The 72,089-nt window shown below is 41.2% G+C and overlaps 1 protein-coding gene across 1 annotated transcript; it reads right to left on the minus strand.

The window, feature by feature from the left end:
• Positions 1-23,124: 23,124 nt before the first annotated feature.
• LOC145046993 (uncharacterized) lies at positions 23,125-24,887 on the minus strand. Its single transcript, XM_078995249.1, has 3 exons — positions 24,408-24,887; positions 23,745-23,882; positions 23,125-23,440 (listed from the first exon to the last, which is right to left on the minus strand). The coding sequence occupies exons 1-3, from the start codon at positions 24,771-24,773 to the stop codon at positions 23,339-23,341; spliced, it is 606 nt and encodes a 201-aa protein (XP_078851375.1). The 5' UTR covers positions 24,774-24,887; the 3' UTR covers positions 23,125-23,338.
• Between the last annotated feature and the right edge of the window lie 47,202 nt (positions 24,888-72,089).

Raw genomic sequence — 72,089 nt, forward strand, 5'->3', positions numbered from 1 at the left:
AAATGTAATTGACATTTGATGATAAATAAAAGTTGTTATTTATGAGTAAATTGTTTCTATCTCTTGTTAATCATTTACTAATATTTCTTTTTTGCATGTTTTGACTTCCAGAATAATTATGTTATGGTATATATCATATTATTCAAATTCTCCATAGTCAATCATATGGTGGAAGTACATATGAATCAAGACTATCATGGGTTGGTTTGTAGAGGTCCAAGATGTTGGACAAAGGGGGCTACAACCCTCATGAGTGCTCATAAGTTCTGAGTATTGGATTCAACCCACGCTCACCGGTATCACTTCATGGAATTTATCTCGAGTGATCGTGAGACGGTAATATCATATAATTCTTCAAACCTAGACATATGATTTGTTACCTATGAGTTGGTTATGCATTGATTGTATGAAAAACGCATTGGTAACTCGATGTTATAAAACGTACCTTTGTGTGAAATTCAACAAGTAGTAGAGAAAACATATGAGTCGAAGTTTATCTGTTCCTTCTTGGATTAGAAGCGATATTTGATCCCCTCGATGATTTTGTTTTGACCCATGTGTTTGTTCAATTAAGTTCTATGTCAAACAAATCAGAAATCAGGAAACAACTGCTAGAAAATAGAAAGACTTTATTCCATGTGTTTGTTCGACTGATATCTAGAACAGAGGATTATATGATCACTTATCTAAAATGGCACACCATCATCTTCTCAGTTCCGAGAGACCTTGAAAGAGCTACGATTGTTGATCGGTTCCTGAAGTCATACTTGCAACTATAGTTATTAGACTTATCCAAGTGGGAGACTGTTGGATATAGTGTCTAAGTCCATAATTATATTTGGTATGTACTTGACCTGACCCGGCATGGTCCATTTGGGTTGCATGGCATCATGCACTTGGATAAACTAAATGAGAGAAATAAGACACTTATTGTTTATTAATATATTAAAAGTTCTAATATATTAATAATAATAATAATATTTAGTTAGTATTGATCAATAATTAATTTAGAATTAATTATGTGATCAAAAGAAGACTAATTAAATATATGGGTTGATTGTGTCAATCATCCATAACTTATATAGTGGGCCAAGGCTCCATGGATTATCAAGTTGGGTTAAACCCATTAGATGCTCCATGGGGGCTACATAACCCACAGGTCATGGAAATGAAAGGTCATGACAATTAGGGTTTACATGGTTAACCCTAATTGTAACATACTATATAAAGAAGCTATTCTTCACCATTTTCGGTTACTAGAGTGAACAAAAGAGGGCTAGCCGAAATACTAAGTGTTCTTATTCTCTTAAGAGTTTATTCCAAGTGTACTTGGTGTTGTGTGAATCATTTGAGGCATCACACTTGAGGTTCTAGGCTCACAAGATTTCAAAGGAATCCAAGCTACAAAGAGGTATGAAATTCTTATTAACTATTAGAATAAAAGATCCACATGTATGCTAGATAAGATTATGAACCTTGGAAAATCATTTTGCATGTATCTTAGTCAAACATAGATCCAAGGTTGCTAGGGTTGCATGTACACCATAGGAGTGTTAGAAGGCTCAAAACCCAACAGACCCTTCATGGGAGATTTTGGGTGTCGTACTAGGGAGGAGTACGGCAGGTGTTGATGGATGAGGCCCAAAAGTCTCGGTTCTCCATCCACCCATGGGTGATGAAGATGTACTGAGATCTTCGACCCAATTATTGGTGGCCCTGCATGAAACGGGGCGTAGCTTGGTACGTCGACAGATGCCTGACTTGTAGGAAGGTCAAGGCGGAGCACCAGAGACTCCACGGCAGGATGCAGCCATTAGACATTCCCGTGGGAAATGGGAGGATATCACCATGGATTTCGTCACTAAGCTTCCCAGGAGTGCACGTGGAGTTGATTCGATTTGGGTCCTAGTGGATGGGTTGACCAAGAGCGCACATTTCATACCGATCCAGGAGAGCATATCGGTTGAGAAGTTAGCCAATATTTATGTGTGAGAGGTTGGGGCACGTCATGGAGTGCCTGTTTTGGTAGTATCAGATCGAGACGTCCGCTTCACTTCCAGGGTTTGGAAGCAGTTCCATTACGAGATGGGGACTTGTCTCCTTTTCAGCATCGCTTTCCACCCTTAGACGGACGTGTAGAGCGAGAGGACGATTCAGACTCTCGAGGACATGCTTCAAGCATGTGTCCTAGATTTTGGTGGCAGTTGGGATACGTACCTACCCTTAGTGGAATTTTCGTATAACAATAGTTATCACTCCAGTATAGATCAGCCTCCCTTTGAGATGCTCTATGGGAGGAAGTGTAGGACCCCAATCTGTTGGGGCAAGGTCGGTTAGAGAGTCATGGGGAGCACTGAGGTGGTGCTTAACACCATAGAGTTGATTCAGCACGTTCGTAGCCGGCTCCAGACTGCTCAAAGTCGGCAGAAGAGTTACGCCGATAGGAGGCGTTCTAATTTGGAGTTTCTGGTAGGCGATATGGTCCTCCTAAAAGTGTCACCCTGGAAGGGTGTCATCAAGTTATGAAAGAGGGGCAATCTAGGCCCCAGGTTCATTGGTCCCTTTAAGGTTTTGGCCCGGGTGGGTTGGGTTGCTTATCGGTTAGATCTTCCAGCAGAGCTTAGCCAGATCCATAGCACTTTCCATGTGTCTCAGTTACGGAAGTGTTTAGTGGATGAGTCAGCAGTTATACTGTTGGAGGATATTCAGGTTGATAGTAGCCTGAATTACATCGAGAGACCACTTATGATCTTGTACCGGAAGACAAAGACCTTAAGGAACAACGTGGTTCAGCTAGTGAAGGTGTAGTGGCAGCACCATAAGGGTTCAAAGTGGATATGGGAGACCGAGGATGCGATGTGAGAGCATTATCCGGAGTTATTTTCATATTCAGCAACAACAAACTTCGAGGACGAAGTCTAAGATAGGTGGGCGGGAGTTGAAATCCCATGTTCCTGGTACACATTTAAAACATTATTTTTATTCTTATTTTAGAAGCTACTCGACGAGTTAGTGGCCCTAACTCGTCGAGCAGCAACGGGTCAGCACGTGAAGTTGGCATGGCAATTCGACGAGTGTGTGTGAGTGATCTTTGCCCTTGTGAAAAAATTTTGGTGCATTATTGAGTAAGAAGAAGAAAGAGAAGGTAGAAGAACTCAAGGAAGAATAAGTAGATCCATATTATACTCCTCTTTGGCCATCCTTTCTGGTAATAAAGCTTTTATCTTGATTATTGTACTACTAGATCTAATTTGTCCCCAAATGGATGGTTTTGAGCTCAAAAACCCCAAATCCCTAGTGATGAAGTTTTGTAACCAAGCCATATCTCGGATCTAGCCTCTCTTGAGCTCCAGGAGCTCAAGAAGGCCACCTTTTGGCAGTTGTGGCTTTGTTCTAGTCAAGTAACCTCCCATAATAGCCAAGTTTGAGTGTTATTGCTTCATTGCCTCTTGGATACATGTAACGTTAGCAACTTTACGTGTTCATATAGTTCCATAAACCCATATCTACAAATTAGATGCCCTGACGCTGAGTAGAATCGATTGAAAAGAAACTGCATGCAAAGGACTCGACGAGTCGTTCTTCTGACTCAACGAGTCAGGTCGCGAGTCCTTGATTCCCTGTTCAGTAGTAGCAATTCTGTTTAGAGAGTAGAGTAAAGACTCAGTGAGTTAAGTCATGGATCTGAGGTGTAGAGGGACTCAGCGAGTCTACGCCCTGACTCAGCGAGTCCAAGGCAGTCTCCTTACCCATAAGAACAGACTCGACGATTTTTTCATACAACTCGGCGATTCACAGACTAGACGTGCTCTTATATTGAAGGTGAATTTGACGAGTTGATCATACAACTCAGTGAGTCGTATGAAGGTTGGCACGATATCAATAAGGAAAGGGAACTCATCGAGTTGTTGCTAAACTCGGCGAGTAGAGTCGGGTAAGGAAATAAAAGGAAAGATAGGGACTTGCCGAGTTGGCGGCCCAACTCGGCGAGTCAGGTCTACGGGTTGTTGAATTTGACCAGGAGGTAAAATAGTCATTTTACCCTAAGATTAGTTATCAGTGTTTGATTAAGTGTATTTTGGGAATTGTAGCCGGGGAGTTACTGGAGCAGCAGTCAGACAGTTCCCGATCAGCATTTTAGCAGACAGCCTTACGAGGTGAGTTTTCCTTTCAGTAGGAACGGGTCTACGACCACAATGCCAGCCCGTTTAGTTAGCAGTAGTTCCGGACTACAGTCGGATGCAGTAGTTCAGTATGCTTGATGTATTTAAGATACAGGCATGTTATGTGTTCCGAACTATGGTCTGATGCAGTATGCAGTATATATGTTTATGTTTTATGCTTTAATTATGTTATGCTATGATCAGTCAATTCCAGATTTCGGTCAGATGCAGTGGGCGAGGCCCTGGTTAGTTCCGAACTTCGGTCTGATGCAGTGGGCAGGGCCCTAGTTAGTTCTGGACTTCTGTCTAATGCAGTGGGTGAGGCCCTAGTCAGTTCCGGACTTCGGTACGATGCAGTGGGCAAGGCCCAGTATGTGCTTACATGTTATAGTATGTTATGTGGTAGTTTGGGGGAGCTCACTAAGCTTTGTGCTTACAGTTTCAATTTTTGGTTTCAGTTACTTTAGCTGGCAAAGGGAAGGCCTCGGGATGAGGCCATGGCACACACCACAGTTTAGCCTGGGAGTTAGACTCTGATATTTTGATATGATATTGACACTAGTTTCTATTTGATAAACTTATTATGACATTTTGAGATACACGATTCATGGTTTTTATCTTTTGATATTTGATATTATAGTTTAGTAAAGTTTTCAAACAAAAATTTTTGGGTGGTATTTTTGGGATGTTACAGAAATGATGTTAACTCATGCATGAACCCATTAGGACATCCAAGATGGCAACATTCTACCTTAGGGATTCATTTAGAACTGAGAATAGGAACTCCAAGTCCTAGAAATCAGATTGAACCATAAAGCTTGAACCTTTGGACCAAAATGGTCCAAAAACTCAATCTAAAAGATCTAAGGAGATAATCACCAAGTTTAGATCTGTATACCTTGAAATGGTTAGAAATGAATCAATAATCCCAAATCTGTAACCTCTCCTTTGTACCAACACCTTGCCTTGCTCCTTTCTTGTTTGGAAAATGGATCTACAAAACCAAAATGCTTCTTTAGTGAACTTCTAAGCTCCAAGAACACTCAAATATGGATTAGGGTTTTGTAGTAGCTTTTTTAGGGTGGAAATGGAGGCTAGCCTTCGAGACATAAGGTTCTTTATATAGGGCTTAACCCTCAAATTAGGATTTGGGAACTCTGAGCGTACGCTGGGCCTCCGAAACGACAACCGAAGTACTTTTCAAAATGGGGTGTTAAAAGTATATACCAATTTAATAATTGGCTTAGACACCTAATCCAACATTTATGACTGTTGCACACTGTCTTGTAGCAATTTGACATTTTTGAGATAGAAAATTGTTTTGTTCAATTTTCAGATAAAGGTGGTTTATAATCATTTTTTGGTCATCATTTTATGGTACACACAAAAATCATACCATCTAAAATTCTCAATTCTTGCCTCTCAAACTTTAGAATCTTATCCAATTGAGGATTCAGGAGTACCACACAAATACTTTAATTTGAAAGTATTCATCACGATTCTTAGACTTACAAGTGCTTTCTTACTCAGATAAGACTGAAGGGTCTTATCTGAGTATAGCCATGAAAGGCTAATGTGATATGTGTGGTATTTTGAGGAACTTGCTAAGCTTCGTTCTTACCGTGTTATGTGTTATGTGTTTCAGGTACCTCTCAAGATCATGGGAAGGCGCCGAAATGATTGTACACACCTGTTCGAGATTGTTGAAGATTCTGGGATTGACTTTTATTTGTGGATTTATGTTTGACATTTGATACACTTGTGGTTTTATTTAATATAATATATGAGTCTTTAGGTGTTTTCAAATTGAAAAAAAATTGTTTGAAAAATTACAGTGTTACAAGTTGGTATCAGAGCCTTGGTTTGAGGGATTCAGATGTGCTCTTGGGTATCTCTGAACTCAAACTGAGGATTTGAGAAAAAATTTTAAAAAGAAATGATTTCTCTAAAACGAGTAAGAGTTTAAAAGAGAAAACGAGATGGAGTAGTGTGTACAATCAGCTAGAGCCCGAGCGGTGATTTCCTAAAATACCATTATTTGTTTGTATTATAAGATGCATATGATATATTACAGCTGCATGCTAGATGATAGGCTAGGTATTTTAGAAATTAGGGCTAGAGTTGCCTGATTCATGATGCCTTAGCCTAGGGGATGCTATTAATTGATATTATCTGCTATTTGCTCTGAATGTGCTGAGTAGAAGTACCTAGAAGGAATCTTTTAGAGGGAGTCTTGAGTAGAGGAGTAATCTAGGAGAGATACCTAGAAGAGCATTTGAGGAATCTATTGAGAGAGTAGCTAGAGATCCACGAGAGGTAGAATTGCCTGAGTTCGGTGAAGTATGGGTAGATGTGGAAGGTAGTATGGGCCCATACTACTGAAAGTAGAGGACCCATACTCGAAATAGGGAGAATTCCGGAGGTTCTAAGTAGTAGGATGAGGAGAAATTAATTAGTTCAGGTACCATGATTCGTAGCAAAGTGTGTTTTCGCCTTTATCAGTTACTCGGTTGTGATTATTCAGACTGAGAGTGGAGATGGGAGATTGTGGGGTTGGAGGGCCATGACGGTTAAGCTTAAATGGAGTATACCTTATGTGGGAAAATTTAAGTGTAGATCTCGAGGGTTTTGACTGGTGAGGTGCCAGTTGGGGTCGCTAGACTCAAATAGGGGTGGAGATGATGCGTCATGGAGGATTGCAATCTGAGTTGAGTGGTCGGGCGATGGCTTGTGATGTCAAGTTTATATTTTGAGGATTATATTATTCCTTTTTGTCTATTTATGATATGACAAGTGGAGTACCAAGTAACTATTGTTCCAATGGAAACCCATCAACTAATTGTCATCGGATGGGGATTGTCCAAGAATGTGAACTATATCAAGGGAAAGTGTTTTGTAGCGGCGATTATTATTAGGGGTAATGATGCTTAATCTGGGTGGGTGTGTGCACTTGTCCAAGATGGATCACGGAGCATGAGTTTAGTGAACGCATTTTGGTGATGGGTTAATGATGAGATTGTGGGGTGATAAGAGAGTGGAGGGATCCAGGTGGGAGTAACCACTTGGGATTATCGGGGAAAACCATGGGGCGAGCTCATGGTGAGCGACTGAGTGATGTAAGACTACGGGGAGCCGTAGCAATCACGAGTCAGTAAGATATTATTGTAAGACTGTGGGGAACCTTAGCACTCATTAGTTAATAAGAGAGAGTGTTGTAAACTGCGGGGAGCCATAGTATTCACTAGTCATAGCGTGACACGAAGGAGTTCTTAGGCTTGGGTAGCCTTGATGACTGAGTCTTGGGGAACCTAGTGGTCGAGCAGGAGTGAGACTGGGGTCTCCATGATGATCGGGATTCATTATATCTCGTATTAGGGATAGGTTGTCGCAAGTTGGTAGGAATTAGAGAAGTAAAGTACGCGTAGATTCGCGGATCACTTGGCATGAGTTGCGTATTAAAATGGATATGAATGGTTCCCATTTTGCTGTAGAACCAAATTCTTGAGTTTGAGTTTGGCCCTTTGGTGTAAAGGATATATGAGTTGAGATTTTAGATTCCTCATGGATTTCATTTTGAGTGGTTATGGTTTGCATCTTATGTTCTAGACCTGAGAGAGTCGGTTCATTTTGTTTGAGAAGGACCGCAACACGCACGGAGTTAGTGAGTGTTAGACGACAGAGGTCGGAATTGATGTGTGACTACAAATTGGCTGTAATATAGCTTGGAATAAAGCGAACTTAGTGGTTGCATGTAGATGTGGTTGGTTGAGATAGATCGGTTGGATTGAACGGTTGGGGTTATGCTCGAGCTTGTGGCCATGGCGTTCAAGTTATGTAACGCCCCGTTCCTGGTACGTATTTATTTTGATTAAATGCTCTTTTAGGAAGAGCTACTCGGCGAGTTGTATCCCTAACTCGCCGAGTAGATGTTATAAGTGATCTACTCAGCGAGTCCACTCATGGACTCAGTGAGTAGGCCAATCAAGAGGAGACCCTAATTCTTAGGGTTTGCAACCTATTTAAACGTCCTTATAGCCCCCATTTCGGCCTCCATCACCCTCAGAGCATTCCTTATCAAACCCTAGCCATTTCTTAGTGTGTGTGTGTGTGTGTGTGTGTTTATTGCTTGTGAAGGCATCTTTGGAGTAAGAAGGAGAAGGAGAAAGTTGGAGAGTTCAAGGAAGAGGAAGTAGATCCATAATACACACTCTATTGGCCATCTTTTCTGGTATTAAGTTCTATACCTTTCCTATTGATCATATGGATCTATGATGTTCCTAAATTGTGGTTTCTAAGCCCAAAAACCCTAAATCCCTTATGAATAGGCCTTGTGGTCGGGTTATATCTCAGATCTGGACACTCATGGCATGCTAAAAGTATAAAGTTTTGGTTGTGGTTGTGAATAAAGTCCCCATTGAGCCTAGAACCTCATTAAGAGCTTATTTTGGTCATATGAAGCCTTTAAAGCCATGCATGCACGTAAAGTTAGCAACTTTACGTGAAAAACATGCCCTAGAAGTCTAGATCCATGATTTGTAGCAGTTGCATGGCTCAGATCGTACCTGTATGGAAAAAGGGTTGAATGGACTCGGCGAGTCCACAGGACGAATCAGCGAGTTATATGAACTTAGCCGTCGACTCGACGAGTTGGAAGAACAACTCGGAGAGTCTGTTAAAGTTTGCCTTAGAACTCGACGAGTTGTATGAGCAACTCGGCGAGTCGGATGACTTTTCCCGAGTAAAGTTGTGTTTAAGTAAGATGGCTTCATTCCTTCGTGGTTACACGTAAAGTTAGCAACTTTACGTGTTCAGATGGTTCCAGGATTTCAGGTTGGTGAGTTAGGAACCTTAGAGCAGATTCGAATGTAGTTGTATGGAATCTGCTCGACAGAACTCGGCGAGTAGTTCCTCAGACTCGGCGAGTCCGGTCAACTGGAGGTTGACTTTGACCTGGAGGTTGACTTTGACCAAGAGGTTGAATTTGACCACGGGTAAAATAGTCATTTTACCCTCAGTACAGTTATCAGTAATTGATTGAGTATATTTATGGAAATTGTAGTCAGGGAGATAGCAGAGCAGCAGCAGTCGGTTCCCAGAGCAGTTCATTTAGTAGCCAGTGTACAAGGTGAGTTTCCTTCCAGTAGGAACGGGTCAAAGGCCACAATGTCGACCCGTTTAGCTAGCAGTAGTCTCCGGACTTCGGTCCGATGCAGTAGTTAGTATGTTTGATGCCTTCGTGGCTCAGGCAGGATTTATGTGTTATGTGTTCCGGGCTACGGCCCGATGTAGTATGCAGTTTATGTGTTCATGCTAGTTGATATGTTTATGCTATGCTATGCTCAGTCAGTTTCCGGACTTCGGTCCGATGCAGTTAGTTCCGGACTTCGGTCCGATGCAGGGGACAAGGTCCCAGTTAGTTCTGGACTTTCGTCTGATGCAGTTATTTCTAGACTTCGGTCCGATGCAGGAGACAAGGTCCCAGTCAGTTCCGGACTTCCGTCCGATGCAGTTTCGGACTTTGGTCTGATGTAGTGGGCAAGGCCCAATATGTGTTTATATGTTATTGTATGGTATGTGGTAGTTTGGGGGAGCTCACTAAGCTTTGTGCTTACAGTTTCAGTTTTGGTTTCACGTACTTCCGCAAGTAAAGGGAAGAGGTCGGGTTGATGGCATCGCACACACCACAGCTTCAGTTTATCCTGGGAATTGTTTTAGCTTGTCATAGATATAATTTGATATAGTCTTGATACAGTTTTATCGTAATACTTTGCTATGGTTTTGAGATATTGACATACGAGTTTTATTTTATGATATTGACATGATGTTTTTAGTAATTATTAAACAAAAAATTTTGGGTCGTGTTTTGGGTCGTTACAAGTTGGTATCAGAGCCTTGGTTTGAGGATTCGGGCGCACTTTCGGGTGTGTTTGAACTCAAACTAAGGAAATGGTAAAATGTTTTTCGAATGAAAAGAGTTTTAGAAAAGTAAAAAGAATTTTTAAGAAAGATAAAAGCTTTGAAAAAAGAAAAGGGGTGTGGTGCATGCGATCAGCCGAGATCAAGTAAGTACTCCCAAATTACCCATACAAGTTATGTTATGAATATCAGCTTCAGTTTCATTATCAGTAGAACAGAATGCTAGTATAGAACTAAGGGTCTAGGAGGATGCCTTATATGTCTGATTTATGTGTTTCAGCCTTATAAGAATTGCATGCTAACATGGAGTAGTCAGCAGTAGGATAGCCTGTTTAGGTTATTCCTGATAATATGAACTTAGCATTGTATGCTAGTACAGTTTCCCATTATGAGGATAGAATTGCTTGAGTGGTCTCCTATGTCTGAATGTTGCTTGTTTTGTGCTTTGTCGGACTCTAAGTGATGGGAGTTAGCCATTAGGTGAATGCGTCACGTCACATGTGAATAGGGTTGAATAATCTCAGAGTGCTAGACTTAGCCCTATTGCGCAGCTCTTGTCCGAGTCTAACCGTTGTAGGGATGAGTATTTTACTTGAAGGATTATCTGAGCCTCACCGCATGTGATGGTATTCAGGTGATGGCTAATTGGCATCACAAGGAGGCTTTCAGCAGCTGAGGACTGGATCGGGTATAGTCAGATAATTCCCTAGGGAAAGCCTAGGATGAGAGTAACAAAGATCATTAGCAGTAATAGTGACTTGGTGGAGTCAAGGAAGTACTTGAGGAAAGTACGGATATATGTGGAAGGTAGTATGGGCCTGTACTACTGGAAGCAGAGGATCCGTACTTGAATCAAGGAAAGTTGAGATGAGATCGGGAAACTTGTGGTAGTAGTGATTCCTCGAGATATATCAGTGTTCCTGATGTTATTATGTTGTGTTTCAGAATGGTTGTATTACGCTCTAGGCCAGCAGTCGGCAGTTCAGATGCCGGAGGGGGATCAGGATCAACCCTGGAGGTCGGGCAGTTGGATGAGCAGACTAGGGAGTTTCTCTCTTTAGAGATTATATGCACCATACTTTAGTCGGTTTGATCAAGGAGGGTATCTTAGAGATGATGGACGAGAGGTTGAGCACCTTCCGTGCTGAGGTGGCGGCCATGATGGGGTCGTGCACGCTTACTTTTAGGGAGTTCCGGGCATGCGGGGCTCTGGATTATCTCGGGGCACGGGACCCATAGCGAGCACCAGATGGTTGGCAGACATGGATAATGCCTTCTGCACTAGCAGATGTCCCGAGGGGGACAAGGTCAGATTGGCATCCTATCTTCTGAAGGAGAGGGCACGGGATTGGTGGGAAGAGATTGGTCATGCCATCAGGGATGACGCAATCTTGGATGCCATGACCTGGACAGACTTTACTACCAGATTCAGAGCTGAGTTTGCACCGGTTATTGAGGTGCAGCAGTTAGCACGCAAGTTTCAGGATCTTACCAAGACTACAGAGACAGTGGCGGAGATTACCACCAAGTTCAGGGAGAGGGCTCTTCTTGTTCCTCGGTATGCGGCTGATGAGGAAATGAAGAAGGCTCGTTATCATGAGATGCTGCGGAGTGATATCCGCCAGTTTGTGAGTCGGTCCAGTTTTAAAACGTTGGATGACATGATTGCTAGGGCGAGAGAGAGAGAGAGAGAGAGAGAGAGAGAGAGAGAAAGAGAGAGAGAGATTGACCTTGAGATAGAGAGAAAGAGGAAGTCGGAGGCGGCTCCAGGTACAGGGAGTGCAGGCAAAAAGCCCAAGGGTTCATATCACAGAGCTAGGAGTCAGCAGAGCCACGCTCGGTGAGGCAAGTGTGGGAGATTGCACAATGGGACGTGCAAGGTAGGGAGTGCCGGCTGTTACAAGTGCGGTCAGACTGGGCATATGAGTCGAGATTGTACAGCCACTACTGCCTCCGTTGCAACATCAGATCTGATTTGCTTCCATTGCAATCATAGGGGACATAAAAAGTCCCACTGTCCGAGTTTAGATGCTGCAGGGAAGGTGTCAGCACCTGCTCCTTCTACTTTGAGGATTACAGATGGCCGTCAGGGCCGAGCTGAGACACCAGTGGCAAAGAGTAGGGCTTTTCAGCTGACAGCAGAGGAGGCGCGAGCGACTCCTAACGTGGTGATGGGTATGTATTTTTCCCTTATGTTCGTATTTATTATTGATTGTTCCTTATGATTATATGTTTTGTATAGGGTCGTTCTCCGTGAACGGCATTTCAGCTACAGTATTGTTTGATTCGGGGGCTACCCGATCATTTGTCTCTCTTGCGCTTAGCAACAGGTTCAGCAGAGCTCCTGGAGAGCTAGATTGTCCACTTGAGGTTGAGATAGCAGCTGATAGAACCATTAGGGTTGCAAGGGTACATAGAGGATGTTCTCTATAGTTATTTGAGGAGTGGTTTTCAGTGGACTTGGTCCCTATTCCCCGGCGAGGGAATAAAGTCATAGTAGGCATGGACTGGCTAAGCCCCAATGGGGCGGTGATAGATTGTGAGCTGCAGTTAGTGAGAGTTCGCACTCCCAGTGGGGGAGAGTTGGTGATTTAGGGCGAGAGGCCAGCGCGGACCGATTTTGTGTTCAGCGGCGAGAGTGAGGTGTTATTTTCAGCAGGGTTGTATTGGCTATGTAGATGCCCGTGAGAAGGGTAAGATGATAGTTGATGATGTTCCGGTGGTACGGGACTACCCGGATGTATTTCTTGAGGATTTACCAGGAATACCTCCTGAGAGACAGGTTGAGTTTGGGATTGACCTAATCCCTGGTGTGGCTCCGATAGCCAAGGCACCATATTGATTTGCTCCCCTGGAGATGTAGGAGTTATCTACACAACTACAGGAGCTGCTAGACAAGGGTTTTATCAGGTCGAGCAGTTCGCCCTGGGGTGCACCAATTTTGTTTGTAAAGAAAAAGGACGGATCGCACCGTATGTGCATAGATTACCGGGAGCTGAATAAGGTAACGGTGAAGAACCGTTACCCACTTCCGAGGATAGATTATTTGTTTGATAAGTTGCAGGGAGCGTCATGGTTTTCCAAGATCGATTTACACTCCGGGTATCATCAGAAGCGAGTCAGAGGCAAGTATATGCAGAAGACGGCTTTCAGGACCCGATATGGTCATCACAAGTTCATGGTGATGCCGTTTGGGCTCACCAACGCTCCAACAGCGTTCATGGATCTCATGAACTGCGTGTGCAGGCCGATGCTGGATCGGTCTGTAATAGTATTCATAGATTATATCTTGGTGTATTCCAAGACTCAGGAGCAGCACGATGAGCATCTGAGAGAGGTGCTAGAGATTTTAAGGATGGAGATACTTTTCGCAAAGTTCTCCAAGTGTGAGTTCTGGTTGCGCGAGGTGCAATTCCTTGGTCATCTTGTCAACCAGAAGGGTATTTTGGTAGATTCGGCCAAGATAGAGGCCGTGATGCAATGGGAGGTCCCGAGATCTCCATCCGAGATTCGGAGCTTCCTAGGTTTGGCAGGATATTACAGGAGATTCATCCAGGATTTCTCCAAGATAGCTGTACTGCTCACCCGACTGACCAAGAAGTCAGTGGCGTTTCATTGGGGGCCTGAGCAGCAGGTGGCGTTTGAGACTCTCAGGCAGAGATTGTGTGAGGCAGCGATTCTTACCTTGCCAGAAGGAGTAGAGGATTCCGTGGTATATTGTGATGCCTCGATCACAGGTATGGGAGCAGTATTAATGCAACGAGGTCGTGTGATAGCCTACGCCTCGAGACCGTTGAAGCCTCACGAGGCTAACTATCCTACACATGATTTGGAGTTGGGGGGGGGAGGGGGGAAGTGGTGTTTTCCCTCAAGATTTGGAGACATTACCTCTATGGGGTCTGTTGTACTATTTACACGGATCACAAGAGTTTGAGGTACCTCATGGATCAGCCGAATCTGAACATGAGGCAGAGGTGATGGTTATATGTGCTGAAGGATTATGATTGTGAGATCCTTTATCACCCAGGGAAGGCCAATGTGGTGGCCGATGCGCTGAGCCGCAAGGCAGTGGCGGCCCCGATCAGAGCCATTTGTTTGAGGATGATGGTAATTACTCCATTATTGGAGGAAATCAAGGAGGCGCAGGCCGAGAGCCTTAAGGAGGAAAGACAGAAGTGTGAGAGGATTATGGGCCGAGTAGCTTCTTTTGACTACGATAGCTGAGGATTGTTGACCTTTCATGGGAGGGTATGGGTACCGTACTGGGGCGGAGTACGGCAGGTGTAGATGGACGAGGCCCATAAGTCTCGATTTTCCATCCATCCAGGGGCAATGAAGATGTATAGGGATCTTCGACCCGACTATTGGTGGCCCTGCATGAAGCGGGATGTCGCCTCGTATGTGGAAAGATGCCTGACCTGCAGGAAGGTTAAGGCGGAGCACCAGAGGCCTCATGGAAAGATGCAGCCGTTAGACATACCAGTGTGGAAATGGGAGGATATCACTATGGATTTCATTACTAAGCTTCCCATGACCACACGTGGAGTGGATTCGATTTGGGTTATAGTAGATCGGTTGACGAAGCGTGCCCATTTTATACCAATCCAGGAGAGCATATCGGCTGAAAAGCTAGCTGATATATATGTGCGAGAGGTGGTGGCATGACATGGAGTGCCTGTGTCAGTGGTGTCAGACAGAGATGTCCATTTTACTTCCAGATTCTGGAAGCAGTTTCATGACGAGATGGGTACTCATCTTCTTTTTAGCACCGCTTTCCATCGTCAGACGGACGGACAGAGCAAGAGAATGATTCAGACCCTCGAGGACATGCTGCGGGCATGTGTCCTAGATTTCGGTGGCAGTTAGGATACGTATCTTCCGCTAGTGGAATTTTCGTATAACAACAGTTACCATGCATGTATTGATCGACCTCCTTTCGAGATGCTTTATGGGGGGAAGCGCAGGACCCCAATTTGTTGGGGCGAGGTCGGTCAGCGGGTCATTGGGAGCACCGAAGTGGTTCTCAAGACGACAGAGCTAATCCAGCAGGTTTGTAGCAGACTGTAGACTGTGCAGAGTCGGCAGAAGAGTTACGCCAATAGGAGGCGTTCGGACTTGGAGTTCAAGGCGGGTGATATGGTCCTCCTGAAGGTATCACCCTGGAAGGGTGTTATCAGGTTTCGGAAGAGGGGCAAGTTGGGCCCCAGGTTCATCGGTCCTTTTAGGGTTTTGGCCCGGGTGGGATGGGTTGCTTATCGGTTGGATCTCCCGGCAGAGCTCAGTCAGATCCACAACACTTTCCATGTTTCTCGTTGAGAAAGTGTTTGGTGGACGAGTCAGCAGTTATACCCTTGGAGGAAATTCAGGTTGATAGCAGCCTGAATTATATTGAGAAACCCATAGCAATCATAGATCGGAAGACGAAGACCGTGAGGAACAAGGTGGTTCAGTTGGTGAAGGTGCAGTGGCAGCACCGGAAGGGTTCCGAGTGGACATGGGAGGCGGAGGAGGAGATGATGGAGTACTACCCAGAGTTGTTTCTGGAGTCAACAGACTTCGAGAACGAAGTCTAAGATAAGTGGGGGAGAATTGTAACGCCTCGTTCCTAGTACGTATTTATTTTGAGTAAATGCTCTTTTAGGAAGAGCTACTCGGCAAGTTGTAGCCCTAACTCACCGAGTAGATGTCGAGTTGGGTGCAGGTTCTAAGTGATCTACTCGGCGAGTCCACGCATGGACTCGGCGAGTAGACCAATCAGGAGGAGACCCTAATTCTTAGGGTTTACAACCTATTTAAATGTCTTTATAGCACCTATTTCGGCCTCCATCACCCTCAGAGCATTCCTTATCAAACCCTAGCCATTTCCTAGTGTATGTGTGTGTGTGTGTGTGTTTATTGGTTGTGAAGGTATCTTTGGAGTAAGAAGGAGAAAGAGAAAGTTGGAGAGTTCAAGGAATAGGAAGTAGATCCAGAATACACACTCTATTGGCCATCTTTTCTGGTATTAAATTCTATACCTTTCCTATTGATCATATGGATCTATGTTGTTCCTAAATTGTGGTTTCTAAGCCTAAAAACCCTAAATCCCTTATGAATAGGTCTTGTGTCCGGGTTATATCTCAGATCTGGACACTCATGGCATGCTAGAAGTATAAAGTTTTGGTTGTGGTTGTGATTAAAGTACCCATTGAGCCTAGAACCTCATTAAGAGCTTATTTTGGTCATATGAAGCCTTTAAAGCCATGCATGCACGTAAAGTTAGCAACTTTACGTGAAAAACATGCCCTAGAAGTCTAGATCCATGATTTGTAGCAGTTGCATGGCTCAGATCGTACCTGTATGGAAAAAGGGTTGAATGGACTCGGCGAGTCCACAGGACGAATCAGCGAGTTATATGAACTTAGCCGTCGACTCGACGAGTTGGAAGAACAACTCGGAGAGTCTGTTAAAGTTTGCCTTAGAACTCGACGAGTTGTATGAGCAACTCGGCGAGTTGGATGACTTTTCCCGAGTAAAGTTGTGTTTAAGTAAGATGGCTTCATTCCTTCGTGGTTACACGTAAAGTTAGCAACTTTATGTGTTCAGATGGTTCCAGGATTTCAGATCGGTGAGTTAGGAACCTTAGAGCGGATTTGAATGTAGTTGTATGGAATCTACTCGCAGAACTCGGCGAGTAGTTCCTCGGACTCGGCAAGTCCGGTCAACTGGAGGTTGATTTTGACCTGGAGGTTGACTTTGACCAGGAGGTTGACTTTGACCAAGGGTAAAATAGTCATTTTACCCTCAGTACAGTTATCAGTAATTGATTGAGCATATTTATGGAAATTGTAGTCAGGGAGATAGCAGAGCAGCAGCAGTCGGTTCCCAGAGCAGTTCATTTAGTATCCAGTGTACAAGGTGAGTTTCCTTCCAGTAGGAACGGGTCAAAGGCCACAATGTCGACCCGTTTAGTTAGCAGTAGTCTCCGAACTTCGGTCCGATGCAGTACTTAGTATGTTTGATGCCTTCGTGGCTCAGGAAGGATTTATGTATTATGTGTTCCGGGCTACGGTCTGATGCAGTATGCAGTTTATGTGTTCATGCTAGTTGATACGTTTATGCTATGCTATGCTCAGTCAGTTTCCGGACTTCGGTCCGATGCAGTTAGTTCCGGACTTCGGTCCGATGCAGGGGACAAGGTCCCAGTCATTTCCGGACTTTCTTCCGATGCAGTTAGTTCCGGACTTCGGTCCGATGCAGGGGACAAGGTCCCAGTTAGTTCTGGACTTCCGTCCGATGCAGTTTCTGGACTTCGGTCGGATGCAGTGGGAAAGGCCTAATATATGTTTATATGTTATTGTATGGTATGTGATAGTTTGGGGGAGCTCACTAAGCTTTGTGCTTACAGTTTCAGTTTTGGTTTCAGGTACTTCCACAAGTAAAGGGAAGAGCTCGGGTTGATGGCATCGGACACACAACAGCTTAAGTTTATCATGGGAATTGTTTTAGCTTGTCATAGATATGATTTGATACAGTCTTGATACAGTTTTATCGTAATACTTTGCTATGGTTTTGAGATATTGACATACGAGTTTTATTTTATGATATTAATATGATGTTTTTAGTAATTATTAAACAAAACTTTTTGGGCCGTGTTTTGGGTCGTTACAAGTTGTCAGGTGTATAAGGGAAGGTGAGGAAAGATTCCGGGGATGAAATCTAATATAAGTGCGGGAGAGTTGTAATATCCCGTATATTAAATATATATATAAGGGCTAATATGAATAATATTTAGCGGGGTGTTGGTGTTGGGGAGCCAATTGATACAATTTTATAACTTGGTAAATTATTGAGACTTAATTTGAAGAGATTTGAGAGGCTCAGGGCTAAATGGTAAGTATTAGACCTATTATGAAAGGATTTTGAGAAATGAGAGTTGTTTAGTAAATTACGAATTTAATTTGAAGAGGATTTTAGAAGTGGGGGGGGGGGGGGGGGTGCTTGTTAATTATTAGGACCTAAATTGAAAGGACTTGGAAGTGATTGGGGCTGAAATGTAACTTATGGATTTGTTTTGAAGAGTTTATGAAAAGGAGGGGTTGGAAGTGTCAAACTCGCATGGAGTTTGTATGAACACGGGATTAAGCAAGCATCATCCGTTGCACTGTCTAACCCTAAACCTAAGTGATGTCCAGCCGCCATGTATGAATCTAGCCGCCACCACCCCTTTTCATTCGCTGTTCTGATCAGTCTTGGGGGCCCGCTGTCGCCACTCCAACACCGCTGCTACGATACCACCAAATGTCACTATTGTGACACCTGCTACCGGAGGCGTTACGGGATGCCGAAGAAACAACGAGGATCCAGCAAAAACTGTTGTGCATCGTTGTGCAGGTCATGAGCCACCAGAAATGCGTGTGTTAGAGACCGGAGTATAGCAGCAGCATCATTTATAGGATTTGTCCGCCATCCAAGGTGAATCTTTTCATTATACTTACTCGTGTGGTAATTTATGTGTGACCGGAGGGTCTTATTCGTGTTATTGACCAGAGGGTCGTATTGGTGTTATTGATTGGAGGGTCTTAGTGCATTGTTTACCGGAGGGTCTTAGTACATTATTGACCGGAGGGTCTTGTTTATGTATATTGCGAGATGTGTTACTGTGCATACTGTCTTTGTGACTTATACTGTTATATTATTATGTGTATATGGTGATCCTATGTGTTTATATTGAGTACTGTGATATTCTACTTTATGATATGTGAATTATATTGTGTATTATTCCGAGCTTGTTGAGTTAGGACCAGAGGGTCCACCCGAGTTGTAGGACCAAAGGGTCCCAACCGAGACACATTGATCGTAGGGTCTTATCTGAGTATAGCCATGAGAGGATAATGTGATATGTGTGGTATTTTAAGGAACTCACCAAGCTTTGTGCTTACTGTGTTATGTGTTATGTGTTTCAGGTACCTCTTAGGATCATGGGAAGGCGCCGACATGATTGTACACACCTGTTCGAGACTGTGCTGAAAATTCTGGGATTGACTTTTATTTGTGGATTTATGTTTGACATTTGAGATACTTGTTGTTTTATTTAATATAATATATAAGTCTTTAGGTGTATTCAAAATGGAAAAAAAATTGTTTGAAAATTTACGGTGTTACAAGATATCACTCCCGTAAGTACATCGATCAATATAACGACTTGTATTACTGATAAATATTATTTATAAGTTCATAATAACAAATACAAACATAAATATAAGTTATACTTTAAGTACGGTAAGTATAACTCAACTTACAGGTTGTTTAGCAAAAAACCGGAAACTACACATGCAGAACTTTCAAATTGAACACTTTTTTTTCGGGCTTTCTATCGTAGCAGAACCTCATTGCAAACATTTAGAGACTCCAAAAATTCAGTATTTTAGAGAAAAAGAGCTTCTTTTTGTCGTAGCAGCGCCTCGTTGCAAACATGGGCGTGTCAAAGCTATAGTGTAATTTGATATTGTTGTGTCAAATGTTCTATGAATGAAAATTAAATTTTGAAAAACATAATATTCGACCTCCAAGTGCTCCCAAATTTTAAATATAATTTAGCAAAAAGGAAATAAGCTTATGGGTGATGTTAAATTGTTAGGAACTTGTAACGTCCTAGTTTCCATAGCACAATTTTCATTTTTAAAAGACAATATTTCATTTAAACATTCATTTATTCATGATGAAAACTGTTGTTTGACAATAGAAAGTCAACTATTCAAATCGAAGTATAATTAGATTATGCGGAAAACTAAAATGTAATGTCGATGCACGTGTATAGTCATAAATTATTTGTAATCAACTGGGTAAGCACAAAGTTTAGTTAGTTCCCCAAGATATCATATATCACAATACATATACATGCATACACATAATGGTTACGACTTTTCTTCGTTCTTCCAATAACTTGTGTATCTGGACTCACGGTCTATCATCGATCTGTCGTCAACACGAGTCTCTAGGCTCATGGCCTGTCGTCGTTTCACCGTGAACTCCTCATACAGACATATAACTGAACTAACAACTATTCCTTTAATAATATGTTTATCTAGACTCACGACATGTCGTTCCGTCGTCAATGCGAGTCTATAGGCTCACAGCCTGCCATCGTTCCATTGTCAACTCCTCATACATACATATGAAGGAATTAGATAATCAAACAACCAATCATACATAGATTATTTTAGTCCACACATATAACTCTACTCTAGCGATTCTTATATCCTATCATACATTGATATATATATATATATATATATATATATATATATATATATATATATATATATATATTGTGACACATGGTATATTGAGATAACTTACCTGGATAATTACTCAGAGGAATATCAACTATCCAACTAATGGGTAACGCACCTAACAAGTATTAACAGGTTTTCTAACGAAAATTCAGAAAGTCACGGACTGAACTTCGACATCGAACGCTTCTTTCTGTCGAGCTTTCTGTCGTTGCAGCACCTTGTTGCGAACACTTCGAGACTAAAAAGGATAGAATTTCTAGAGGGAAAAAGGGCTCATAGAGAGAGAAACCTGATTTGGAAAGGTGCAAGAATAAAGGGGTGCTTGAGTTGCAATTTATAGTGGTTCTACAGGGAGGGCGCACCGCGCCTCAAGCTTAAGCAACAAGTTTGCCCCCATGTGGTATTCACAAGTATTTCTTGAAATTTTTGAAAAATCACATCTTTTGCATACGAACTCCGTTTTCGAAGTTCTTTATATCCCGAGTTCTTATCGATGACTACTACAACTTTCATTTAGACTTTGTCGGTTATTTCTCATTTTATTTTTTAATTTACAAATCTTTAAAGATTTATGTGTTGCATACTGGTGTATTGTGTTGACGTGGAACTTCGAAAAGTAATATATTTATACTTGTATGAAGTCTTTAGGTGTTCTTTATATTTACGATTTCTTATTGATATCTACTACGACTTTCGTGATGATTAGTTTGGCTAAAAAGTAATATATTTATACTTAGGATTTTATAAACAAACGTTTATATTAAATTTTACTGTAAAGTGAAAAACGAGGTGTTGCAGAACTTTATAAAGGGCATTTTGGTCATTTTGTAACAAACATGTGTAAGCACATGTCCATTTTACATGTATGAAAATGTTTTGATATTATAACTTATGATACGTTGCCTTGATTGCTATGTGGCCATATGTCATGTTTGTACATTGCATAAAAACTATATTTTGGGACATGTGAATTGTTTGAAAGCTTTATGATTGGAAAAGATCATTTCAAAACATCCTTACTTGTGCATCACATATAGGATGGGAAAATGAGTGTGTCATTGACATCGAAGTGATTTCTTTTGTATAAAGTATGTAAATGAGCAATTCCCTTGAATGTGTGAAAGTGATTTATATGAATCATATGCTATAAGTTTAAGGATGGAATTTGCAATTCTATTCCATGATAAAATATAAAAAAAAATTAAATTTTTTAATACAATTTTGAAAAGGCTGGTAAAAACTAAAAAAAAAAGAATTAGACAAAAGTTTTATAAAAGAAAAAGTTATAAAACTATAATACATTTTTTAAAGTTGTAAACAAGTTATAAAATTTCTATAAATTTTTAATAAAATCCTTTAAAATTAAAATGTTTAGAATAACATTTAGTTTGCAAAAAAACAAAATGACAAATTTGTATAAAAAAAAAAGTTTAGACGGAAATTCAAGTCAAGGCCAAAAGTGTAAAATTGAAAATGACATATTGTACCATTATACTAGCCAAACATAAAAAAATAAGAGTTCATTACATTTCTATGTAATAAATTGGGTTTGATGGAAACTTGAAAATAATGTGAATAGTTTGTGTTTAAAAACTTGATAGTTTTGTCCGAAATAATCACTGTGATCAGTTATGCGTCTTTGTCAATAATTTTTTTTAAAGTTAAAATCATATTTGATAACTTAACATTTAGATTTATACTCATTTTATTATTAACCTTTTTTAGGTTAATGTCATAATAACCATCATAAACAAAACTATCAAGTTAACTGATATTTTAAAACTTCAATCAAATTAGGTCTCATAAACAAAACTATCAAGTTAAATGATATTTTAAAACTTCAATCAAATTAGGTGATAGATGTTCACAAAACTAAAAGTTAAATGATTAAATTTAACCTTAACCATCATGATCATATTCTTATGTATCTGGTTCTGTTTGATCTAAAAAAACATATAACATTGGTTGTCGAGAAAATAGAAGTAAGATAATACTTTTTGTCGATCTAGATTATTTGGATCGCTAAAAAAACACAATAATATCATTTTGATCAAACATATAGTATAATATTGCGGTAAAATCATTTTGCTAAGACATAGAGATTGTAATCTGATTATTTTGTTTGATTAAAGAAAACAAACAATATTATTGTAGGATAATACCATGTGTTCAATAAAATTATTTGGATAAGACAAAAAGAGTATTGTAACATTATTTAGCTAGTATAAAGATAAAGATAAATTAATAAATACATACTCAAAATATAAATATTTGTTTATTTCTGAATAGCAGAACTCTCTGTACATATATTAAAGTATAGATTATGAAGCTCCTTAACTCACATGTTAGTTTCAGTTACTTTAAATAACATGGTGACACTAAAATCATCAATAATAAACACTTCATGACACCTGTAGGCCGTATATCTTTTGTTTTAAGGTTTATAACTATTGTTTATAAAACTTTATAATATCATATCAGTTTTAAAAATATATAAACAACTTTTGTAAGTTGCATTTGTTACTCAAAGACATGACAAGTGTTCCCAAGCTTTGAAAGGCTATTCTAGATGACATCGGATACAAAGACATTTACGTATTTTATACAAATTTAAAAACAATTCCACATCTCACATTGTTCCACATTTTTTGATGGAAATTTTTTTTATATTTTTTATCTCATTGACATCAATATCAATAAAGGAGTACAATCGGCTTATGTACTTGTGTGTCAAATTGACATAGGGCTTAAAGAAACACAATGAAAAATTAAAATAATACAAACATGTTAAAAGGGCCTTAAAGATCCAACCCTAGAATTTTTTTTTTTTTTTTTTTTTTTTGAATCTTTCATTTGGTCTCAGAAACCATTCATTAACTCAGTCAAAAGTTTTTCAGTATCCCATATTTGATTCTATGCCACCATTTCTCTCATCCTTTTTCCCAACTAAAAAGAAAAATCGATTAAAAAAAACAGGTTTAATTAATCTTTTGTTTCTTCTAAATCTTCATCCCCATCACGCGCATTCAAATCCAACGTGCTTTCATTCAGATCTTGCCTTTCTATATTTGTTGCTTCAGTCTCCTGTAAATCAAATGTAATTTTTATAAAATATTAGATCATTATAATAAATTTTAAGGTTTTTGATGAAATAAATAGCAACATACTTTCATTGATTTCTATACCTAATAAAAAATCAAATTACAATGTTATAACTGGGTATGTTGCTATTTATTAATTATCCCCTAATAATTTTTTTTACATGGATGAAATTGTTATAATGTAATAGATTTATTAAATTATCAATGAAAGTATGTTGATATTTATTTCATCAAAACACTTATTAATTATCTACTAACTTCAAACAAATTGGACAAGAAAATGTTACCTGATTTTCTTCAGTTGGCATATCATTAATGTCTGGTTTTTCATTGACATCATCATCCTTCAAATTTGGCTCAGTCTCAACAGATTCATCAATATGCTCCTCTGGTGACTCTTTCTTTTGTTCTTCAAGCAACGCTATCTGATATAATAAGCCATTGACTAGAAATCATCATGCAATATTACAAAAAAGCCCTCAGCTTGAAAGAACGAAAGCTTTCTATCAGAACATGTAGTAAGTTTGTAATTAGATTCTTTAAGAAGTTTCGATTAGTGGCAAACTTTGTCACTCAGTTTGGAGTTTGTATACAAATGATGTTATTAATATGAAAGATTTACAAATGCCTAATGCTGCTGTCAATATCAGATATCTACAGCATCTTGCTGAGTTAATTTATGGAATCCATGAAAAAAAAGAGGGAGAAATGAGGGTGCTGTTGGAAAAAAAACGGAGGAAAATCTGATATTTGATCATCTTTATATACATTTTTTCCGATTAGCAGTTTGTGGTGGTTTATACTTTATAGCATCGTATGTTCTTCAATCTAAACCATTTAACATTCTGTAATTTAACAGATCTCGTTGTTGTAAATTCACGTATGCAACCTAACAATCAAATCACACTACAACAGTCAGCAGAATTTCAATAGAAGTGTTGGAATGATACCGGAATATACTTGATCTTACGGCGAGGCGGCTCTTCATCAACGTCTTCGGCCGCAGCGTCGTCTTTGGCATCAACATTGCTATCGTTATCGGCGGCGGGGTTTTGACTTTGCTTAATAGGAGTCCACTTATATAGCAAAATATGAGCGCCGTTGTCGTTACTGCTGTTAGATGAAGAATTTCCGTTACTACTGATGGTAGTTTGGTGATGATGATGTTGGCTATTACCCGATGCGGTGGCGGCGGGGGCGTTGGGAAGCGTGACGTTGACCCACTTCTTCTTCCACTTCCTTACCGGCCCTGTAAACACGGTGGTCGGTCCGTACCGAGTCGAGGATCGGCCAAGCCGTGCCCCAACTCCCTCCATCTATTAATAGCTGATTCGGATCGGTGTCGACTCCGTGTCGATCGGATCGGAGAAGAAACCTCCGACGATGGTTCTTTTATCTCGGTTCTGAGATTGGTAAGGATTAGGTACATGCGGGTATACACTATTTGTGATGTGCCGTATATCAAGGCCGTCGACAGTGGGCCTATTTACTATATTAAAAAAATTATTATTTATTATTTTTCGAGTTAATTAATTAAATAGTGATTGTAAATTGTAATATAAGTTAAAAACGCAAAATGATCCAACTCTTTAATTTAATTTGGCATAATCCTAAAAAAATAGGTCTTTGAAGATTATAAGGCAACTCTATCAAGTAGTGTTAGTAAATATCCAGCCTAATAAACGAATGTTTTCTATCAAAATATGTCATAATGGTATTTTTAAATTATTTTCAATTAAATTTAAATCCACTTGGTAAATTATGGTTTTATTTTTATTATTTATCAAATTAAAAAAAAATATGAAATGATTTACTGTATTTTAAGAAATATAGGAAACTTGAATATCTCCTCGTATTTTATCAATGAATATATTAAAATCAAATAAACATTCTTAAATTTCATACACATTTTGAAAATCACCTTTCAAATTCCGTTTATCTGCTGAAAGTTCTAAATTTCATACACAGTTTTCGGAAATCACTTTTCCAATTCCGTTTATCTGCACAAAGTTTCAAATTTCAATTCATTCACAGCTAATCTTGATATCATTTCCAAACTCAAATTTGTAAATTATATATAACTACAATCTCATTTGATATGTTGCGTTTTATTGAGAGATTGAAGGTTTACAACATCACATTCATCATCAAAGTCCATTATCACCAATATCTACTACATAAGGTTAGCATATGTGATATTCGACACATCAAGGGGTCGTTTGATACTTGCTAACTGAATTAGAGTTGACTGGGTTAGAAGCATACTGAGTTAGAAGTTCTGACTGAGTCCACATCTGACTGAGTTTATGTTGTTTGATTATTTTTCTAACCGACTATGGTGAATGATGAAAAAATGACTATATTACCCTTATGACCACATACGAATTTGGGTTTAAGGACCAGGACCTAACTTTGGACCCAGTTAGAAGGCTTATCAAACGTGCCCAAGTTATAGCATCAAGTAAATCGTTTGATTTTTTTATTTGAACATTTCATGTTTTCCTCTTCTCATTTCCATGCTTTCGTCCAATTTTTTAGACATTTTAATACTAAAACTTTAGTCATGTTTCAATGCATATGTTATGTTCGATTAAATGCCTCAAAGAAGTTTCACTTTTCCTATCACACACCCTGCTGCAACTATGTTTGTCATGTCATGTTTTGCCTGTGTCTTTAAAGAAACAATCATATTTTAGTGATTACGTACTAATAATTTTCAAATATATTATAGTGAGAGTTCTACAAATTTACCAAATTTTAGTTATTCAAGTGTTTGTCATGTCTGTTTCTTGAGTGTGACATAGTATTGGACGAACATTTGTTATCAATTTTAGTTGGGTCAAATTCACTTTTCCTTTTTCCCCTTTTTATGTTTTGAATTTAATTCAAGCTCACAAGAAGTTGCTTATTGGTTTTCAATTTTCGTAATTTTTTTTTTTTTGGGTTTTTAATTTATGCTTAGATTCTGCTCATACATGCTTGTTTCTTGAATGTGACATGTTATTAGATGAACATTTTCCATAGCATTAGATGGGCCAAATTCATTTTTGTTGTTGTTTGGATATGATTCAAGCTGTGAAGAAGTTGCTTAGATTGTGATTCTGCTTTGGACTTTCAATTTCGTTTTTTTTTTTTTTTTGGTTTTTTTCTTTTGTTTAGATTCAGGTTCTGAATGTTGTTTTTTGAATGTGAAATACGATTAAATGAACATTTTTATATCTGTTTTAGTTGGGCGTCTGAAAATGTCAAATTTAAGTTCTTTTCTTTTTTCCTTTTAGGTGTCTGAAATCTGAATTTCATTTAAGTTGTCAAGAAGTTGCTTGAACCATCTTTTATTAATGCTTTTTTAATTCAAAGTCCTAACATTATTTGTAACATCCCAAAATTCATGATCAAAAATTTCAATTTAATTAGGTAATTATAAAAACCAGTAGTCTGAAAATATGAATAGTGTTATCCCATATCATAATCCAAACTAATCAGTCAATAACCAAAACATGTCATAGAAAAACAATATCAGAGTGCAATTCCCAAAGATCTCATAATGTGGAAAATCATAGTGTGATGCGTTGCTATCAGGCATATCTGGGTGCCCAACCTACCCTGTCAAGCATATCTGGGTGCTTGACCTACCTTGTCAAGCATATCTGGGTGCCCGACCTACCCTCCGGTGTATTTCAACCGGTTACGAGGTCCATTTCACCCCTAACACTACCATATAATAACACATCATAACATACTATCAAACATATTTGGGTGCCTGACCTACCCTATCAAGCATATTTGGATGCTCGACCTACCCTCCGGTGTATTTCAACCGGTTATGGGGATGTAACATCCCGACTCCCATGTATAATTTTAAAAGCTTTATATCCGTTCTATTGAGGGAACTCGACCAGTTGGAGGCCCCAACTCGTCATGTCGAACCTAGTTAGCCTGCGTGGTTTATGATTCCCACTCAACGACTCAGAGGAACCCGAATCGACTGTAACGACCAAAAAATCCAACCAATTTAAATTTTTCAAAAACAACCCGATCTAATTAAATTATTACAAAAAGGTTTTCAATACAAATCATTTAGAGTATTCCCAGAATCACATTACTACAAAATCATTAGGAGCGGTACGATCACGCCTTTGCCTTGCCACGGTCTCCTGAAGAACCTGAAAAACATTAAACTACAACTGTAAGCTCGAAAGCTTAGTGAGATACCCCCAAAATACCAACCACATATACCATACACATATCATGCTATCTCATAACGAGTCACAGAACAGCCATGCATATCGGGTCTACTGTGGGACTGGTCCGCCTTGTCGGGCCTTCAGTCCACCTGGTCCACCCTCCGTGTCCAATCATGTCCCTCGAGTCTGCAGTGTGGTTGGTCCGCACTGGGCCTTGAACTCACCTGGTCCACTCTCTGAGTCCAATCATGTCCCTCGAGTCTGCAGTGTGGTTGGTCCGCCCGCATTGGGCCTTCAACTCACCTGGTCCACTCTCTAAGTCTAAAGTATGACTGGTCCGCCCGCATCGAGCCTTCAGTCGGCCTGGTCCACTCTCCAAGCCTCGGCACGTTTGATCCGCCCTCGTGGGGCCTACAGCTTATCCGGACCGCTCGCTGGGCCTTCAGAATAATCGGTCCGCCCTGGGTATCTTGGCCTACAGCATGAAGCAGGACCCGCCTCAACCCAACTCCAGTCCAAACAACCATATGCACATAAACATACAATCACATAACAATTCATATTCAGGCAAACTGATCTAGCAGATCACATAACACAACATACTCTAACAGGATACCGACCTAACCGGTCACTAGCATAGCCTCACCCTACATACCAGGATACCGACCTTAACCAGGTCTCTAACGAATACCATCCTAACTACCAGGATGCAAACATATCAAAGCAATAACATAACAACAGATACCCGGATCTCAATCCGATAAAAGGGCCGGCCTTGGTGCCTTAGACCCTGTTGATATAGTGAGGATAACTCACCTCGAAACTGCCGGCTGAAAGGATAAGATCCCGCTGCTCCAAACTCCGACACGAACTCCTCCACTGAACACCAAAACACTCAACTCAATAAATACCCTTAATTACCAAAATACCCCTGGAAGACAACTGGTCAACCCTTGGACAAGGTCAAAGTCAACCCCTGACTGACTCTACTTGCTGAGTCAACCAAATGACTCGCCGAGTCCCCAAGCTCAGAACTTCCCTCAATCCGCGACTTAACTCGCCGAGTCACCCCGAGACTCGCCGAGTCCAGCAACTCTGAGTCCACTCGCACCCAACTCACCGAGTCATCCCTTGACTCACCGATTCTCGACTCAACCAGAAAATATTAGGACTCTTCGACAAGACTCGTCGAGTTTAAGGCTATCTTCAACCTACTCGCCGAGTTGTTCATCCAACTCGTCGAGTTCCAGCTCATCTTCAAGCAACTCGTCGAGTCCACCCATGTGACTCGCCGAGTACCACCGAGTCTGAATCCATATAGAAGCTTTCCAATCCATGCAGATGATCCAAACCATGGATCTACTTCTCCTAAGGCCATCCATCACGTAAAGTGGCAATCTTTACGTGAATCCAAGAAGATCTAGGCATTTTTACTCTAGGGTTTGGGGTAAGATAGCTCCATCAACAACACAAGAACAGGGACTTTAATGCTCTTAGGACCTTCTCCACTCCAGATCTGAGGTAGCAACCTCAGATCTATCCTTCAAACTCAAGATGCCACAAATCTAAGCTTCCCACACAACCCCAAAATGAAGAATCTAGAAGAACACAGCCCAAGAACGAGATATTACCTCAAAATGAAGCCTCCAACAGCAAGAGATCCGAATCTAAACAAAGCCCTTTGATCCAAGCCTCTTCTCTTTCAAGATTTCTTCAACAAACACCTCTCCAAGCTCCAAATGCACTCCAATCTTCCACAATCACGCTTTCTAGGGTTTCTAGACTTCAAGGGGGATCAAAGAGGTTGGGGAGAGGGTATAATGTTCTTTAAATAGGGCTCATTCTGCGGATTTAGGGTTTTCTCCACTTAGCACCTACTCGCCGAGTCCATCTTTGGACTCGTCGAGTAGGCAACTTGTCACGCGACCAAAGTTGCAACCCTACTCGCCGAGTCCATCCATGGACTCACCGAGTTGCCCTTCAAAATTTACACTTTTAGCCCTTCAACTCTACTCTTGATATTATGGGATGTTACAATTCTCCCCCACTTAAATTAGGCTTCATCCTCGAAGCCTACGACAACTCATCTCCAAAAATACTCCCACAACATGCCACCCGGCCTTAACTGGACCAGATCCCTCAAGGCATACCCATCGAAACTTGAACTCACTTTCTCTTTCCTTGTGGTGTCCTGACCACCGTCTCAAACCGGGCACCAGCTTTTACCCTCTGATAACCACACACAACAACTGAGTACCACTCACGATGCAACACTGCTCCAAATCACAACCATTACTCGACCCATATGAGCTATAAATAATTATTCACCACCCGATTCCCGATCCGAGTCCAACTCTATCCATTCCATGCTGACAAAAAGACACACTCTTCAGAGCAACTCCCATGAGTTCTCTTCTTGCAATCGCATGCACATGCTGAACTAGCTCTAGCACCCTCGGGTTAGGAAAACCCATCACACCAAAGATATTCATCATGATTTACTAAGGTTAAGTAAATATGATTATACTTATGAGATTAAGTGTAATTCTCAGTTGATTGAAAGAGTTTCAATCAATAGCAGTACGAATAAAGAAGAATCAAGTAGGCGGAAAGATAAAAGTTTCTCTATTCTAAGAAGAAGGGAGCGTACCTTTTATTATGTTTTATGATAGGTCTTAATGATTAAGAACCATATCTCAATTGATCCTCTAAGTGAGTCTTAGTGCAATTGTATGTCTAAGAAGATGAATCAAGAATTGAAGAAATGGTTAAATCAAGAAGTCAATCATACTTCGTTCCAAAACCAAGTCTTAGAGTTAAGATTGTGACATTGAGTGACAAGTCTCAAGAAGGTTTATAACATTCATCAAATGTGGAAAGTTGTGATGTCTTGGATAAGACAAATACCAACTAGGACCAATTTTGTGAAGTGTTTTGTCTTGATAAAAGATACACTAACTCTTGAATATTTGTTTGTCGAGAAATGTTTATTGACAAGAGAATCTTATATGTCAAGGAGTCAGTGGGAGTCTTAATGGTCTTGAAAGGTTTCAAGAACTAATCAAGAATAAACCTTATCAATCATCACTAGCACACGACTTGAGGTTTACAACCTATCGTGTTGACACTATCTTGTTTCTGTGTCGTTTCAATTGAGTTAATTATGCATGTGAGTTCTATGAGTTCTCATTTGAATGCATAAAAGTCAAGGACCTTGATCAATGAAAAGTACATTGATAAGAAAGGATGAGCTGCTTATCTACTTGGAAGACATGGTGGGCACTCGTGTTACCATAAGGCAAGAAATCAAGATTAAGAAAGTTCGGTCCATATGAGTTTGGATTTGTCGCAAACTTTGGTTTTGGGCAAATTTGCATGGATAGGAACACATACACTATTAAAATCTAAGTGTCATAAGATTTCCTCCTTCATGAAAATGATTGTGAGGAAATGCTTTCACTAAGAGAGATTTTAAGAAGATAGTGATTGTGAAATTGTATTCTCAAATTCGATTATGGTTACGGTATCCCTTTCCATAATTCAAATTGTGAGATTTAGCAATTAGTCTGAATTGTTTAGACACACATATGAGCTATCTAAGGCAAAGGTGTATAAGTTTAAGAAGCTTAGATAAAGGATTATCATGTCAAAGCTAGTGGGAGCATAAGTGTTATGCTTATTTGATAATAATCATCATGATAGTGGGAGCATAAATGTTGTGCTTGTATGATTATTAAAACAAGTGTTGCAAGTTAGCAATATTAATTATAGAAAACAAGAGTTATACTTTGCAAAGTCGTAAGGGTTGAATAGTTGTTTTGGTATAATTAAGGGAGAGAATATTATGCTTCATTTCTAATCTAAAAGCTTAGGTTGTGGAATGTTAATAAATTTAGTCAAGGATACATAGTGTTATGGCATTGATTGAATTGTGAGAACGTGGCACATTAAATATTATGACATAGATTGATAAAGTATCATATCTTTATGTAAGACATTATGCATTGTATCTCATACGCTTCGGGTATAGGATTGATTGCTAGTGCTATTATATTTGACCATTCTAAAATTTTCCAAATGTCTAGCACATTTAGAGGGAAAAAGGACTAGAATCGGTTTTGACTAAAATAATTAAACAACTATCAAAGGACGATCCAAAGCTCGCTGAGGATTGGTCTCTTGTGAGTAGTTGGAAGTATGGTATTGGATGGACCATATCGACATCATTATGAATAGATAAGATTCTATTAAGAATAAGTTGTCGTATGGTAAAATATGGAAATGTTTCCATATTGGGAGTTGGATAATGAGAATCTATGTTTGGATTAGAAACTTTTATGCAAGAAGGATGTTCAAAGGAATGTACTTTGAATGAGAGACATCATATCTATAGAATTTCTTCTGATATAGAATGGCCAAGTCTTGATGATTTTGAGCTATGAATTTACTAAAGTATCATTGCATAAAATGTTAGAATCTAGCATATTCTATAAGTGGCAAGAATTTGATATTCTTATACTTATGATAAGGATTGGGAGTTATGAAATGAGTATGATTGGAAATGTGTTCATTTGATCTATTTCACAAAGTAAGGACTGTAGGTAAACATTGTGTGCATGCTAAGAGCATGGGACAATTGTTGTTATAATTCAAGTAAGAAGTTGATTACCCGAAACAACAAATAATGAGTAATCAATATGGTGATTAAATAAAATGTTTTATTTATACCCAAAGTTTGGGGACATATGGTATTAGTATTATTGTGTTTCACTTTGCATGTTTTGACTTCCTGAATAATTAAATTGATTTAGAACAATCAAATTATTCAAACGGACCACATTCGTTCATATGTTGGAAGTAGGTATGAATGAAGATTGTCGTGAATTGGTGTGTGTATTGTCTAAAGTGTATTAGACATAAGCAAATGTTTGCTACAATGTTCATGAGTGCTTATGAATATGATTTGAGCATTGGATTAAACCCACACTCACTTGGATCACTTCATGGATTTTATCACGAGTGATTGGTGAGACGATAATATCTTATATTCTTGAAACCGAGATGTGTGAGTTGTATCTTGCGAGTTGGTTACACATTGATAATATGTAAACACACAAGTAACTTGGTGTCATAAAACATATTGTTGTGTGTGATTAGGTGAGTGAGTACAAGCAAGCATTGAATCAAAGTTTATCCGTTCCTTTTATCCAAAGTAGGATGAAAGCGATATCTTTGGGCCCCTCGATGATTTACTGATGACACCCTAAGCGCTTGGCTAAGCCGGGACTAATTTAATGTGTTCAATTGTAGTCTGTTGCCAGTCATCATAAATCGGAAATTGGGAAACAACATATAGACTGATAGAATGATTTCAATCCATGTCTCACGTCTATACGATATCTAGAATGGAGGAGTATATGATCCCTTATCTAAAGGATGCGTATCTGATAAGATCAGAGTTGACAGCGGCTTTTGAAAGTTACGATTGCAGATTAGGATCTGAATTCATACGTAGAATAGTTATTAGACTTATCCAAGTGGGAGACTGTTGGATTAGTGTCTAAGTCCATAACTATTTTGGTATGTACTTGACCCGATGGTGCATGGTCCTTTTGGGTTGCCTTCACCAAAGGAACCTGATAGGATGAATTATGGAGAGAGAAGATTAATTATGATTTATTAATATATTATGAGAATAATATATTAAAGGAGAAATCATATTGTTTAATTAATAGTAGTCAAGAATTAATTGATAATTAATTTTGTGGCTAAAAGAGATTAATTAAACTTAAGGGACTAGAACTGTAATTATAAGATAATTGCATTTGGGCTATGGATTACCATGGAATAATAGGTTGGACGAATTCTATGGGGAAACCCATTAGAAATCGTCCAAGGGTTATTCTAAAAGGGTTCATGGGTTGCTTAGGGCTTAAGCAGTCAAATTAGGGTTTCCTAGTTGAAAACCCTAATAGCCTACATGTATATATAGTACCCTTAAGCCCCAAAAACGTGGCTAAGAGTTCCAGTAGGGTTTCTGGATGTTTTGGGTAGCCTCCTCTCTCCTTATTCTTCATCCTCTTGCTCTTGGTGTTTGTGAGCCATTAGAGGAGTGACACTTGTGACTCTAAGCTTTCTAAAGTAATTACATGGAGGATTTGAGATTGTTATTGCTACATAACAATCAAAGGTAATTCTCCAAACCCTAATTTCAGTTTATAATATGTTAGATCTAAGATTGTAAGTCTTGGATACATTGAATGTACAATAGAGAAACCTAGATCCAAGCATTAGGGTTTGCATGAGCACATTGGATGTTCTTATGGCTAAAACCCATCAACTCAAACCCTATTGGCAAGCAAACACCAAGATGGAAGGTCTGTGTGTGCATATGTCTTGGAGATGAAGTCACACATTGACAGGCTGGGAATGTTAGGAGTCGATGTCTCGAGGAAGTTGGTTGTTGACTTGGTTCTTAAATCACTTCTTAAGTGATATAGTGAGTTCATTAAGGACTAATATATGGTAGACCACGACATGTCCCTCATTGATCTTACATATTTGCTAATTGTTGCTGAATCAAAACTGATTTGGGCACTGGTTAATCAAATTTGATTGGAAGATCAATCTCCCAAACTTCCATGGATATTGACTATGGAAACATTAGAAGTTTAGAAAAATCTTCTCTTCACAATGGAAAGGGATCGACCATGGTCAAATCATTTAACCAAATGGTAAAGAGAAAGGCTAAGTCTGATATTGTCTCGTGTGTCATTCCAAAAGAGTCTGTTTGTTTCTACTGCCAAGAGAAGTGGCACTGGATGCGAAGCTGTCGTGTCTACCTGGAGGATCATAAGAATGGTAAAGTCAGAGTGAATGACTCTGCTTCAGGTAAGTCCACTATCTAACTCTATTAAGTTCCTATTTCTAGATTCTTAATATATGATGTGATGAGATTACATTTTATAGGATTAAAGAAGAAAAAAGGAAGCTTAAAGGAAAAGCAAGTTAAATATGATCGCGAAGATGGATTTCGATCGCATGGTTCGATGATCGGAGTTTAGAGCTGCTACTTAGGAGTTATGATAGATGGCTTAGAAATATTTAGTAACATATTTTTCATTTGTAATTGCATTGCAAGGACAAATTTTCCGTAATTATATAAATAAATAAAATTTATTTTTTGTCTTATTTTATATTTCCTTGCAACGACATTTGTGAAAATTGATGTTTGTATGTTTCTATTGTTAGCAATATTGAAAATGGATTTGATTCTTTCATTTGTGGTAGTGTCAAAATTTACCAAATAAGGAAATATTCTCATCACCCAAGTTTCAATTGGACATAAACTTGGAATCATGCAACTTGAATTGTATGATGAATGAGAACCTTCATCTTTGGTAAATTAAGAATCATTCCTTGTTCACATATAGATGTGAGCCAAGTGAAGGACTAGGGGATCTAGTACAAATTGTTGTGCACTATCCAGGTCCACCATAAAGAATGATAAGACTATTCGTCATGATTTACTAAAAGCTTAGTGAATATGATTATGCTTACAAGATTAAGTATAATTCTAAATCATTGAAAAAAGTTTCAATGTATAGCAGAACGAATAAGAAGAATCAATTAGGCAGAAAGATAAAAGTTTCTCCAATCTGAAAGGAAAGGAGAATAATTTAGTATCATGTTTTCTGATCATCTTAATGATTATGCATTTGAAATTGGTAGTTATGATGTTTTGGATAAAACAAAGACCAACTAAGACCAATTGCATGTAGTGTTTTGTCTTGATAAGAACCCGCACTAACTCTTGAATGTTTGTTTATCAAGGAATGTTTCTTGATAAGAGAATATTATATGTCAAGAGGTTAGTAGGAGTCTTAAAGATCTTGAAAAAGTTTCAATAACTAATCAGGAGTAAGCCTATTGTTTATCACTAGCACACGACCTGAGGTTTGTAACCAATCGTGTTGACACATTATTGTTTCTATGCCATTCCACTTAAACTTGACCATGCATGTGAGTTCTATGAGTGCTCAATTGTTTGCATGACAACTTGGAAGACATGGTAAAACCTTGAGCTGCCAGGTGGCAAGAAATTAAGATTATGTAAGTTCAGTTCATATGATTTTGATTTTGTCATAGACCTTGTCTTATGATCATGGTTAGAAATAAAAAATTCAAATGGATAGGATCATATAAACCATAAAATCTAAGTGTTAGAAGGTTTCTCTCCAATTCATGAAAATGATTGTGAGGAAACGCTTTCACTAACTAGATTTTAAGGAGATAGCAGTTGTGTTAATTGTGTTCTCAAATTCGATTATGATTACGGCATCCCTCTTCATAGTTCGAATTGTGAGAAATGGAAAATAGTTTGAACATTGGGAACTTACTGTCGCAAGTTCTGAAATATTTTAGACACACATATGAGCTTTCTAATGAAAAGCTGTATGAGCTTGAGGAACTAAGATAAAGGGTTATCGAAGCATCTTGTGCCATAAATCTGAACCTTGGTAAGAAAATCAATAAGTATTGATTTCTAGAGGTCCAACTGATTTCTAGGTACATGTCAAAGCTAGTGGGAGGATAAGTGTTATGCTAGTAAGAATATAAGTATCATGATAGTGGGAGCATGATTATTATGTGAAGTGGTGTAAGTTAGCAATATTGGTTATAGGAAACAAGGTTAAGAATTTTGCAAAGTTGCAAAGTTTGAAAAGTTGTTTTGCTATAGTAAGGGAGAGGACACTTATACTTCACTTCAAATCTAAAAGTTTAGATTGAAATATTAATTAGACTTAGTCATGGACATATATGATTACCATATTGGAATATTTCAACATGGAATTCTATATATGGAAATATTATAGCAAAAGATTCGTTAAGTATCATGTCTTTATGTAAGACATTATGAATCATATCCCATGTGCTTCAGGTATAGGATTGATTGCATATACCATAATATTCTTGTGTTCTATTTTTCCAAATTCCTAGGGCATTAAGAGGGAAAAAGGACCAGAACCGGATATGACTAAGGCAGTTAAACAACCGTCAAGGATGATCTAAGGTTCGCTAAGGATTGGTTGATTAATGACAGTTGGAAGTATAGTAATGGATGATCATATTGACATTATTATGAATAGACATGATTCTATTAATATTGAGTTGTCTTATGGAAAGTATGGAAATGTTTCCATAATAGGAGTTGGAAAGTAAAGAACCTATGTGTAGATTAGTAACTTTTACGCAAAAAGGATGTTCAAAGGAATGAACTTTAAATTTGAGACTTCACTTCCTTGGAATTGTTTTGTTATCAATATCCAGTGGAAAGTTTTGTAATATCATTGGCAAAGTCTCTGTGACTTTGGTACCATGACATTACAAAAGGAATCATTGCATGATAATTTAGAATCTAACACACTCTTATAGTGACAAGAATTGGTATTCTTACACTAGTAATGTAACACCCATAAAATTTGAGCCGATTTAAAACCATTCAATTATTACAATTTGTTTTCAAAATAGTTTAAACATCAGAGTTCCCAGAAATCATAATCATCAATCGGGGAAGTGTACGGTCACGCCTTCGCCTACCCATGGCCATCCGCTGAACCTGAAACAATAACCTGAAACTGTAAGCCCGAAAGCTTAGTGAGTTACCCCCAAAATACCAACCTCATATAACCATAATCATATCATATCACAAAATACAGAACAATGATGCATCTCGAGCCTTCGGTCTGACTGGGTTTGCCCTTCCCGGACCTGTAGTCTATCCAGTCCGCTCAGGGTGTCTTGGCACTACAACACACAGTAGGACCTGCCTCAACCTCTTTCCCATAACCAAACAACCATGTACACATATAACAGATAATCACATAATAGTCCATAGACGAACAAACCGATATAACAGATCATATAGCATAGCAACATCCTAACCAGGATATTGACCTAACCGGTGACTAACACATCATCATCCTATATACCAGGATACCGACCTAAACCAGGTCACTAAAATAATACCGTATTAATTACCAGGATGCCAATCTAACATATCAATAAGCATATCAAACAAATACAAGTATACAATCCGAGAAAAGGGCCGACCTTGGTGCCTTAGACCCTGTTGATATAGTAAGGATAACTCACCCTTGCAATGTCGAACTGAACCACTAGATCACGCTCCCAAAACGTTGCCCCAAACTCCAACACCTATAACCATCAAAGATCCAATTCACAAATACCTGCTTACCAATTATCCTCAAAAATCAAAATGGTCAACCCTTGGTCAAAGTCAAAGTCAACTATCAAGGTCAACAGTCCATGTTGACCTTAACTCGTCGATTACCCTCAGCTACTCGTCGACTTCCTTGCATAACTTGCCAACTCGCCGAGTCACCACGCCACTCGCCGAGCCCAAGGCAATCTTAATCGGACTCACCGAGTTGTTCATCCAACCCGTCGAGTTCATGACAATCTTTATATGAATCGTCGAGTCCCTTCAGTCCTTCATCCATATAGATGCTTTTTGAGCCATGCTAAGGCTCCATACTATAGATCCGACTCCCCAAGGCATGCTTATCACGTAAAGTTGTAAACTTTACGTGTATGCAAGGCTCTTATGACTCACAATGCCAAAACCAAGCTTGAAATGGGGTTTTACACTTAAGGAGGGGTTCATACTTGCCAAAGCTGATAACTTTATGGATTTAGAGACCAAGGAGAGTTTAGATATGAAGTTACAACTTCAGATATGAGCTCATACCCAAAAATAGCTTCACAATATGCTAGAAAAGCCCAACACTTTAACCAATGAGATCTAGAATGAAACGAGGTCAAGGTAACGACTTGATACCTTCCAAGAGATGCCATATGAGGTAGATATCAGATTTCCACAAGTCCTTTGCTTTTAGTCACTTGCTCTTCAAGTTCTTCTTACAAAGATACACCTTCTAAAGCTTTAACACACACAAATGGAGCACACTCACATGAATTAGGGTTTTTGGACTCTCAAGAGGCTGTAAAGGAACTAATGGAGGCTAATGGTCGCTTAAAGAGGGTGTCAACCCCCGGAAATTAGGGTTTCACCCTCCAACTCCAGCTCGTCGTTTCGCTCTTTCGACTCGGCGAGTTGGTCACTTAAACACGTGGCCCAAACCCGCTACTACTCATCGAGTCAGGCAACCAAGTCGTCGAGTAGAACTTGAATTCATGAGAATTTTTAACCATAAATTGGTATTCGAGAATCGAGGCATTATAGTTCTCCTCCACTTGAGCTGGACTTCATTCTTGAAGTCTGCTGCAGTGAATGTCCTCAGATCATGCTCCCGCACTCTACCTCTGGCTCCCACATCCAATCGGAACCTCTTTGTGCTCCCACTGTACCCTCACCAAAGGTACCTACTTAGCTCGCAGAACCTTTACCCTTATCTCCATAATGGCCACATGCCTTTCCACAAAATCCAGGTGCTCACCGACCTGAATGTCACCCAATGATACTACCACCTCCTAATCCATGATGCACTTTCGCAAGTGCGAATCATGAAAGGTGATGTGAATCCTAATCGAACCTTTTCATAAGGTCTATCCTTCATGCCACCTTGCCAACTTGACAAAATCCTGATGGTCCAAAGTATCAGAAACCCAACTTTCCCTTTATCCTGGAGCGAACCCTCTTCGCTGAAATGATAATGCATCCCTCAGTTCTCAAAATATCATACATAATCGATCCACTAATGAATACGAACATTCATGCATAGCCTAACCAACCTCAGGCTGGAATACCAGGCGAGCCTACGACAACTCCAATAACCCCTAAGAGGGAATACCCTCGTATCCCTCATATGTTTGGCCCAATCAACCCCCGGGTTGGAATACCAAACATATGAAAACCAGTCCATCATAGGGTCTAGTCATCCTCAGGATGGAATAACCTAGATTGGAAAACCTCCATGAACATAACTCGGGTCTACTCACCACCGGAGATCCAAGGATCTATCCTTGTGTCTCATCCACCATCATCAGATTCATCACAACCGAGTGCAACTCCCCCAAATCTTCAACAATACATCCAAACTGAATGCGCTCCTACAACAGACATAACCAACACAATCTTTATGCCCACAGCCTATGACTGGAATATCCTTACGTGGTCCTCAGCATAGGTATGGATTGCCTTTAAGCCCACAACATGAGCCTGGTATGCCCTCCCCGACCCTCAGCTCATGACTAGAATGCTCCTGATGACCGATCGACACTATTATCGGCATTTCAGTTGCCCAACACTGCGACCCTGCAAATTTCCACTTTCATCCGCCACTCGAAGGGCCTAATCGACGCTCATCTCATCAATTAGAAACATAATGATACAAAAACTACTACTACACTTGAATCCCAAGACACATCACAATAACTCAAACCATCATCAACATACCCACCACTATCGGCTAACCAGTACGCCATTCATATCTAGTGCATACCACCTCTTCTAGTTGGAATACCAATGATGTCTAATCAATTCAACTATCGAGCTGAAATTCTTAGGGTTTTTTGGCCTACTGCCTCAACCCTACCACAACCTTTGAACCTCCGTTCCTACGACTTCCAGTCGGCCCGCACCAGGTATCTTGGCCTACCACATAGAGCAGGACCGCCTCAACCCCATCCAAATGCCATAAATGATTATGAAAAGGTCTAACCCAGTTCCTAGAACCTGAATGATAGGGTATTCTAATTCCAAATCTGCCTAAAACTGACTAATGCCCATTCAGATCCACTCTCAGTCCCCAACTGGAGTACTACCTGATCCAAGAATATGAAACCTCGGAAACACTCCGAACTGATGAGATCACCAATATCCTTTGAACTCCGTCCGACCACTAATAACAACTTCCAATCAACCAAAATACACCGGAGTCCTCAACCTACTCCAGCAACATGTTTAATACTTGGAACAAACCTATTGATTGTTATAGCATAGCAACCTACACAATACCCTATCATAGTTCTACATACATATACAAAGTCTTCAACATGACTGGCCGCCCTACCAGGCCTTTAGTCTATCTGGACAACTCTCAAAACCTTCAGCATGTTTGGATCGCCTCTCTGGGCCTTCAGCCTATTTGGACCATTCTACGAGCCTTCAGTCTGACCGGTATGCCCCACTGGCCTTCAGTCTATCCGGACCGCTATAAATCGTTGAGCATCTCCCTGGACCCTCCACTCCTGATTCTCTCTCCCATGCATCATGTTCTCACCCACTTAGGGCTTCGAACTCCAGATCTACTCTATGGACTATATCCCCAGCCTAACCCTAGACCTCATGTCAATCGCCCACCCTCTCGGAAATCCATGGTTAGTTCCCTGACCCGCATGTCTATAACATACACTAAATAACCCACACTCCCGTGCTGAATAGACTGCTTAGCCCTGGCAACTAACAAAAACCCTCAATCTATTAATCCAAAAACCCTCAGAGTCGAGCACGCCCTCGACCAAATACTCAAACTGAACTCGATTCTTAATTAGAAATCCAACCCGGTTCCACAAATCCTAAGCACCCAGAAGATGTGTTCTTATGCTGGGGAGTTTTGTCGAACCCCAATCAACACAACCCTCAAACCAATCAGCCACTACGGCCTCCATTCTCCCTATCGGGTTGTGAAACTTATTATAACAGCTCAAATTTTCAAATAAAATTTTCATTTAAAACAAAACATCATTATTCGACAAAAGAGTTTATTCCAAGTTTATTGCAAAAGTATACATAATAAATCTCCAAAATCTTCAACAATGGCAGTGTGTACGTGTCACGCCGGCGCCTTCCCACGGTCATCTCTAGTACCTGAAAAACATAAACACAACTAGTAAGCATAAATGCTTAGTGAGTTCCCCAGTATACGACTTACCCACATACGCCTTCCGGCCCGGACCTTTCGGTCCACATAACATTGCCTTCCGGCCCGTAACATAATCGCCTTCCGGCCCATAACATATCGCCTTCCGGCCCGTATTAAATTGCCTTCCGGCCCATAGTATTTTTCCTTCCGGCCCATAATAGAATAAAACATAACACATGTAACATAACGCACATAACACATAAGTCATACATCATACCGTTCTTTCTATCACATAAAGTCTCGCCTTCCGGCCCGTATAAGCATACATCACATATAAGCATACATCACATATAAAGCATCTACCTCTCTAGACATAGCATAAATATAACACATACGACCTTCCGGTCACGCAGTCAAACCCTTCCGGGTGAAGTATAGTGAGAAGACTCACCTCGTAGTGTGCAGGCTATAAACCCTTCGAGCTACTCGCACTCGATCCGCTAATCTGCAGGCTCCCTATAATACCACATACCTTAATTAATGATCTTATCAAACAAGACAACCGACCCTACCAAATTACACACAGGTCAACGGTCAACTTGACCGGACTCGTCGAGTGCAAAGGGCAACTCGGCGAGTATAGACACCCTGACTCCACTCGCCGAGTCTAAAGAACGACTCGACGAGTTCTAGTAGATCTTCAAGCTACTCGCCGAGTCTGAAGAACAACTCGGCGAGTCCTAGTGAATCTTCAAGCTACTCGCCGAGTCTGAAGAACAACTCGGCGAGTCCTAGTGAAACTTCAAGCTACTCGCCGAGTCTGATCATTGGACTCGGCGAGTCCTCGCCATGCAGTCAATCCGCTGCCTCCTGTATTTCGCATGATTTCGAAGTATATAGATATGGGGCTTCCTGGACTTTCACATATACTATTACAGGGGTTTTTAAACACTTATAACAACACTATAATCTAACAATTCCTTAAATGGGTTTCCTAAACCCTAAATTCGCATACAACGTAAAAGCTACAGGTTATGATCCGAAGATTACCTGGAAACGCGTTCCCTGTGTCCCCAACCTCCAGTACTCGACTCCTTGGACTTCCTTTGATCACCACCTTGCCCCTCCTTGTCTAACAATCTCTTCAAGCTTCCTCTAGCCCTCACTCTTGCTCCAGATGCCCACAAACTCCCAAAGTATCTTCAATCGGCCAAAAGACGCGACATGACGGCCATAAGATCATTATATACGATTCAGAATTGAAACGGCTAGGGTTCAGCTGAATCAGCGTCGACTCGCCGAGTCCCTATCTGGACTCGTCGAGTCCAGTCGTGTATCTGCAACCAGGACCATGGCCATACTCGGCGAGTCACGCACCAACTCGCCGAGTCCCCCCCCTAAATGTGCCCCGAAAATAATTTAAAGAAATACCTGAAATTCCGGGCTGTTACAACTCTCCCCCACTAGAACTAGACTTCGCCCTCGAAGTCTCATTCTGCGAATAATTCCGGATGTTGCTCCCGCATTTCTCTTTCCGGCTCCCAAGTCATCTCCGATCCCTTCCGATGTTGCCACTGAACCAACACCAGAGGTATCTCCTTGTTCCGTAGAATCTTGATCTTCCGATCCCTGATAGCTACTGGTCTTTCGGCGTAATTCAGGCTCGCATCCACCTGAATATCTTCCAACGGAACCACTGCTGCCTCATCGGCTATACACTTCCTCAACTGTGATACGTGGAAGGTATTGTGAATCTGACTCAGCTCCACTGGCAACTCCAACCGATAAGCTACCCGACCTACCCTTGCAATTACCCGAAATGGACCTATGAACCGGGGCCCCAATTTGCCCCTCTTCCTGAACCGAATTACCCCTTTCCAAGGAGAAACCTTTAGGAGAACGAAGTCGCCGACCTGGAATTCGAGCTCGGACCGGCGTCTGTCCGCATAACTCTTCTGTCGGCTCTGGGCGGTCAATAACCTCTGCCTCACTCGTTGAATCTGTTCGGTCATTTGAAGTACGATCTCTGTACTGCCCATCACTCTCTGTCCCACTTCTCCCCAGCAAATGGGAGTCCGACACCTCCTACCATACAACAACTCAAAAGGTGGCATACCAATGCTCGAATGATGGCTGTTGTTGTAGGAAAACTCAGCCAACGGCAGATGCGCATCCCAGCTACCCCCGAAGTCTAACACACACGCTCTAAGCATGTCTTCCAATGTCTGAATCGTCCGCTCGCTCTGACCGTCGGTCTGGGGATGGTATGCGGTACTAAAATGCAGTTTAGTACCCAACTCCTCATGGAATTTCTTCCAGAACCTGGAAGTGAAACGTACATCGCGGTCCGAAACAATCGAAATCGGTACCCCATGCCGAGACACTATCTCTCTCACGTATAACTCTGCCAATTTCTCTGCTGATGAACTTTCGCAAATGGCAAGGAAGTGTGCACTCTTTGTTAGCCTATCCACAATCACCCAAATCGCATCGACTCCCCTGGCAGTTCTTGGCAATTTAGTGATGAAATCCATCGTGATCTGCTCCCACTTCCACTCAGGAATCTCCAAAGGTTGCAACTTACCGTGCGGTCTCTGATGTTCGGCCTTAACCCTACGGCAGGTCAAACACCTCTCAACGTACCAGGCGACGTCTCTCTTCATGCAAGGCCACCAGTACTCCTTTCTCAAATCCAAATACATTTTTGTAGCACCGGGATGGATTGAGAATTTCGATCTGTGTGCCTCCTCCATCAAAGTAACACGCGTACCGCCCACGAATGGTACCCAGATCCGACCCTGAAACGTCATAAGTCTCCTTCCATCCATAACGAACTCTGAAATCAACCCAACGACCCGCTCCTGTTTCTGCATCCCATATTTCACAACCTCGGCCTGTGCCCCACGAATAGCATCTAATATCGGAGTCATCACCGTCAATCTCAAACATACGTCCCGCAATGGGGTGCTCTCCGTCCTACGACTTAATGCATCGGATACTACATTAGCCTTGCCTGGGTGGTATAGGATCTCACAGTCATAATCCTTAACCACGTCTAACCATCTCCTCTGACGCATGTTTAGGTTTGGTTGATCCATCAAATACTTCAAACTCTTATGGTCCGTGTATATGGTACAACGAACCCCGTACAGGTAGTGACGCCAAATTTTGAGGGCGAACACTACTGCCCCCAACTCTAAGTCATGCGTGGGGTATCTCGCTTCGTGAGGCTTCAGCTGCCTCGATGCATAGGCTATCACATGGCCCCTCTGCATCAACACTGCACCCAGCCCTGAGATCGATGCGTCGCAATATACGACAAAGTCCTCCATCCCTTTCGGAAGAGCTAATACTGGTGCTTCGCACAGTCTCTGACGAAGTGTCTCGAAGGAAGTCTGCTGTTCGGGTCCCCATGAAAATGTAACACCCTTTCGGGTCAATTTGGTAAGCGGCACCGCGATCTTGGAGAAGTCCTTAATGAACCTTCGATAGTACCCCGCCAACCCGAGGAAACTCCTGATCTCCGAAGGTGACTTCGGTGCCTCCCAACTCATCACTGCTTCCGCCTTGGCCGGATCGACCAATATCCCTGCCTGATTTACAACGTGCCCCAGAAATTGAACCTCCCGTAACCAGAAGTCACATTTGGAGAATTTTGCATATAGCTTCTCCGACCTCAGTACCTCGAGGACCTCCCTCAAATGTCCCTCATGCTGCTCCCTAGACCGCGAATACACCAGAATGTCGTCGATGAATACAATCACAGACCGATCCAGCATCGGCCTGCATACCCTGTTCATGAGATCCATGAACACTGCTGGGGCATTGGTGAGCCCAAAAGGCATCACCACGAACTCGTAATGCCCATACCGCGTCCTAAAGGCTGTCTTCTAGACGTCCTCATCCCGCACTCTTACCTGATGGTACCCTGATCTCAGATCGATCTTGGAAAACCAAGATGCCCCTTGCAACTGATCGAATAGATCATCGATCCTCGGTAACGGATAGCGGTTCTTGACCGTCACCTTGTTCAGCTCCCGGTAATCGATACACATCCGGTGTGAACCATCCTTCTTCTTGACGAACAGAATCGGTGCTCCCCACGGCGAGCTACTCGGCCGAATAAATCCCTTCCCCAACAACTCTTGAAGTTGCGAGGACAATTCTTGCATCTCTGGAGGTGCAAGACGATAAGGCACCTTCGCAATAGGCGCAGCCCCTGGAACTAGATCGATACCAAACTCCACTTGCCTCGCAGGAGGTATTCCCGGCAAATCCTCGGGAAAAACATCTGGAAACTCGCGCACCACTGGAACCTCCTTCAATGTCTTCGGTTTCTCGGAACCCTCCCGCGTATCTATCACATACGCCACAAAACCGTTACATCCCCGCTGTAGACATTGCCTCGCCCTAGCGGCCGAACAAAAAGCTGATCCCGAACGGGTACCCTCGCCGTATACCGTAAGAACTCCCCCACTAGGGTCTCGTATAGTCACCAGCTGACGCTCGCAGTCGATGACAGCGCTGAATCGGCTCAACCAGTCCATGCCTACGATGACACAGACATCTCCCATCGCAATAGGAATCAGGTCAATCGAATACGCGACCCCGAAGATCTCTAGCACACATCCCCGAAGAACCTCCGTAGCACAAATCACCCTCTCAGCCGCAATAGAAACGCTCAAAGGCCGACTTAACGGTTCACGACTAATGCCGATGTGCTGACTAAAAGCTAACGATACAAACGATCTACTCGCACCCGAATCAAATAACACTAGAGCAGGCATAGAGTTCACAAGAAAAGTACCTACACATACATTAACATAAGCATAGCATTTCGACCTTTAAGTAAATACGTGAGTGATAACATACCTGCCACAACATCGGGCGCAGCGCGGACCTCCTCCGCAGTCAGCTGAAAGGCTCTCCCGCGAGCCCTCGGGGCCTCGACCTTCGCCGGTCGGGTCTCAGTGGTCCGGGTAGTAGGTGTAGCTCCCTGACGAAGTTGCGGACACTCGGCCTTCCGATGGCCTGTCTGGTTGCAGTGAAAGCAAACCATAAACCCCTTAGGGCAATCCCTGGCAATATGTCCCTCCTTGCCACACTTGTAGCAACCACCAGCTCGACACGCCCCCTCGTGACTCTTGCCGCACTTCGCGCAAGTGCGACCCTTCGAACCTCCCATCCTCGAATCAGCGAACTTAGTCCGCTTGGCTGCCGGCTGAGACTGGGCCGGCCGTCGATCCACCTGCCGAGACTCAGCCTCCTCCCTCGCTTGAGTCTCCAGCTCGATCTCGCGCTTCCTGGCGTTTGCCTGAAGCTCAGTGAAAGTACGATAGGTGGAGTTTGACACAAACTCCCGGATCTCCCTCTTCAAAACACCCAAATAGCGGCTCATCCGCGACTGCTCCGTAGATACCAGCTCGGGGCAGAACATTGCCCTCTCATGAAACTTCCGTGTGATCACTGCCACGGAATCAGTACCCTGCTTAAGGGTCAAGAACTCCTGAATCAATCGCTCCCTCTCCACCGGGGGAACGTACTCGTCCCTGAACATCTCTGTAAACCTCTCCCATGTCACCGCCGTAATCTCTGCCTGAGTGAAGTTCGCCGTCACGAACTTCCACCAATCCTTCGCTCCCAGACGGAGCTGGTTCAAGGCGAACCGTACCCTTAAGTGCTCCGGGCATGAGCAAGTATAGAAGCACCCCTCGATGTCGGCGATCCACCTCATAGCTGCAATCGGATCCTGCGTCCCATCAAATTCAGGGGGTTTCGTGTTGCTGAATTCCCTGAATAGTAATGAATCACCCCCTTGCGGCCTAGCAGCAGCCACAGCTGCGGTAGCGGCTGCAACTGCAGCTTCAGTAAGTGCGGCGTACCGCTCCTCAAACTCCTCCATCAGCGTGGTCTTAATAGACCCAAACATCTCCGGGATCTCAGCCCGGACCGCCGCAGCTACCTCTTCTTGGATAATCTGACGAATCTCCTCGTCACTCGCCCCGCTCGAACTCGCCCCATTGCGTGTGATGACCATGATGTCTCTGAAATACAACATAAAATCATCAGAGACTCCACCAGGTACAATGGTACTCGATACGCGCCCTACTCAGTCTCCGATTTCCAGGGATTCTTACTTGGGTCTTCCACTAATCCGGTGTCTTCGGTAGTACGGGCCCAATACTACCGACCACACCGCATCAGTATTCGTCCCAAGTCTTCCTCCCCAAATCCCGAATAATGAGTACTCTACCTCTAGTATGCACTATCTACTTGCACGCTACCAAATATCTCATATAAACAATCTCCCTAGACTAAGGCATCACAAAACAGGCAATTCTAGTCCTATCATGTATACCTAGTCTTCTAGCATGCATAACAATTCATAATTCAGTGCATAATATAACATTGTAAGGTATTCTGGGGATCTTTACCGTTCGGGCGCTGGCTGCTCGTACACACTGCTCCATCCTTGTTTTACCGCATTACCCTTTATAAAATGTTGTCCTTATTATTTAAAAAGGTTTTTCCTCAAATCCCCGGTCTGAGTTCAGTTGCACCCAAAAGTACACCCGAATCCCTCAAACCAAGGCTCTGATACCAATTGTAACAACTCAAATTTTCAAATAAAATTTTCATTTAAAACAAAACATCATTATTCGACAAAAGAATTTATTCCAAGTTTATTGCAAAAGTATAAATAACGAATCCTCAAGATCTTCAACAATGGCAGTGTGTACGTGTCACGCCGGCGCCTTCCCACGGTCATCTCTAGTACCTGAAAAACATAAACACAACTAGTAAGCATAAATGCTTAGTGAGTTCCCCAGTATACGACTTACCCACATACGCCTTCCGGCCCGGACCTTTCGGTCCACATAACATTGCCTTCCGGCCCGTAACATAATCGCCTTCCGGCCCATAACATATCGCCTTCCGGCCCGTATTAAATTGCCTTCCGGCCCATAGTATTTTGCCTTCCGGCCCATAATAGAATAAAACATAACACATGTAACATAACGCACATAACACATAAGTCATACATCATACCGTTCTTTCTATCACATAAAGTCTCGCCTTCCGGCCCGTATAAGCATACATCACATATAAGAATACATCACATATAAGCATACATCACATATAAAGCATCTACCTCTCTAGACATAGCATAAATATAACACATACGACCTTCCGGTCACGCAGTCAAACCCTTCCGGGTGAAGTATAGTGAGAAGACTCACCTCGTAGTGTGCAGGCTATAAACCCTTCGAGCTACTCGCACTCGATCCGCTAATCTGCAGGCTCCCTATAATACCACATACCTTAATTAATGATCTTATCAAACAAGACAACCGACCCTACCAAATTACACACAGGTCAACGGTCAACTTGACCGGACTCGTCGAGTGCAAAGGGCAACTCGGCGAGTATAGACACCCTGACTCCACTCGCCGAGTCTAAAGAACAACTCGACGAGTTCTAGTAGATCTTCAAGCTACTCGCCGAGTCTGAAGAACAACTCGGCGAGTCCTAGTGAATCTTCAAGCTACTCGCCGAGTCTGAAGAACAACTCGGCGAGTCCTAGTGAAACTTCAAGCTACTCGCCGAGTCTGATCATTGGACTCGGCGAGTCCTCGCCATGCAGTCAATCCGCTGCCTCCTGTATTTCGCATGATTTCGAAGTATATAGATATGGGGCTTCCTGGACTTTCACATATACTATTACAGGGGTTTTTAAACACTTATAACAACACTATAATCTAACAATTCCTTAAATGGGTTTCCTAAACCCTAAATTCGCATACAACGTAAAAGCTACAGGTTATGATCCGAAGATTACCTGGAAACGCGTTCCCTGTGTCCCCAACCTCCAGTACTCGACTCCTTGGACTTCCTTTGATCACCACCTTGCCCCTCCTTGTCTAACAATCTCTTCAAGCTTCCTCTAGCCCTCACTCTTGCTCCAGATGCCCACAAACTCCCAAAGTATCTTCAATCGGCCAAAAGACGCGACATGACGGCCATAAGATCATTATATACGATTCAGAATTGAAATGGCTAGGGTTCAGCTGAATCAGCGTCGACTCGCCGAGTCCCTATCTGGACTCGTCGAGTCCAGTCGTGTATCTGCAACCAGGACCATGGCCATACTTGGCGAGTCATGCACCAACTCGCCGAGTCCCCCCCTAAATGTGCCCCGAAAATAATTTAAAGAAATACCTGAAATTCCGGGCTGTTACACTTATCCTTGTTTCAAAACCTCTCCCACTTCCGTATCTAAGGGTAACACTCCCCCACTTAGATTCGACTGAGCCTTCATAATACATGAAAATTGGAGGATTCTCAATCCTTCTCACTTCCCAACGATCGATTGAATGACAACCAACTCTTTCCCACTAGTGCTCCACTGATAGTTAGTCCTAATTGATCACACACGTCTAAGAACTAGATGAACACTTCCTGAATCCCAGTGAAATCATCATCCAATAATGCTTGAATGACCCCACACTCATGTCCTAAAGATCACAAGGTAAATGCTCCAACTAATACCTCGACAACGAACCCCTTTTTGTTGGCGCTTTAGTCCTATCAATCACTAACGGTTGCTAACCACTGAATCCTGACAATGTTGAATAACCCTTCTGTGGTACCCTACATGTAGGCCTCCGACATAATACCCCTTTTTCAATGGTGTTCCAAACAAGCTTCCCGCTCCCGGGCTCTAGGAATCATTCTCTTCAGCGTTTGCACCATGACCCACTTACCAGCTTAAATGCCCACAACTGAATTACAGCAGCTGAAACAACCTCTGCCCTAAGCTGGGATACAAACTACTCCCAATACATAGTCTAAAATCCCAAAAGTGCAATAGATCGCACAATCCATTCTTTCTGTTCAATGCAAGAGATCCAAGGCAAATCGGACCTCACAAATACTTATGACACATCGTCCGTCCTACGTTTACCAGCACTGAAATAATGTTTCCAACCTCTGCAACCAACTGATTCCAAGATGGAAGGCAACATGCCCATGGGTCACAAGCCTACTCACTCCTTCGAGCTCGAAAAACTGAGAGGGCACAATCCTTGCCCTACAAAACGATAATCCAATACATCAATTAACAATTCCACTTCCAGCTGCAAAATCCCAGCTGAACATAACCATCACTTCTTTCCGGAGTTCCCGTGACCCACATTTCGACCTTGAGCAAAACCCCAAGCTTCAAAATGAGAAACCCACGTGCTAGCCTCTCCTGCTCAAACCGCGGAAATATAATGAGTACAGATCATCTTCCGATCCCAAATAACTGCAACCCTCTACTCATCTGAATATGTCCTAGAACTAGGAATCTCGACCAACTCCTCCCCTTGCTGTCGTTACAGCTGTTGAAGCTGCTGCGGCAGCCGTCTCAGCAATGGCTACATGGCGCTCGAGAAACAGTCAACTATGATGGTCTTGAAAGACCCAATCATCTCCGGAATCTATCCCCTAACGATCTCGATCACCCCTTCCCAGATGATCTCCCTGGCACAGTCCTCTGACAATGCTGGCCTATCCTAACTGCCAGTCCCCGATCCTAACCTGAATCCGGTCTCAAGACGTCTCGTAACCACCATTCTGGTAAGAAACCAGAAAGATCTCTGATAATCCATAATATGATAGGGGACCAATTGTTGGATTAGTGTCTAAGCCCGTAACTATATTTGGTATGTACTTGACCGGGTTGTGCATGGTCCTTTTGGGATGCCTTCACTAAAGCAACTTGACGAGGTTAATTAGAAGAGAGAGAAGATATTATGGTTTATTAATATATTATAAGAATAATATATTAAAAGAGAAATCATATTATTTTATTAATATTGTTAATAAATTAATTAGGAATTAATTTGGTGACTAAAAGAGATTAATTAAATAAAGGGGCATAAACTGTCAAATGTGTGATAGTTGAGTTTTTGGCTGGGAAACCTAATGGATTAAGGGGGAACGAAATTATGATGGGGATCCATTATATTTTCATCTAAAGGCACTATCCCAAAAGGTTCCATGGGCTCCTTGGTGACTAAGCTATCCATTAGGGTTTAGACTGAAACCCTAGCAGCCTACAGTATAAATAGAGGCCCTTACTTGCAGTTTTTGGCCACCTTGACTCCAAGAGAAACCCTAGGTCGATTTTAGCATGCTCCATCCTCTCTCATAATAGCCTTCTTTCTTGTGTGGTGTTTGTGAACCATTAGAGGAGTTACAATTGTGACTCTAAGCTCAAGATCAAGAAGAATCAAAGGATTTCAAGCCAATTGAAAGAGGTAATCACTTAGATCTGTTCTTATATTGTTAGTTTTGAATTATGCATGCTAGATCTAGGGTTACAAGTCTTGGATGAATTACATGTATAATAGAGAAGCCTAGATCCAATTTGTATGGTTTTGCATGAGCACATAGGATGTTCTTTTGCTTTGAAATCATAAGTGGTATCAGATCCTTGATTGGTTTCTATTGTATGTGATGTAATTGTCAAGTTTTTGCTAAAAATCTTTTTTTGGCGTCTGCCCGACTCGACTCGGCGAGTCAATATATGGACTCAGTGAGTCTTCCCAACTCGGCGAGTCCAGGAACTGACTCGGTGAGTTCGGGATTCATACAGAGCATATCTCGGGATTTCTTGCTGTTTTGCTATAGGATAAATGCCAAAATTGTTTTTTAATAATAAAATCCGAATTTTATTGTATTTAAATGATTATCCTTACCAAAACAAAAGATAATTTCAAATCTTTTGAATAATAGTTTCTTTATATGATAAATATGGATTATTTAAATTATTTGGTAATTATCTTGTGACTAAAATTGGATTAGGTCAAATATAGATAATCATAAAATTAATTTTTTAATTTATATTATTTGTTATTTGATCCCTTGTGTTTTGAAAAGTTCAAAACTTGTCCTCAAGTTTTGAAATTAAAATTTTATGATTAAAAGTTTAATTTTGAATGATTTAAATTTCAAACCCTTAGAATTTTACAAGTTTAAAATTCAACCCTATACTATTATATTATTACAAGATTAATTAATATATATGTATAACTTAAAGTGCTAGTCTTACCGTTAGTATGCCTCATTCACTAAGCTGATCTATAAGGGGGTATAAGGTTATGGCCTATAATGTAACAGCCCGGAATTTCAGGTATTTCTTTAAATTATTTTTGGGGGCATATTTAGGAGGGGACTCGGCGAGTTGGTGCCTGACTCGCCGAGTAGGACCACGGTCTTGGTCACAGATTCGCGACTGGACTCGACGAGTCCATTAGGGACTCGGCGAGTCGACGTTGTTCAGCTGAAACCCTAGCCGTTTTGATTCTGAATCGTATATAATGTCTTTAGGGCCGTCACGTCTCGTCTTTTGGCCGATTGAAGATAACTTAGGAGTCTGTGGGCATCTGGAGCAAGGGTGAGGGCTAGTGGAAACTTGAAGAGGTTGTTAGACAAGGAGAGGCAAGGTGGTGATCAAAGGAGGTTCAAGGGGTCGAGTTCTGAAGGTTGGGGACACAGGGAACACGTTTTCCAGGTAATCCTCGGATCATATCTGTAGATTTCACGTTGTATGCGAATCTAGGGTTTAGGAAACCCATTTAAGGATTTGATAGATTATAGTGTTGTTACAAGTGTTTAAACCCCTGTAATAGTAACTGTGAAGGTCCAGGAAGCCCCATATCTATATATTATGGAATCATGCGAAGTACAGGAGGCAGTTGATTGATTGCATGGCGAAGACTCGCCGAGTCCAATGATCAGACTCGGCGAGTAGTTTGAAGATTTACTAGGACTCGCCGAGTTGTTCTTCAGACTCGGCGAGTAGCTTGAAGACCTACTGGAACTCGTCGAGTCGTTCTTTAGACTCGGCGAGTGGAGTCGGGGTGTCTAGACTCGCCGAGTCGCCTTTGCACTCGACGAGTCCGGTCAAGTTGACCGTTGACCTGTATGTAATTTAGTAGGGTCAGTTGTCTTGTTTGATAAGATCATTAATAAAGGTATGTGGTATTATAGGGAGCCTGCAGATTAGCGGATCGAGTGCGAGTAGCTCGAAGGGTTTATAGCTTGCATACTACGAGGTGAGTCTTCTCACTATACTGCACCCGGAAGGGTTTGACTGCGTGGCCGGAAGGTCGTATGTGTTATATTTATGCTATGTCTAGAGGGGTAGATGCTTTATATGTGATGTATGCTTATACGGGCCGGAAGGCGAGACTTTATGTGATAGAAAGAACGGTATGATGTATGATTTATGTGTTATGTGTGATATGTTATATGTGTTATGTTTATTACTATTATGGGCCGGAAGGCAAAATACTATGGGCCGGAAGGCGATATGTTATGGGCCGGAAGGCGATTATGTTACGGGCCGGAAGGCAATGTTATGTGGACCGAAAGGTCCGGGCCGGAAGGCGTATGTGGGTAGTCGTATACTGGGGAACTCACTAACCATTTATGTTTACTAGTTGTGTTTATGTTTTTCAGGTACTAGTGATGACCGTGGGAAGGCGCCGGCGTGACACGTACACACTGCCATTGTTGAAGATCTTGAGGATTCGTTATTTATACTTTTTCAATAAACTTGGAATAAATTCTTTTGTCGAATAATGATGTTTTATTTTAAATGAAAAATTTATTTGAAAATTTGAGTTGTTACAATTGGTATCAGAGCCTTGGTTTGAGGGATTCGGGTGTACTTTCGGGTGCAACTGAACTCAGACCGGGGATTTTAGGAAAAACCTTTTTAAATAATAAGGACACAACATTTCATAAATGGTAAGGCGGTAAAACAAGAATGGAGCAGTGTGTACGATCAGCCAGCGCCCGAACGGTAAAGATCCCCAGAATACCTTACAATGTTATGTTATGCACTGAATTATGAATTGTTATGCATGCTAGAAGACTAGGTATACATGATAGGACTAGAATTGCCTGTTTTGTGATGCCTTAGTCTAGGGAGATTGCTTATATGAGATATTTGGTAGCGTGCAAGTAGATAGTGCATACTAGAGGTAGAGTACTCATTATTCGGGATTTGGGGAGGAAGATTTGGGACGAATACTGATACGGTGTGGTCGGTAGTATTGGGCCCGTACTACCGAAGGCACCGGATCAGTGGAAGACCCAAGTAAGAATCCCTGGAAATCGGAGACTGAGTAGGGCGTGTATCGAGTACAATTGTACTTGGTGGAGTCTCTGATGATTTTATGTTGTATTTCAGAGACATCATGGTCATCACACGCAATGGGGCGAGTTCGAGCGGTGCGAGTGACGAGGAGATTCGTCAGATTATTCAGGAAGAGGTAGCTGCGGCGGTTCGGGCTGAGATCCCGGAGATGTTTGGGTCTATTAAGACCACTCTGATGGAGGAGTTTGAGGAGCGGTACGCCGCACTTACTGAAGCTGCAGTCGCTGCCGCTACCGCAGTTGTGGCTGCTGCTAGGCCGCAAGGGGGTGATTCATTACTATTCAGGGAATTCAGCAACACGAAACCCCCTGAATTTGATGGGACGCAGGATCCGATTGCGGCTATGAGGTGGATCGCCGACATCGAGGGGTGCTTCTATACTTGCTCATGCCCGGAGCACTTGAGGGTACGGTTCGCCTTGAACCAGCTCCGTCTGGGAGCGAAGGATTGGTGGAAGTTCGTGACGGAGAACTTCACTCAGGCAGAGATTTCAGCAGTGACATGGGAGAGGTTTACGGAGATGTTCAGGGACGAGTACGTTCCCCCGGTGGAGAGGGAGCGATTGATTCAGGAGTTCTTGACCCTTAAGCAGGGTACTGATTCCGTGGCAGTGATCACGCGGAAGTTTCATGAGAGGGCAATGTTCTGTCCTGAGCTGGTATCTACAGAGCAGTCGCGGATGAGCCGGTACTTGGGCGTTTTGAAGAGGGAGATCCGGGAGTTTGTGTCAAACTCCACCTATCGTACCTTCACCGAGCTTCAGGCGAACGCCAGGAAGCGCGAGATCGAGTTGGAGACTCAGGCGAGGGAGGAGGCTGAGTCTCGGCAGGTGGATCAGCGGCCGGCTCAGTCTCAGCCGGCAGCCAAGCGGACTAAGTTCGCTTACTCGAGGATGGGAGGTCTGAGGGGTCGCACTTGCGTGAAGTGCGGCAAGAGTCACGAGGGGGTGTGTCGAGATGGTGGTTGCTACAAGTGTGGCAAAGAGGGACATATTGCCAGGGATTGCCCTAAGGGGTTTATGGTTTGCTTTCACTGCAACCAGACAGGCCATCGGAAGGCCGAGTGTCCGCAGCTTCGTCAGGGAGCTACACCTACTACCAGGACTACGGAGACCCGACCGGCGAAGGTCGAGACCCCGAGGGCTCGCGGAAGAGCCTTTCAGCTGACTGCGGAGGAGGTCCGCGCTGCACCCGATGTTGTGGCAGGTATGTTATCACTCACGTATTCACTTAAAGGTCGAAATGTTATGCTTATGTTAATGTATGTGTAGGTACTTTTCTTGTGAACTCTATGCCTGCTCTAGTGTTATTTGATTCGGGTGCGAGTAGATCGTTTGTATCGTTAGCCTTTAGTCAGCATATCGGCACTAGTCGTGAGCCGTTAAGTCGACCTTTGAGTGTTTCTATTGCGGCCGAGAGGGTGGTTTGTGCTACGGAGGTCCTTCGGGGATGTGTGCTAGAGATCTTCGGGGTCGCGTTCCCGATTGACCTAGTTCCTATTGCGATGGGGGACGTCTGTGTCATCGTAGGCATGGACTGGTTGAGCCGATTCAGCGCTGTCATTGACTGCGAGCGTCAGCTGGTGACTATACGAGACCCTAGTGGGGGAGTTCTTACGGTATACGGCGAGGGTACCCGTTCGGGATCAGCTTTTTGTTCGGCCGCTAGGGCGAGGCAATGCATACAGCGGGGATGTAACGGTTTTGTGGTGTATGTGATGGATACGCGGGAGACTTCCGAGAGGCCGAAGTCAGTGGAGGAGGTTCCAGTGGTGCGCGAGTTTCCAGATGTTTTTCCCGAGGATTTGCCGGGAGTACCTCCTGCGAGGCAAGTAGAGTTTGGTATCGACCTAGTTCCAGGGGCTGCGCCTATTGCGAAGGTGCCTTATCGTCTTGCACCTCCAGAGATGCAAGAGTTGTCCTCGCAACTTCAGGAGTTGTTGGGAAAAGGATTTATTCGGCCGAGTAGCTCGCCGTGGGGAGCACCGATTCTGTTCGTCAAGAAGAAGGATGGTTCACACCGGATGTGTATCGATTATTAGGAACTGAACAAGGTGACGGTCAAGAACCGCTATCCGTTACCGAGGATCGATGATCTATTCGATCAGTTGCAGGGGGCATCTTGGTTTTCCAAGATTGATTTGAGATCAGGGTACCATCAGGTAAGAGTGCGGGATGAGGACGTCCAGAAGACAGCATTTAGGACGCGGTATGGGCATTACGAGTTCGTGGTGATGCCTTTTGGGCTCACCAATGCCCCAGCAGTGTTCATGGACCTCATGAACAGGGTATGCAGGCCGATGCTGGATCGGTCTGTGATTGTATTTATCGACGACATTCTAGTGTATTCGCGGTCTAGAGAGCAGCATGAGGGACATTTGAGGGAGGTCCTTGAGGTGCTGAGGTCGGAGAAGCTATATGCAAAATTCTCCAAATGTGAATTCTGGTTACGGGAGGTCCAATTTCTGGGGCACGTTGTAAATCAGGCAGGGATATTGGTTGATCCGGCCAAGGTGGAAGCAGTGATGAGTTGGGAGGCACCGAAGTCACCTTCTGAGATCAGGAGTTTCCTTGGGTTGGCAGGGTACTATCGAAGGTTCATTAGGGACTTCTCCAAGATCGCGGTGCCACTCACCAGATTGACCCGGAAGGGTGTTACATTTTCATGGGGACCCGAGCAGCAGACTTCCTTCGAGACACTTCGTCAGAGACTGTGCGAAGCCCCAGTATTAGCTCTCCCGGAAGGGATGGAGGACTTTGTCGTATATTGCGACGCATCGATTTCAGGACTGGGTGCAGTGTTGATGCAGAGGGGCCATGTGATAGCCTATACATCGAGGCAGTTGAAGCCTCACGAGGCGAGGTATCCCACGCATGACTTAGAGTTGGGGGCAGTAGTGTTCGCCCTCAAAATTTGGCGTTACTACCTGTACGGAGTTCGTTGTACCATATATACGGACCATAAGAGTTTGAAGTATTTGATGGATCAACCCAACCTAAATATGCGTCAGAGGAGATGGTTAGACGTGGTTAAGGATTATGACTGTGAGATCCTATACCACCCAGGCAAGGCTAATGTGGTAGCCGATGCATTGAGTCGTAGGGCGGAGAGCACTCCATTGCGGGACGTATGTTTGAGATTGACGGTGATGACTCCGGTATTAGATGCTATTCGTGGGGCACAGGCCGAGGTTGTGAAATCTGGGATGCAGAAACAGGAGCGGGTCGTCGGGTTGATTTCAGAGTTCGTTATGGATGGACGGAGACTTCTGACGTTTCAGGGTCGGATCTGGGTACCATTCGTGGGCGGTACGCGTGTTACTTTGATGGAGGAGGCACACAGATCGAAATTCTCGATCCATCCCGGTGCTACGAAAATGTATTTGGATTTGAGAAAGGAGTACTGGTGGCCTTGCATGAAGAGAGACGTCGCCTGGTTCGTTGAGAGGTGTTTGACCTGCCGTAGGGTTAAGGCCGAGCACCAGAGACCGCACGGTAAGTTGCAACCCTTGGAGATTCCTGAGTGGAAGTGGGAACAGATCACGATGGATTTCATCACCAAATTGCCGAGAACTTCCAGGGGAGTCGATGCGATTTGGGTGATTGTGGATAGGCTAACAAAGAGTGCACACTTCCTTGCCATTAGCGAAAGTTCATCAGCAGAGAAGTTGGCAGAGTTATACGTGAGAGAGATAGTATCTCGGCATGGAGTGCCGACCTCGATTGTTTCGGACCGCGATGTACGTTTCACTTCCAGGTTCTGGAAGAAATTCCATGAGGAGTTGGGTACTAAACTGCATTTTAGTACCGCATACCATCCCCAGTCCGACGGTCAGAGCGAGCGGACGATTCAGACATTGGAAGACATGCTTAGAGCGTGTGTGTTAGACTTCGGGGGTAGCTGGGATGCGCATCTTCCGTTGGCTGAGTTTTCCTACAACAACAGCCATCATTCGAGCATTGGTATGCCACCTTTTGAGTTGTTGTATGGTAGGAGGTGTCGGACTCCCATTTGCTGGGGAGAAGTGGGACAGAGAGTGATGGGCAGTACAGAGATCGTACTTCAGACGACAGAACAGATTTAACAAGTGAGGCAGAGGTTATTGACCGCCCAGAGCCGACAGAAGAGTTATGCGGACAGACGCCGGTCCGAGCTCGAATTCCAGGTTGGCGACTTGGTTCTCCTAAAGGTTTCTCCTTGGAAAGGAGTGATTCGGTTCAGAAAGAGGGGCAAATTGGGGCCCCGGTTCATAGGTCCATTCCGGGTAATTGCAAGGGTAGGTCGGGTAGCTTATCGGTTGGAGTTGCCAGCGGAGCTGAGTCAGGTTCACAATACCTTCCACGTATCACAGTTGAGGAAGTGTATAGCCGATGAAGCGGCAGTGGTTCCGTTAGGGGATATTCAGGTGGATGCAAGCCTGAATTACGCTGAGAGACCAGTAGCTATCAGGGATCGGAAGATCAAGGTTCTACGGAACAAGGAGATACCCCTGGTGTTGGTTCAGTGGCAACATCGGAAGGGATCGGAGATGACTTGGGAGCCGGAAAGTGAAATGCGGGAGCAACATCCGGAGTTATTCGCAGAATGAGACTTCGAGGGCGAAGTCTAGTTCTAGTGGGGGAGAGTTGTAACAGCCCGGAATTTCAGGTATTTCTTTAAATTATTTTTGGGGGCATATTTAGGAGGGGACTCGGCGAGTTGGTGCCTGACTCGCCGAGTAGGACCACGGTCTTGGTCACAGATTCGCGACTGGACTCGACGAGTCCATTAGGGACTCGGCGAGTCGACGCTGTTCAGCTGAAACCCTAGCCGTTTTGATTCTGAATCGTATATAATGTCTTTAGGGCCGTCACGTCTCGTCTTTTGGCCGATTGAAGATAACTTAGGAGTCTGTGGGCATCTGGAGCAAGGGTGAGGGCTAGTGGAAACTTGAAGAGGTTGTTAGACAAGGAGAGGCAAGGTGGTGATCAAAGGAGGTTCAAGGGGTCGAGTTCTGAAGGTTGGGGACACAGGGAACACGTTTTCCAGGTAATCCTCGGATCATATCTGTAGATTTCACGTTGTATGCGAATCTAGGGTTTAGGAAACCCATTTAAGGATTTGATAGATTATAGTGTTGTTACAAGTGTTTAAACCCCTGTAATAGTAACTGTGAAGGTCCAGGAAGCCCCATATCTATATATTATGGAATCATGCGAAGTACAGGAGGCAGTTGATTGATTGCATGGCGAAGACTCGCCGAGTCCAATGATCAGACTCGGCGAGTAGTTTGAAGATTTACTAGGACTCGCCGAGTTGTTCTTCAGACTCGGCGAGTAGCTTGAAGACCTACTGGAACTCGTCGAGTCGTTCTTTAGACTCGGCGAGTGGAGTCGGGGTGTCTAGACTCGCCGAGTCGCCTTTGCACTCGACGAGTCCGGTCAAGTTGACCGTTGACCTGTATGTAATTTAGTAGGGTCAGTTGTCTTGTTTGATAAGATCATTAATAAAGGTATGTGGTATTATAGGGAGCCTGCAGATTAGCGGATCGAGTGCGAGTAGCTCGAAGGGTTTATAGCTTGCATACTACGAGGTGAGTCTTCTCACTATACTGCACCCGGAAGGGTTTGACTGCGTGGCCGGAAGGTCGTATGTGTTATATTTATGCTATGTCTAGAGGGGTAGATGCTTTATATGTGATGTATGCTTATACGGGCCGGAAGGCGAGACTTTATGTGATAGAAAGAACGGTATGATGTATGATTTATGTGTTATATGTGATATGTTATATGTGTTATGTTTATTACTATTATGGGCCGGAAGGCAAAATACTATGGGCCGGAAGGCGATATGTTATGGGCCGGAAGGCGATTATGTTACGGGCCGGAAGGCAATGTTATGTGGACCGAAAGGTCCGGGCCGGAAGGCGTATGTGGGTAGTCGTATACTGGGGAACTCACTAACCATTTATGTTTACTAGTTGTGTTTATGTTTTTCAGGTACTAGTGATGACCGTGGGAAGGCGCCGGCGTGACACGTACACACTGCCATTGTTGAAGATCTTGAGGATTCGTTATTTATACTTTTGCAATAAACTTGGAATAAATTCTTTTGTCGAATAATGATGTTTTATTTTAAATGAAAAATTTATTTGAAAATTTGAGTTGTTACATATAAAATGATCGTTTAATGGGTATCCACTGTTACCCACCGCTTCCTTGATTGGTGGATGGTCGTTAGCCAAACGGGTAGGATAGGGCAATCCTCTCCTCGTTAAAAGTATAATGAATGATACAAAGTAACTACAATGTTTTTGCAAATTCCCAATCTTAGTTACTTTAGGGTAAAATGTGAAAATGATGCTAATCCATGGAATTACACTTTGTATCCTTGTAAAACGTTAGTGGAGCATGTGTGGTTAACCGGCAGACTAATTTGGGATTGACATTGGTAGTGAAGGGTGGCTTGGTGTTTGTCATAGATCAATGGATCGTGTGCGGTTTATCGGCACATTGATTAGGTGATAAAGACATTGAGTGCACCATGTTGATTCACATGGTTATTCACACCATGTTTATGATCCTCGGTATCCCAGTCACAAAATTGAAGGGCGTATGTAGATTTAAACATGCCATTGAAAAGTTCAATGAATCTCAAAAGAATCTAGGAGCTTTCAAATACATTTAAAACTTAATTCTTTTCGTTTTTCATGGTGGAAATTAGTGAATCTTCATTCACTTACCTTCAAATTATTTGCATTTAGATTACGACATCCTTTTTCTAAGTTGTGAATAATGTTGTTGGATCATAGCCCTAATTCTTCATTTGGGTGTTTAATTGGGGATTCGTTTCTAATCAAACTTTGTTCCTTTCTTTTTCAGATGTTTGCTAACAACAACAACAATGCTTCTGGGCCATTCTCGCGGATGAACCTATGTAAAAAGGTGACATTTGATGGGTCGAATTTCAATGAGTGGATGAGATACATTTGTATGATCACATGCTACGAGGACAAATAATATTTCCTCAATGAGAAACTTGAAAAGATCATCCCAGATGTTGCTACTCCTGAAGAATTGGCCGCCTTTGATGCCCACGAGCGTGATGCTACGAAAGTTCATTGCATCATGCTGGCCACCATGAACCTCGAACTCCAAAAGTCCTATGAGGACATGTATCCATATGAAATGCATCAAAATTTGTTGGACAGGTACCACCAAAGTGCAAGGCAAGAGTAATGGGTTTTGGTCATAAGACATCCTATGTGCTCATACAAACCCTAATGCTTGGATCTAGGTTTCTCTATTGTACATGCTTTGAATCCAAGACTATAAACCCTAATTCTAGCATATGGAAATCAATATTAACATATTATTAGGTTTAAGATATTACCTTGATTGTTGTGTAGCAATAACAATCCCAAATCTCCTTGATTTGACTTTGGAATGCTTAGAGTCACAAGTGTCACTCCTCTAATGGCTTCTTTTGAAGGGATTCACGAATTCATGAGCCAAGGGGTGTTTATATAGGTGTAGAGATAGGGTTTCAGTCATTATCCTTATCTAGTTGCTTATCCACAAAGCAACCCATAAGATAATCCTTGAATCCTTATCATAGTCGAATTCTAAGGCCTTATCACCTCAAATTCGTTCACCCTATATTTAAGATAATCCATACCTTATTTTGTAACTATCACATAATTACAAATCAGCCACTCTAGTTTAATTAATTACACTTGATCACAAAATTAATTCCTAATTAATTATTGACCAATATTAATTAAACAAATATGATTTCTCCTTTAATATATTATTCTTATAACATATTAATAAATCATAATAATCTCTCTCTCTTTATTTATTTCTCCAATCAAGTTACTTTGGTGAAGGCAATCCAAAAGGACCGTGCACCATCGGGTCAAGTACATACCAAAATAGTTATGGACTTAGACACTAATCCAACAGTCTCCCACTTAGATAAGTCTAATAACTATTCTGCGTATGACTTCAGATCCTGATCTGCAATCATAGCTTTCCAAAGCCGCTGTCAACTCTGATCCTATCAGATACGCGTGTCCTTAGATAAGGGATCATATATTCGTCCATTCTAGATATCGTATGAGATATGATTTCAAATCATTCTCTTTGTACTATATCTCGATTTCCGATTTATGACGACTGACCAATTGAACAAATCAAATTAGCCCTAGCCCGGCCGAGTATTTACGTTTGTCATCACTAAACCATCGAGGGGCCCAAAGATACCGCTTTTGTCCTACTTTGGATAAAAGGAACAGATAAACTTTGATACAATGCTTGCTTGCACTCACTAACCAAATCACACACAACAATATGTTTTCTAACACCAAGTTACTAGTGCGTTTACATATTATCAATGTGCAACCAATTAGCAAGATACAACTCACACATTTCGGTTTCAAGAATATAAGATGTTATCGTCTCACTAATCACTCGTGATACAATTCATGGAGTGATCCAAGTAAGCGTGGGTTTAATCCAATGCTCAAATCATATTCGTAAGCACTCATGAACATTGCAGCAAACATTTGCTTATGTCTAATACTCTTTTAGACAATCCACACACCAATTCACGACAGTCATCATTCATATCTACTTCCAACATATGAACGACTGTGGTCCGTTCGAATAATTCGATTATTCTCAATAAACTCAATTATTCTGGAAGTCAAAACATGCAAGGTGAAACACAAGAATAATACTAATCCCATATGGCCTCAAACCTTTGAGTATAAATAAAACACGTTTTATTTATCACCATATCGATTACTCATTATTTGTCGTTTCGGGTAATCAACTTCTTACTTGAATTATTACACTTGTCCCATGCACCTAGCATGCACACAATGTTTACATATAGTTCTTACTTTTGTGAAATAGACAAATTGCACACATTTCCAATCATTCTCATTTCACAACTCCAAATCCATTTTCATAAGTGAAAGAATATCAAATTCTTGCTACTTATAGAATATGCTAGATTCTAACATCCTATGCAATGATTCTTTCGTAATGTCACTGCACCAGAGTCACAAAGACTATTGTCAATGATATTACAAAGTCCTCTATCGGAGATTGTTACAAGACAATTCGTTAGATATGATGTCTCTCACTCAAAGTACATTCCTTTGAACATCCTTTTGCATAAAAGTTTCTAATCTAGACATAGATTTTCAATATTTACTTCCTAATATGAACACGCTTCCATATTTTCCTCATGACAACTCATTCTTAATAGAATCTTTTCTATTTGTAATGATGTCGATATGGTCCATCCAATATGGAAACATTTCCATATTTTTCCAATACTATACTTCCAACTACTCACAAGCGACCAATCCTCGTCGAACTTTGGATTGTCCTTTGATAGTTGTTTAATTATTTTAGTCAAAACCAATTCTAGACCCTTTTCCCTCTAAATGCGCTAGACCTTTGGAAAATTTTAGAATGGTCAAACATTAAAACATTTTCAATCGATCCTATACCCAAAGCGTATGGGACACGACGCATAATGTTTTATTTGCTATGTTCTCAAAATTTGAATTGTGAAGAGGAATGCCGTAATCATAATCGAAATTTTAAGAACACACTATGTAGCTTTGACTAAATTTATCAACATTTCTCAACCTAATCCTTTAGATTTGAAATGAAGCATAATATTCTCTCCCTTAATTATAGCAAAACAACTTTACAACCCTTACGACTTTGCAAGGTATAACTCTTGTTTTTCTATAATTAATATTGCCAACTTGCAATACTTTCTATAATACTCATACAATCATAACTTTTATGCTCCCACTATCATGATGATTACTATAAAACATAACACTTATGCTCCCACTAGCTTCGACATGTATTCATAAACATCTTAACTTTCAGAAAGACAATACCTATTGAATTTCTTAAGTCCATGTTTCTAATACTTAGTGCTTTGATAATCTTTTATCAAGGCTTCTTGAACTTATACACCTTTGCCTTTAGATAGTTCATTTGTGTGTCTCAACAATTAAGACTAATTGCCAAACCTCACAATTCAAATTATGGAAAGGGATACCGTAACCATGATCGAATTCGAGAATGCAATTTTACAATCACTATCTTCTTAAAATCTTTCTTAGTGAAAGCATTTCCTCACAATCATTTTCATGAAGGAGGAAATCTTATGACACTTAGATTTAAATGGTGTATTTGTTCCTATCCATGTGAATTTGTTAAAACCAAAGTTTACGACAAATTCAAACTCATATGGACCGAGCCTTTTTTAATCTTGATTTCTTGCCTTATGGTAGCACAGCTGACCACCCCGTCTTCCAAGTAGTTAAGCATCTCACCCTTTTCCTATCAATGTACCTTTCATTGATCAAGGTGCTTTGCCTTTTATGCATTCAAAATGAGTACTCATAGGACTCACATGCATAATTAATTTGATTGGAACAACACAGAATCAAAATACCGTCAACACGATAGGTTGTAAAACTCAACTCGTGTGCTAGTGATGATCGATAAGGTTTATTTGATTTTTTCTTGAAAATTTTCAAGACCATTAAGACTCCAACTGACTCTTTGACATATAAGATTCTCTTGTCAATAAACATTTTTTGACAACCAAATATTCAAGAGTTAGTGTAGCTTTTATCAAAACACTTCATAAATTGGTCCAAGTTGGTCTTTATCTTATTCAAGACATCACAACTTTCCACATTTTATGAATGTTATAAACCTTTAATACTTTTCACTCATTGCCACAATCTTAACTTTAAGACTTGTTATTGGAACGAAGTATGATAGACTTCTTGATTTAACCATTTCTTCAATCCTTGATTCCTCTTCTTAAACATACAATTGTACTAAGACTTACTTAGAGGATCAATTGAGACATGGTTCTTAATCATTAAGACCCATTATAAAGCATAAAAGCTACTCTCCCTTCTTCTTAGAATGGAGAAACTTTTATCTTTCTGTCTACTTGATTCTTCTTGTTCGTTCTACTATTGATCTAAACCCTTTAATCAATTCAGAATTACACTTAATCTTGTAAGTGTAATCATATTTACTAACCTTTAGTAAATCATGACAAATATCTTTGTTACTCTTATGGTGGACTTTGATCAACACGCAACTTTGTGTACTTGATCTCCTAGTCCTTCACTTGACACTTTGTCAATGAATTAGTCTAATTTCCAAAATATGAAATTTCTCATTCATCGTGCAACCAAGTTGCATGATTCCAAGTTTCTGTCCAATTGAAACTCGGGCGATGAGAAACTCTCCCTATTTGGTAAATTCTCGACATTTCCATAAATAACATAACTAAGAATCATATCCATTCGTTGTAGAAATATGCAAACATCAATTTTCATAACGATTTCATTACAAGGAAGTAAACAAATAAATAAATAAGTCAAACAAAATTTATTTTATTTATAAAAGCAGCGGAAAAACATTTGTCCTTACAATGCAAAATCTATTGAAAACTATGTAAAAGGAAAATTTCTAACAACTCTATCATAAATATCTAAGCTCAAAATCCAATCTTCAAGTCCATGCGATCAAGATCCATCTCTTGTGATTAGATTCATCTTGCTCTCTTATCAAGCTTCCTTTCTTTTCACCGATCCTGCAAAACATTTAAATGCAATCTTATCACATCATGTATTTGAATCAATGAATAGGAACTTAACGAAGTTAGATAGTGGATTTTACCTAAAGCGTAGTCATACTTTTGACTCTCCCATCTCTTAGATCTCTTAGGTAAATAGGGTAACTTCGTCTCCAATGCCCCTTCTCTTGGCAATAAAAGCAAATTGACTCTTTTGGAACAACACATGGAACTACTTCAGACATCGCCTTTCTCTTATGATCAAACTTTTCGATCATAGCATGTCTTTCAATTCCATTGTCTATATCCATAGAGGTCTTGAAGGCAGATTCACCAATCAACTTTGGTTTTCTATTGCGCCAAACCATTGCTGATTCAGCAGCAATAAACATATAGGTGATATCAATAAGGGCCACGTCGTGGTTCATCATATAGTACTCTCTTACGAACTCACTATACGAGTTAGGAAGTGACTGAGGAACCCAATCAACAGCCATTGCTTCACCGACAACGGATCCCATCATTCTTAACCTATCAATGTGTGACTTCATCCCTAAGACGTGTGCACACACCGACTTGCCTTCTTTATGTTTACTTGCCAAAAGGGCTTGAGTGATATTTAACCTTTCAATTTTACAATCTTGTGGGTTATGGAGAATAATTGGAGGAGGAGGAGGAAGTGAAGCATGATTTCTTGTTCCTCGATCGAATCGTGGAATATCATCTTCATGTGGAATGCTTGTTCCACGGGATTTGGGAAGACCATAGTTGTCGAACTTTGACATCTACAAAACGGGAGAAAACAAATTCAAGTTAGTTGATCGATTGAGTCCTTAGTAAATCACCCAAATGAGATACTAAGGCTAGAACCCAACACAATACACTACAACCTAGAAAAGGGATGTTGTAATCTAGTTGCAGAATATTTGAAGGTAAGTGAATGACGATTCACTAATTTTCACCATGAAAAATGAAAAAGAAATTTAAGTTTTAAATCTATGAAAACTCCTAGATCCTTTGAGATTCATTGAACTTTCAATGGCATGTTTAAATCTCGATATGCCCCTCTTGTTTGTGACTGGGATGCCGAGGATCACAAAGCGGGTGTGAATAACCATGCAAACTACATGGTGCCTTCACATGTTACAGTCAGCTATTCGATGTGCCGGTAAACCACACACGCTCCACCGAACTATGACAAACATTGAATCACCCTTTGCTACCTTTGCTTAGAACCATTTAGTGTGTCGGTTAACCACACACGCTCCACTAACGTCTTCGCAAGGGCACAAAGTGTAATTTCATGGAATTGCATCAATTCACTTTTCCTAAGTAACTAAGATTGGGAATTTGAAAAACATTTAGTTACTTTTGTACTTCATTATACTTATAATGGAAGGTTTCGTCCTATCCTACCCGTTCGGCTAACGACCCTCCACTAGTCAAGAGTGCGGTGGGTAAGAGTGGATACCCATTCAATCGCCATATTATAGGCAATTTCCTTAAACACCCCTTATAGACCAGCTTCGTGAATGAGGCCTACTAACGGCAAGACTGACTTTTACTTATACATATATATAATGTTAGACTTTTAATGTTATATATAGTATAGGGTGTATTTTACACTTATAAAATACTAGGTGGTTAACTTTAACAATTACACTTTTAATTCAATTAAATGGTTAACCTAAACTTTTATGGATTTATTAAATCTCTTTTAATTATACTCCTTAATTAATTAATAAAACCATAAGGGTGTATTTTAACTTTTTCAAAACATTACTAGGGTTTTAGAATTTAACATTATATCACAATTAAACAATTAATCAAAATTTAAATTCCAAAACTTGAGGGCAAGTTTTGAAACATTTCAAAACAATTTAGTTTTAATCTATCTTAAAATTTCGAATTTATGACATTTAAATTAAAATTTTAAATATTAAAACTCTTGATTTAATAATTATCTTGAATTAAACTATTAATTTAATTATTAAATCATAAGGGATTATCTAAATAATGAGGATAATTACCATTTATACATTTAAGTTATCCTAATCCCTTAAATATCTATATAGATTTCGAAAATATGGATGGATAATGCAAGATCTTGAATTACCATATATAACAATTAGAGGATAATTACAAGATATGGGATAATCCAAATCCCTAAAAATTAGGATCTTATCTTGGGGAGGAGGCAAATTTCGAAAATCAAGGGATTATAACAAACCCTAGATTTCGAAATTTAAGGGTTTAAGGAAAGGATTTGAAGATCTTATTCAAACTCTAGCAAATTAGGGTTTGCAAACCCTAATCTCAAAAAACCCTAGCCTCCTAGGGTTTATTGGCAATAAACCCTAATATATCAAGTTCATACAATTGAAACCAAACCAATGGCTCTGATACCACTGATGGGTTTTGGTCATAAGACATCCTATGTGCTCATACAAACCCTAATGCTTGGATCTAGGTTTCTCTATTGTACATGCTTTGAATCCAAGACTATAAACCCTAATTCTAGCATATGGAAATCAATATTAACATATAATTAGGTTTAAGATATTACCTTGATTGTTATGTAGCAATAACAATCCCAAATCTCCTTGATTTGACTTTGGAATGCTTAGAGTCACAAGTGTCACTCCTCTAATGGCTTCTTTTGAAGGGATTCACGAATTCATGAGCCAAGGGGTGTTTATATAGGTGTGGAGATAGAGTTTCAGTCATTATCCTTATCTAGTTGCTTATCCACAAAGCAACACATAAGATAATCCTTGAATCCTTATCATAGTCGAATTCTAAGGCCTTATCACCTCAAATTCATTCACCCTATATTTAAGATAATCCTTACCTTATTTTGTAACTATCACATAATTACAAATCAGCCCCTCTAGTTTAATTAATTACACTTGATCACAAAATTAATTCCTAATTAATTATTGACCAATATTAATAAAACAAATATGATTTCTCCTTTAATATATTATTCTTATAACATATTAATAAATCATAATAATCTCTCTCTCTTTATTTATTTCTCCAATCAAGTTGCTTTGGTGAAGACAACCCAAAAGGACCATGCACCATCGGGTCAAGTACATACCAAAATAGTTATGGACTTAGACACTAATCCAACAAAGAGCGCTATGAGATCATTACTAACATGATCACCGCTAAGATGGGGGAGTGGAGAATCCCTAACCTCTCATTTGCAGAAAATGCAGAGGTATGTTGATCATCTTCTCAAACTTAATGTTAAGTTTGATGACGATTTGGCTATCGATATCATCCTCCACTCCTTGCCTTCCTATTACAACCAGTTCAGAATGACCAAACACATGAATAAGGAAGATGTCTCCTCGAGTTAGCTTCAAGGACTGTTGAGGCCTAATGAGAGAAACCTCAAGGAAAAATATGTTGTATCATCCCCTGATGTGGCTGCTCCTGTGTTGGCAATTGGCCAAGGGAAGGGAAAGAAGAGTAAGGCTCCTTCAAAGATCCACTAAAAGGGAAAGTACCGTGATGGTTCATCCTCTAGTGGGACCAAATCAGGTTCTGCTAAACCCTCCTCTGACCCTAAGGAAACAAAGTGCTTCTATTGCCACGAGAAGGGCCACTGGAAACGAAGCTGCCCTAAATATCTGCAGGACATTATGGATGGGAAGATAAAGCCCACCTTCGTAGGTATGCATTCTATTAAATCTAATAACTCATCACTTGTTACTTTATGGGTTCTTGATACAGGATAAGGTTTCCACATTTGTTCTGATTTGCAGGGCCTAAGAAGAAGTAGGGAGGTAGAGCATGGGAAAATAAACTTGATTATGGGAAACAGAAGATCTTCGCCTGTGACCAGAGTCGGAGTTTATTCTTTAGTGTTAAGTAATGGGTTAGGTTTAGATTTACACAATTTTTGCTATTCGCCAGATATGGCAAATAACATAATTTCTTTTCATGGATTATATAGACAGGGTTTCAGATATTCATTTTACAATAGTAATGGTTCTATTACTGTTTATTTGAATGGTGTTTTTTTTATTTCAATGCATTTCCTTCTAATGGAATATATGAATCTGTGTTGGTTGTAGACAGTTTAGGAAATGATGTGTTGAATATTGATTCATCTAATAGTCTAGACAAAGCATGCTTGTGGAATTGTCGCCTTAGCCATGTCAACAAGAAATGCATAGCCCAACTCCAAAAGGATGGAGTGTTGGAGTCATTCGACCTTAAGGACGATGAAGGGTGTGAATGTTGTTTACTTGGGAAGATGACCAAGTCACCCTTTACTAGCACTTGTGAAAGGGGTGAGGGTCTATTTGATCTCATACACACCAATGTGTATGGGCCCTTTAGATCCACCACAAGGGATGCTTTCCGCTTCTTCATGACTTTTACGGATGATTATAGCAGATATGGATATATCTACTAAATTAAGCAAAAGTCAGAAACCTTTGAAAAATTCAAAGAGTTTAAGAATGAAGTGGAGAATCAGTTGGGCAGGAAAATCAAGATGCTTCGGTCAGACCAAGGAGGAGAGTACCTAAGTCTTGAGTTTCACAACTATTTAAAGGAATGCAAAATTGTTACGCCATTGACGCCTTCGAGAATGCCACAAATGAATGGTGTGGCTGAGAGACATAATCAGACCTTGTTGGACATGGTTCGTTCTATGATGAATCGGGCTTCGTTACCAATAGTTTTCTGGGGGTATGCCTTGGAGACTGCCACCCATATCCTTAACCTAGTTCCCACCAAGAAGGTTGCTAAAACACCTTTCGAGATGTGGACAGGGAAAGCTCCCTCGTTGGCACATATCAAGGTTTGGGGTTGCGAGGCTTTCGTAACACGAGAGACTCCTGACAAGCTCGAACCGCGTAGTGAGTATTTCATCGGCTATCCACAGAAGTCCTTTGGATATCTCATCTACAGACCGAGTGACAATGTTGTCTTCGTTGCGAGAAGAGGGGTTTTCCAAGAAAGAGAACTCATAGGCCAAGAGGACAGTGGGAGGCAAATTGATCTTGTAGAAATTCAATAGCAAAGCAATGAAGGAACTTCTAACACTGACACTCAACCTGAGGATGAAACCCCTGTTGAACCTGTTGATGAGTCCATACCTCTTAAACGTTCCAGTAGGGTTAGTGTTCCACCCCAGTTGTATGGATTCCATATTACTACTGAAGGGGATACATTTATTAGTGATAATACACTAGTAAATTTGGATGAACCTAGCAGCTACAAGGAAGCCATGGCAGACCCAGAGTCTGCTATGTGGAAAGAGGCAATGGACAACGAGATTCAGTCCATGTATGACAACCAAGTTTGGAATTTGGTTGGCAATGTGTCGGGTCGTAAGACAGTCGGGTGCAAGTGGATCTTCAAGAAGAAGACAGACATGGATGGGAATATGCACACTTATAAAGCACGATTGGTCGCGAAGGGCTTTACTCAAATTCCTGGAGTTGACTATGATGAGACCTTCTCGCCAGTTGCCATGATAAAGTCTACTAGGGTGATTCTCGAAATAGCTGTGTTTCATGATTATGAAATATGACAGATGGACGTGAAAACTGCTTTTCTTAATGGAAAGTTGGCTGAGGATGTTTACATAAATCAGCCAGAGGGTTTTGTCAATGTGAAGCATCTAGATAGAGTGTGTAAGCTTGACAAATCCATTTATGGATTAAGACAATCGTCTCGCAGATGGAATCTTTGTTTTGACGAGAAGGTTAAAGAGTTTGGCTTCTACGAAGCGAAGATGAGTCATGTG

Source organism: Lactuca saligna, chromosome 1 (assembly GCF_052625555.1).
Source record: "Lactuca saligna cultivar CGN05327 chromosome 1, ASM5262555v1, whole genome shotgun sequence".
NCBI lineage: Eukaryota > Viridiplantae > Streptophyta > Magnoliopsida > Asterales > Asteraceae > Lactuca > Lactuca saligna.

Excerpts from the sequence above, each read along its gene's own strand:
- LOC145046993 (XM_078995249.1), bottom strand. The coding sequence starts at position 24,773 with ATGGAGGGAGTTGGGGCACGGCTTGGCCGATCCTCGACTCGGTACGGA. Across the intron at positions 23,883-24,407 it reads GTAAGATCAAGTATATTCCG|ATAGCGTTGCTTGAAGAACA; the intron begins GTATCATTCCAA and ends TTATTATATCAG. Across the intron at positions 23,441-23,744 it reads TGCCAACTGAAGAAAATCAG|GAGACTGAAGCAACAAATAT; the intron begins GTAACATTTTCT and ends TTTGATTTACAG.